The following is a 72089-nucleotide window of genomic DNA, read 5'->3' on the forward strand; positions in this document are numbered from 1 at the left end:
TATATTTAGAAAGTGTTATTTTTTAGCTCAGCGACATGACACTATATTGTCAACCCTAAACTCTATACCATATATCATCAATCACAAACCCTATAACCTAGTAAATCAACCTTATACCCTATATGCTAAACCCTAAAACCCAACATTGATAATTTAACATTAAAACCTAAATAATTATGATGCTCTACGAAATGGACAAATGTTAGATTAAAGCATGTGGTCGTATAACACACAAAAACAACAAAAAACAAGGATCAAAGGTTAGTGTTATTCAACCAAAAACTAATCTAAGCAGGCATATCAAAAGAGACACTAAAAACATGCTAAAGTATTTAACTAGGGAAACAAATATCACAAGGCATCTCCAAATGCCTTCTAACATGCTCTTAGCTCCTTCTCCTTTGTTCCTCTCCTCTCCAAGTTCCAAATTAGTGTAGCTCTCAGCAGCTTTTTGCACTATGGATGCTTATGGAGGTTCAAGATTGAAATGTTTTTAACTATGCTATGCAAGTGTAAAAAAAAACTAATTAGATATATTATGAAATGAACTAAGATTTATTTTAGTCCAAAATGACAATATATGTGATTTATGCTAAATGCTCTCTCTAAAATTCACTATAGATTAAATGCATACAAGTTTTCAGGATCTGGATTATGAAGAAATGGGCTCTATTTATAGGAAAAATGGAGCAATGGATGGTTTAGATTGAGTAATCTCAACAACGGTCAGGATTGAATGATATTCAATCCATGTGAGGGCTTTCAACCCAATCCCAGGATGACAAGTGTCAATATGAGATAGGTTGAGAGGAGAGGGAATAAGCATTAAATGCTTGACATGACCTAAAGGTTAACTTGGGAGTTAAAGTCAAGGTTGGGTTGAGTGAATAAATTCTTTATTCAAAGAATAAAATCTTTATCCAAAGGACAAACTCTTGTACCAAGGTAAAAGGGATAACCATGGTCAAAGCATTAAATGCTTGAGGAGACACATGAGTCACATGAGGGTTGAGTTAGGGGTTAACCATAAATGGTCATGTAAGAGCCATAAGTGGTTTGGAAGACTTTATAGGTTAAATTGTTGAACACACAAAGCATTAAATGCTTTTCAAAGACTTTGAAGTCTTTGAGAAGTGACTCCAAGTTGCTTAGGAATGTGACAATAATTAGGGGATGGATTAGGCTAATTGATTAGGATTAGATAGGTTCTAGAATAATTTAGGAAAGGGATTTAGGAGGAAAGTGGGAGATGTAGGAAAATGCAAGTGGGGGGGAATAAATGATTTAAAAAAATGTTTTATTTAATTTATTTAAAAGAGGAAAGAGGATTAAATTGAATAGATAGAATTTATTCATTTAATTGAGTGTGAATTTGGTTGAATGAATTAATTAAAATAAATTGAATAATTTATTTAATTAATAGGAGAATGTTTGAAGATGAATTAATTAAATATTAATTTAATTAACTGATGGCTAGTGGATTTTTAATCAAATAAATACGAAATATTCATTTAATTAAAATGGACAGATTTATGTGACTACAAATTAAATAATTAAATGTAATCCCTCAACACTCAACTCTCCATCATAAACCATCAACCCTAAACCCATAAACTATAGTCCCTACAGCCTAAAATATAAATAATTTAGAGAGATAGGGGAGAGAGATGGTGGGAAGTAAGATATATAGAAGAGAGACTGAGAAAGAGAGGGATGTGAGATAGAGAGAAGAAGAGAGAGGTGTAGGGAGGGATGAAAAGAGAGGTAGAAAGTAGAGTGAGATAGAAAGTTGAGAGAGAGATGTGAGATACAGAAAAGTAGAGAGAGGAGGAGGGAGAGGAAGTGAGGCATAGTTAGATAGAGATATAAATAGAAAGGTAAGATAAAAGGAAGGAGAGAGAGGGGGGGAAGGACAGAGGGAGGTAGAGGTAGGGGAGAGATGGAGAGATTTGGAGGAAGGGAGAGGGATATTGGGGGTGAGGGATGAGGCAGAGTGAGAGGGATATTGACTAGGAGATATGTAGAGAGAGTAATATAACCTAGCTAAAGTGGGAGCACACTCAATAGAGGTTAAAACATGCTCATGTTTTGAGCTCCAAATAATGCAAGCATGTTTTGTGGAGCTCAAAATGCAAGCATATTTTTGGTTTCGTAGAATGTGAACACAATTTGGATTGCACAAAATGTGAGAATGTTTTATCATATAAATTGGTTTGGATAACAAGCCTATAGGATTTAATTATTTATTTGCCTCCATTTTACATTATTGTTTCCTCTATTCTCATTTCTCAACTTTCACATCATCAAGTTTACACATTCTAAAACAAGTTTTAGTAAAATTACCACCATAATTTCACACATCTTATAACCTTTCTAACTAAAAAAAAAAATAGATTTGAACTACATCAACATATTTATATTTAATTTATTTTACTAATGTTTCTATATTTTTAAAATACATACATGTTAATTTTTTTATATCTTTCGATGTAATTGTCAAAATTTGAAATAATTATATAAGATTGTTCTAGTGTCTTCATTCTTTACACATTCAAAAAAATTAAATTTTTTGATTATTTCGGTGCAAGTTATGTGACACACATGCACAACAATTTGATTTTCAAGATGCGTCTACTTTAAAAAATTATTTTAAAAAATAATAAAAAATTATAAAACAATATATAGCTCCTAATATTTCACTCGTAACTATATTTCTACGAATGGTTTTTTCAAAATACTAAATGCAACTAAGAAAATTGAGGCACACACACCAGATACCATGTTATGATTTACTAAAAACTAAGAACACTTTTGTGTGCATGAAATATTTTAACCTCTTATTCTTATCTATTTTTTAAAAACATTAGTATTTTATAAACTAGATTTAGGGTATTACAATTCTTGTTCTTTTGGTATCTCCAAATTTTGAGAGCATGAATTGCAAATTACTCCTCCATGTTCAATTTTGGTTGATTTCAAAAAAAAAATGGTCACTTTTGACCACCTTAATGTATACCATCTTCGTGCACATACTTATAAAATTATAGATTCTCATATGAAGCTAGTGACAACAAAAAATTTCTCTTGGTGCAAGAGAGCCATGGGCCTTGATCACTATAATTGAATTTATTTTGTGTGTCTCTTGGATGTAATTTCAATGTATAATTTCAAGTGGAATAATGTCAGGATAAGGTGTGACATTGACCTTTTCAATCATATGGCACTCATGTGCCTTCATGTTCCTTGGACAGTGTTCCCTAGGACATGAGAGGAAAAAATATTAAATATTTATATTATATGTCAAATTGTAATTGCCTTTTCAAGAGGTGAACATGTGTAACTAGTGATGGGGATTAAAAAAAATGGATAAGATTCCTTCTTAGGCATAGACTTTTGGGGATTTGAACAACCACACTTTGGGGACCAAATATTGGAATGTGAAAGGTCACTCATTGAGTTATGTGAAGAGTCATCAAGGAGTTACAAAGCATCCAAGAAGCTAAATATTGAGTGGCTATGAGTTAGGTGCCCATGTTGGAGTCATTTGATGGAAAATAATAATGTATTATGTCCATTAGTTGTCCATTATCTTAGGCATGGGTTTCTACAAATGGTTTTCTACCTCTTGTTTTGAGTTACCATTGTGGTTTTTCCTCCCTTAGTTTACTATAAATTGGAGCCATGGCATGGTAGTTTTGTGTGATTCATGTGTAAGTATCTAGGTGTTGTCAAGTTTGACTAGAGAAGTGAAACAAAATATATTAATGTAGATATCTCTCCTTTGAAGATTAATAATATACTTGCCCTCTTTCTCTAGTGGATTTTTTTCTCGAAAGGGTTTCTCCACAAATTTGGTGTCTCATTTGGTTGTTGTTTTTATATTCATGTTGAATGTTGCAATCACTTTCTTAAATCAAATTTGGTAATCTAATTTTCAGATTTCCAATCACATAAATAAGTCAATATTGCAATATTTCTTCACCTTGTTTTCAATGTTAAATCTACATCTTATCACATGTATTCAAATCCATTCACTCCTAGGAAATTGAAAAATTCATATGCATCCACCTATTGGGGCATGTGTTATATAAAAATTTATAGAGAAAAATATATTTTAAAAACACTATTAAATAATAAAATTAGCTTTTCAAGCAAGCTCCTAAAATAAAATATACCTCCTTGAGAGGAAAGAATGCAACAAGTAATATTTCCAAGTGTTGTAGAAATCACAATCTCAAGCTAATCAAAGACTAAGTAATTCCAAAAATAATTCCTTTGAAAACATAGATATTTTTTTCTTTCAAAGGAGCAATGAGAGAATTTCAAACAAAAATAAAAAGTACTAAAAAAATCCTTCTCTTTTTTCTTCTATCTATTTCACATTTTAAGATATTTCCTTGAAAAGAAATAGTTTGCATTGATAGATATTTCCCACTAAAATGCAAATACATATATAGAAAAATGATAACATTAATAACATTTACAAAATGAATACATAGAAATTTATTTACTAAAAATCAATTTATCTATATCACAAATACAAAAAAATCTATTAATTCACAATAATTTTTAAAATATCACGATTGCAACCAAAAAATGTTGCACTTGAGGTGGCCCTCTCACAAGTGCTCCACAACCACTAGGGAAGCACCCCTTGTGTGATGGGAAAAGTTCTTTCACGTCCCTCTTCCTCTAGGGGCCACTCATCTTCTCATGGGAACCATTGTGGAAGGAGTTTTTCTACTCAAGGTACTCAAGAGACTTGCTCTTAGGCTTCTCCCCCAACTACAATAAGGGAACTTGGTCTATGGTTTTGATCACAACTTTCTCTTTAATGTGCTCTACCTGCCTCTCACACATAGGACGAACCTTTGGGTGGCCTATTAGTTGTGCATCTAGTTGTTTTGATTCCAATAAGTTCCATCAAATAACTTGCTATTTTGCCAACTTGCGTTACAAATGAAGAAGATAAAGATAAATATGGGTTGGACCCTCTCATAGACACCCTAGATTCTATTGATGTATGAGGGAAGCCAAGTGACTGAGATCCTCCTTCTCTCCCTTCACTACTACTTTAGCTTCCTAGTGGCATTCTTTTCTCTATATTTTTTTCTCTATGCTTTAGCCTCCTTTGGACTCTAGGAGGGTGACTTCTCCCCGCTGACATTTTCTTGTGAATATGTGTAAGACTATTTTATAAAAGATAATCTAGACACTTATTCATAAAAAATATCACGATAGTTAAATACTTGAGACCATTCAATAATGATAAGTAATTATTTAAGTTTCACATTTAACAAACGAAATTATTGAAATTAAAATAGAAAGTAGGAGAGTATATAAATACATGTTACTCATTTATACAAAACACATAGATCCCAAATCATTTATTTTTCTTCAAATTCATAGATATAACAAGATATGTTTGACCACTCAAACCAACTAAAATGGGGAGATACACAACATGTTTACCCAAACCAAACTATTTCCAAATATGCCTTCAAGAACAAAACAGTCTCTCCACTCCACAAATTGCATTTTTTTAAATGAACACCAATCAAATATGAAATCACACTAAATCTATGTTGAAGAAGAAAATGAAGAGTGCAATTATTAATTGAAAATCTTTCTTTGATAACCCTAAGAAAGTCAAATGATCATGATGCACCTCCTACTATTGGTTTAACTCATCACTTATCAATTTTACCTCTTCAAATTTATCAATTAAAACTATACCTTATATAGGCTCATTTTATAACTTTTTCTAATATTATTTTCTGAAATATATCTTATTCCTTTGAATATAAAGGACCACAATCTAAGTGTTCTTGACAATACTCAAACTTCAACTTTGGTGTAAACAACATAAAATATACCTTTTGCCTCCTACACTAAAAATTCTTTCATTGGTACAATCTTCTTCGAAATGCTATCATACCTCCATAGGGTCATCAAAATTGGGCCCAAGTAGTAGCATCCCTAGAGAGAATGTGTGGGATAACGAAAAGGTCCAGTTTCAGTTGTGTTGGACCACGTGAAGGTGGCACAAAATCTAATTGCCAAAATCTGGATTGCTTAGATTTACTAGGTTACAACATTTTCGAAGATGGTGCTCTCTATCTAGGTTACAGTGAGGACTCCACTCCATGAGAACATATCATAGATGAATCGGGATCAACAGAGCAAAACACAATAATCAAAATCCACAGGATTAAATATGATTTGCTCATAGTTACAAAGGAACGGATTCAGAGGTGAACAACCTTGCTTTTAGTTTGCCAATTGCCAATCTTCATTTATGTATTTTAATGTTTTTTCCTCTTGGCTTTCGTGGAAGATTGATTACATTTCCAAGAGATATCTTTCATGTGTTATTTTCGAGAGCACTTTAACCTTTTAACAGTAACTGCAGATTTTTAAATGAATTTACACACTGCTTACAGCAACCAAACTGTACTTAGCAGTTGCATGTGCAGCCATTGGTAGTGCTTCTATCAATGTATGCAAATGACACTCAGGAGTGAAATATCTGTCAAGGAAATTGGAGGAGATTACTGTCAGAGTGGGCGATCTCTCATTCTTTGAGAGAACAGAATAAACAGACAAATTCTCAGTATGTACAGTTAATAAAATGGAGATTTTTAAATGAATTTACACATTGCTCACAGCAACTACACCGTACGCACCAGTTGCATTTGCAGTCATTGATAGTGCTTCCATCACTGTATGGAAATGACACTCAGCAGAGAAATATCTAAAACAAAGATCTGTCAAAGAAAATGGAGGAGATTACTGTCAGACTGGGCAAAAAAGAATTTATTGATCAAAGCAAATAAACAGACAAATTTACAGTATATAGAAATGGCTGGTGGGTTGAATACTAATACTTTCATTTCCTATGAAATGAAAATGGTAGTGGCTACTGCTATTCAATTGATCTAATGTTTTTGTTCAGCATTTATTTGAAAAATTAAAGTTGGTTTATCTAAAAAAAGTATTATTATCAAAAATAAATAATAGCAATAATATAGTTCTTTCATTCTGATGATGAATCATTGAACATAATCTGATATCTTCGATACAAAAACTTAACAGCAAATAATAGCAAACTAGAGAGTTACAGAGTTTCCATCACTAAGAAACATTATACAATAAAAACATCTGAACCAGCTATGAAAATAATTCAAGTGTGAAAAACCAACAGACAAAAGAAGCAACAGATTATACAGGGGCTGAGCATAAACCATACTTGAAATTTAAAGAGTTTTGCTTCATGCATTTGCACAAAATTGGGATTTGATCTCTTCCAAAATCTTGCTATAAGTAGCCTCCCTTTTCAGCTGAGGACACAAAGAAGCAAATAACATTATGTCACAGTAAAATTGTAGCCTTTTACTTTCTGTGTTGAAGTAGCTGTTTTGGGTATTCTGATGATATGGATCATATAGAGTTTAATCCTAAACATTGCTTACATAAAATCTATATGGTCAAATCGAAATATTGGGTAAACCATAATGGTCTGTGAAAATTTAGTGAGTTTGATTAAATCTATCAATTTATGAAAAATTATTGACTAAATCATTATGGAGTAGGAATTTATGAGTTTGATGTATCAATTTAAGATCTTATAAACTTAATAATATATTTAAAACTTTAAATCTAAGTAATATTTTTTAAAAATTGTCTATTTTTTTCATATATATCTCTAGAAAATGGAAAGTTGTGAAGGACTATTTAATCAAATAGACTTCTAATGTTAATTACATTTGAAAGGTCACAAATTGAAATAGATTTCTAATGTTACTTACATTTGGAAGGTCACAAATTGAATGCTCTTTCTTATCCTTTGTTCAATCTTCATAGTTTATTGAGCCCTTTCATAATAATTTGGATTGATCTGTTTGATTTTCATCCTCAAAATGTCACATTTTGATTAATTTTATTTTTTTGGATTCATAAAGATGATATATTTATGATAAACTTCCTTAAATTTTAATCATTTAGAATTTAATCACAACTATTGTAATTTGAAAACTTATGTATAATTTTCTATAATTTCTTAATTAATATAATTATATTAAAATAATCTTGAAATCTACATTTATTAGCATTATACTATTTTTAAAAATTAAAATTAAAAAAAACCTATTGTTGAACATGATGTAATAACACCAGATAAAATATCCCTCCACAACATTACATTACTATTCGTTTAACCAATGGACAGAGTTGCCCAAATCGCTTTACAGAGAAAATCTAATGGTGATCCAATTACACCATGCAAACTCAGAGTTGGAACCACAATTCCTATCATGAAGAATGATTTTTTTATCATATTCCTTTGAATCTCTTTGTTCAGCACCTTGTTATGTTACTGTTAACTCTCTTATATCTATACAATCCTAAACTTCAGCTTTACTCAATTAAAAATGAATTGATACAAAGCTGATCTCTTAGTTAGAAAAGCTCCAACAACTTAGTTTAGTCATGAGCTCGAAATCAGATTAGATTAGTCATGTGATGTCTAACTTCAGATAGAGTCATGTTCTCCACTCATCTGATGAAGAATGACGATCAAACCCATCATAAAAGCCTGGTCTATGCCAGCTTTCACTACAACATTGAAAACATCTTTTGACAACATTACATCTGATGTTGCAAATTTCCTCTTCACCTGAAAAATACAATACAGTACAATTCATTAACTCATTTATCCTGTCTGCATATGAACAAATAAGAAATTAGAGATAAAGGACAAAGGCAAGTGTACCTCTGCAACTAAAGTGCCAAGGCCATTGTATATACTACAATGTCGCTCACTGTAATTCCCCAAAACTTTATAGTAAGAGTGTTTCTTCCCTCTGGTGGAGCCCACAAACGCCTCTGCAACTTCATTTTTAGTAAACATTGATGATTTGCTCACGCTGAAAATGGGCTTCTGGCCATGGCATGCTTCTCCATGGATTCCATACCAATGGTGGAGAATTCTAAAAGCCTGTCAGTAGAATAATAAAAGATCTTAGTTTTTTCAGTTTTGTTTTTCATTCTTGATAATGGGTCTTATCAATAATATGATGTGAAAAACAATAATAAAACTTCTAGAGGTATGATTGGGTTTGATTCTTGAACGTTTGATGGACTAGATCCTCATGACGGACAGATTTTCTGATATAAATTTGTGATCTGATTAAAAGTGGAGATGTCCATGATATCTATGTAACCCAGTTGATTTCTAAAATTAAAAAAACGGTTTTACCTTGGGATGCAATGTTACAGAGCAGAGATGTTGATATCTATGTAATCTATTTGATTTTCAAAACAAAAATTGTTAAAGAGGGAGATGCCATATCTATGTAACCCAACTAATTTCTGAAACAAAAAATGATTTTACCTTGTGATGTTAGGAAGGAAAGATATTGATATCTATGTCATCCAAAACAAAAAAATTAAAGGGGTTACCTTCCGGTGCAATGTTAGCAGAGGCTTTCCCAGAGGATCCATGAGAATCAATTTGTTTGTTGAACTGAGACCCCTTCCATCCACCCTGAAAGCGATCTCGCCAGTGCATGAGTTGGTCACAATGAATCCCCCTCCACTGAAAACAAGAGCCTTCTTTCTCACAGTCAGAACAGTGACTGAGGAGGAGCAAAAATCTTCACCCACAACAGGGGAAAACACAGAAACCTCTCTAGTCTGAGCAGAGCATTTAAAGGGCTCAGATAATTTAGAGCTGCAAAGATAACAAGCTGATGAATTACTGTGTTGGTGGTTAACTTTGTCAGCTTGATGTACCGAATCGTCCTCTTCTCTGGGTAAGATGATTCGAGAAACACACAGATTGCACAGTAAAGACAGTGGCAGCATGGCATATAACTTAATTGGTTGAGCCAAAATCTTATGAGTTCGAATCTCCTGCACTACTATAATGCAGATGCTTTCAACACAAATCTTGCAAAATTGCCTTTTGAGAATTCCATGGTTCTGGAAAAGTAGAGAGCTACTGAAGCCCTAAAAAGAGAAAGTGTATATTCCCTGCAGAACACCTTTTTTGCATTAAAAATGGCGTGCGTCCACAGGATTATTCAGGAAAAAGGAGAATACATGGGGAATTGGGCATTTGTAGCCGAACCCAAATGGCAAATGGAGCCAAGTTTGTTGGGACTCTCGCCTGGTTATACAAGTAACGCGTAAATGCCGAATATCCCATTAAAATAATGTATATGTCGCTCAATGTACGCTATTACCGCTTAAGTAAAAGCTTAAATAAATATATAATTTTTAGCCGTGTGATCACAATGTGCATCAATTTTTAGCCGTATGGTCACAATGTGGATGAATAGTTCTTTTGTTTCATGGAAACTAATCAGATTAAAGATGATGTTCTTTATATCGAGAATTACAAAGTCAAAGTCAATTTCATCTAAACAGTTAAACGGCTAGTATCAAATTACATAGAAAATTACATAGATGTTGGCAGTTGTCAAAGTCATTCAAGTGTCAAACCTGGCTTTAGATGTTGGCATATTTGTCTTTATATAACAAATTACAATAATTTGTGTAAGCACACATCTAAATTAGAGAGTTGTTCTTAAAGTCATCCAAGTGTCAAACCTGGCTTGAACATGGTTTTGAGAGTTTGAACCTTGATGCATGGTTTTTCTATCACATACCATCGTCCTCATCAATTGTGCTCAAGCAATTGAGCCACAACCCTTTGATGATCAATAATCTTTAAAAAGTTTTAAGTATTTGAAATATTGTAATAGTAGAATTTGTTTTGTTATAGAAAAAATGTAAATGAGACAAAATAGTATGCATGGTATCTTCTTTTGTTTTGTTTTGTTTGTTTGTTTGTTTTATGAAAATAAACCAGATTTCATAGATGTTGGCATCTTTTTCCTTATAGCGAATTATAAATAGTTGTCTACATATAAACCAAAAAAGTTGTCTTTGGCATCTCTCTTTTAGATAATGAATTACAACAATTTGAATAAGCATACATCTAAATCAAAAATTCGCATTTGTATTCATATATAGCAAATTACAACTATTTTAGTAGGCATACATTCAAATTAGAAAGTCTCTTTCCACCAAACAGTCATGCGCAAGGGGATCCAATCCATCAAAACTACCCAAGTGTTGAACTTGGCCTAAACATGCTTCCAAGAGAGTTTGGACCTCAATGGACGGCTTTCTTATCACATACCATCATCCTCACCAATCGTGCTCAACCAATTCAACTACAACATTTGATAATTGATAATCTTTAACATGTCTTTAGTATATGAAATATTGTAATAATAGAATTTATTTTGTAATAGACAAAATGTTAATGAAATGAATTTATATGTAGACTAAGAGAGAAAGAGAGAGAGAGTATTTTTATTTTTTTAATAAATAAATAATATTAAGACATTTTATTTTTTTAAGATTGTTCATATATTCTTTAAAATTAAAATATGTTTTAATAGAAATTAACAGTCACATGTAAATGAGATTGAATTGATATGTACAATATCTTTTCTTATTTTGTTTCTTTAATTTGTTTATAATTTTAGTTTCTATTTTTTTATTTTTTAATAAGTAATATTAGATATATATAAAAAAAATTAAGAATGTTCATTATAGATATTTTTAAAACAAAATATATTTTAATAGAAAGTCGCATTCACATGTAATTGGTGTTTGGGATTATTCTTAAACATTAAAAAAATAAAAATTAATGATTACTTATTAATTATTTTAATTATTAAATTGTGTAATATTTAAATAGAATTGGTGGTTTGAGTATAAGTCAAGCAAGTGTGTCAATAATTTAGAAAGCTTTAGTCCTTAAATTGGTGATATATTTTGTTTTTATTTACTATTGTTGTAATCCTAGTGACCAAATATTTATTTCTAAGCATTTAGAGAGGTCACTAATGTACAATTTTATGTACATCTTTTATGTAGCTTGGATCATCATGCAACACTCTGTAGTTACATATGTTTATGCATATTAGGAATGGTTCAAGAGTTGTATCAAGATTGATAAAGAATGATTTCATCTATATAAATGAAATTTGAAATCAATTGTAATTGTATCAAGATTGATAAAGAATGATTTCATCTATATAAATGAAATTTGAAATCAATGGTAAGTGTCAATGTAGATTATATTGTGCAAAATTCATAATTAACATTTTTTATCTATCTAAATATTGCAATAAGAACTTAATCTTTTTATTTAATATTTTTTAGAAGAATGATATTTTTGTTATTTTTCATTAAATAATATGCAACTTTGATTTGTTTACATTAGAAAACTAAAATATATAAAAATAAATAAAAGTTTTTATTGGTTTGACAATACAAACAATAATAAGTAATTAAATAAAATAGGTTTATCATTATCTATACAATGTTGGGTAGGTATTAATAAAAGGGTATGTGCAGGATCATTAGGGGCCAAAAAGTGGCAATATGAAAAAATTGTCTTCTCCACTCACCTAAAAATGCGAAAAATCCATGTTGATTTTACATCTAGCCATGGCAAAAATCCAACCAAATCAAATATTTGATACTAATTAAATATTATATTAAAAATATATAAATTATATATATATATATATATATATATATATATATATATATATATATATATATATATATATATATATATATATATATATAATCGTGTGGCATATAATATATTATATATTAAGCTTTAGGAAATCGGATATCCGATTCCTGTGGGTATTTTTTTACCCACTAGATGACAATTTGTGGGTCATTTTTTACTCATGAGCTACGCGAAAGGTTAGAAATCTGATATCGGATTTGAGCGGATATCCGATTTGGGGGCCATTTTTTGTGAATTTGTCATCTAAGGTATCATTTGATTACACTTTTGTTGTTTTTTGTCAATTTTTTCACATTTTTTATTTATTTTTTTATAGAAACTAGGTTTTTTCATTTGACATACATTGTTCTTTCAAATTTGTTGATTAAATTCAAATTTCTGAATCCAATCAAGTTAAATGGGGGATAACAATGATAATCCTGAACAACCACAACCGCCACAATCACCAACCCCTCTATTAGCAAACTCTCCATTACCAAACCCCCCCTCAATTCAAGATTTAATTGGTCAAAATTTGAATGAATTGAGGGGAATTGCAAATTTGTCTATAGTAGAATCCCTCATCTAACCTCGATGTTAGATGCTCTGAATGTCATTATAAATAATGTAGAAACTGTGACCGTGGAGCACAATGTCATTCTTTTGTGGCGAGATTCCATTAGGGCTAGATATTTGAATGGCTTGACCTATGATCAGGTCAAGGAGCTTGAGATTTCAAAAGCTGATATTGTCACATTGTTTGTCAATCCCCGCACTAGACAACCCATAGATGTGAAAAAAATAAAACTTTCCATCAAATGGTGTACAAACGATGATATTGTAAATAACTTTTGGGATCATTGGTGGATGGTTTTTGATAGACCACCCAACAACAATCTTGATGTCCCATTTTGTTTCATTAAAAAATTGTATGCTGAGTTTGTTTTAGGCAAGCATGTCAACTACTTTGACATCAAGCCTTTTCAGGGTGTGGTTTTAGGTATGTCTCAAGATAAACCTGGGACAGTTCAAGTATTACAGGTCCCATATGTTCCCCCTCCTCTTATTAGTCCCCCACCTCCAGTACAGCATCCAGTTTTCATTTTTGAGGCAGCATCATGGAGTATTTTGACTATTCACTCTTTGAGTAGCCTTTTGGTTTCTCATATTGGGGCACTAGCTCAACCTTATAGTGATGCTAGCAATGAATCCAGTGGCACTGAAATGTCCTCTTTGGCTTCACATATTTGTGTGCCGCATACTTGTGCTATGTGTGGGAATCCATGCTTAGGTCCTATTGGAGAGCCTGTTGATCCTCCCATAGACGTTGTTGATTATGAGGTACATGATATGCCCGATGCACCAAATGTGATGACAAGGACTGGAGGATACCCTAGAGAGTCCTCACATGCTAGAGGCAAGGAGGTACCTTCATCATACGAAGATGATGTAGTGGTAAGACTTGTAATTTCATAGTGCATTTTATTTTTAATGAATATTTATAAGAGATAGTATTAAGTACTAATGTTTATATACATGGTCTATTTAACAATTGATGACTGAGGAGGAGTTAACACATGTCGATGATGGCACCTTGACAACCATTTCATTTGGCCTTGACAGCTACACAGTACATATATTATTGCACCTAGTCATTTACATTTTTTATTGTACATACATGCTTGTCATTTAAATTATCATTAATTAAATTTTATAGTAACTTGCTTGTTTATCTTAGTTTACTCTTGTAGGTCACAAGTAGCATGAGTGCGGTTTCGCACGATTCGAGCTTTGGTAGTGCAATCTGAGACAAGGGAAAGGTAATTGAATGCAAACACGATTGAATTAAGAGTTTAAATAATTTATAATGATTATACATGTCTCCATAGATTGATAATTTCACATACTTGTCGTCTTTATGTATAGGGAATTCTTGGCTTCACATCATTGTTGACTGCAGCCACTGTACCCGAAGAAATAGAAGAGACGCCTCAAGTACATGTGTTTATTTATTTTGTATTTAGAAGATGTAATTTGTTCCTATCATCCACAATTATATGCTAACTTGTATTGAAATGTTTATGCTTGTGAACATATATAGGTTGTATATGAAAATCTTGATGACATACCTGCTCTATCGTTGATATATTCTAGGACTCCTCCCAAGATGAAGAGAAAACATGAAGATGAGGTAATCTAGAATTCAATTTGAGAGTTCAATTATAGTTCAATGTATATTGATTTTTATGTTAACTTTTCGAATGTAATTTTATATAATATAACAAATCTTAATTGTGGTTTAATTTTTCTTGTGCATGATCCTTCAGAGATGAACAATGTTGCGAAGAGGATCAATTTTGATGATTTATTAGCAGTTTAGGATGTTATAGAACATTTGGGATACTTACATGTCTAGTTGGCACGTATATTTTGTATATGGACATACATTTACATATATTTACATACATTTTGGTAAGTTGGCATTTATGCCATTTTTGTAAATGGAAATACACTTGTAATTATTTGACATTTTGATATATAGAAGTTGAGATTCAATATAACTTGTTCCTCATGTGCATGGCATCGTTATTTTAAACTTTAATCTTCAATCCAATAATTAAAAATGGTTAAATAATGAACAATGCAATGTTGTTTGTATAATCTTGAGATTCTATATAATTTGTTCCATCTAAATCTTAAGTGTTAAATTTGGTTGCCTTTGGCAACGTCACCAAATTTAATGACCATATTGGTATTGTTATTAATCATCACATGGATACTTAGTAATGACAAATGAAAAGTAGCAAAGCTTCTTCTACAGCAGAATGCAATTTTTTCATAATCGATTGGTTACATTTAGCAGCAATCCCCCATCATTAAAGCCATCTCAACAGGGAGATATTGTGAAGAGGTCCATTTCCACACGATGCTCGTTAAATTTAAGGCCTAAATATGTGAACTCTAAACATAAACTTGTTTTGATTGTCATTCAGCTACTAAAAGAAATAAATTTTACCTTCCTTTCTTTTACTATCACGTGAAAAATATGTCCACCCCCAATTGAATGTAGGCATATTATGCTTCATAATGCATTGTAATGTTAGTTCCAACAAGTTTGGTTAGGCATTCTTACCCTAGGAATGCTCCTATTCCCCCCCCACTCGGTTGAACGCTCAGGGCCATACCCTATCAGTGTCATCCCTTGAGCGCCCTCAAAGAGTGGCACATGTGAATTATCTATTTGAACCTATAGGGTCACATGAGGGCTACCTACTAAAAGGAAATACAAGAGCAAGGAAATGAAAAATAAATCCAAGTAAGTATGTTGATTGAAGTAATGTTACCAAAGTAGAGAGCAACTTGAAGAGGAGACGCAAGATCTTTTGAAAGGGGAAAAGCAAAGAAAAACCCCTTATGTATTATGAATGAAGGCAAATCCTAGAGAGACAGAGAGAGAGAAGCTCATTACAATGATATCCAAAGTGAAGAATGAGAGGAGAAGCATCTCTTAAATAGAGATGAGGAGAGGAGATACAAAGTAACTCCCAAATCTATGAATGCCACCATTAATAATATGTGTGTGCAATGCGTCAACATCCTCTTAAGGAGGATAAACTAATATTCCTTAATAAAGGAAAATGAAAGAAATGACATGTCCTCACAAATGTACTAGAGGACGAATTACATGTAGGGATTCCAAAGGAATATCCCAAACTAAATACAAATAAACCTAAGCCAAGTAAAGATTAAATATTCTAACACCTACGATAGCCTATCTTAGTTTTTCAAGATTCAGAGCGATTTTCATAGGGCAACAATTTTTCACTTAATGAAAAAATTGTCAATTTCATTCAATGAAAAGTTGCCACGAAACCCAATTCTCATTTTTCTCATCGTGGGCACAAACCTTCTGTTCCAACATGTCCAGCTAGGCATGCTCCTATTTTTCCCCATCACTCAGTCAAACGCTCAGGGCCATACCCTACCGGCATTGTCCCTCAAGCACCCTAAGTGCGAAAAATTATCAAAATTTGACAGGTTCTATCTTGGAATCTATGGAACCTACATATGATCTGTTTGAAAAAACAAGGTCACATGAGGGCTTCCTACAATATCCTGTCTCGGTTTTTCAAGATTCGAAGTGTTTTTCATAGGGCAATGATTTTTCACTTGACAAAAACATTGTAACTTTCATTCAATGGTAAGTTTCAACGAAGCCCAACTCTCATTCTTATTGTCATACACACGAAGCGTCGGTTCCAACACGTCTGGCTAGGCATTCTTACCCTATGCATGCTCCTTCTTTCCCTCCCACTCGATCAAACATTCAAGGCCATACCCTACCTACGTCATCCCTTGAGCGCCCTAAGTGCAAAAAACATATCAAATTTTGGCAAGTTCTATCTTGGAATATGTGGCACCTGCGGATGATCTGTTTGAACCTACAAAGTCACGTGAGTGTTTCCTACAATAGTATGTCTTAATTTTTCAAGATTCAGAGCGGTTTTGGTAGGGCAGTGATTTTTCACTTGATGAAAAAATTGTGTTTCATTCAATGAAAAGTTGCCACGGAGCCCAATTCTCTCTCTGCTCATCGTGGGTATGAATCATCGGTTCCAACCCATCTAGCTAGGAAATCTTACCCTAGGCATGCTCATGTCCCCCCCCCCCCCCCCCCACTCGATCGAACTCTCAAGGCCTTACTCTACCAATGTCGTGAGCGCCCTAAGTGCGAAAAATTATCAAATTTTGACAAGTTGTATCTCAGAATCCATGGAACCTATGAATGATCCATTTGAACCTACAGGGTCATGTGAGGGATGCCTACAATAGCCTATTTCGGTTTTTCAATATTCGGAGCGATTTTCATAAGGCAGCGATTTTTCACTTGACAAAAAAATCATCAGTTTCATTCAATGAAAAGTTTGCCACGAAGCCCAAATCTCATTATGCTCATCGTGGGCACCAACCGTCAGTTCCAACATGTCTAGCTAGGTATTCTTACCCTATTCATGCTCCTATTTATCCCCCCCACTCAGTCAAACGCTCGGGGCCATACCCTACTAGCATCGTCCCTTGAGCGCCTTAAGTGCGAAAAATTGTCAAATTTTGACAGGTTGTATCTCGAAATCTGTGGCACCTATGAATGATCCTTTTGACCCTTCAGGGTTATGTGAGGGTTGCCTATAATAGCAGGTCTTGGTTTTCCAAGATTCAAAGCGGTTTTTGTAGGGTAGAGATTTTTCAAATAACAAAAAAATCATCAGTTTCATTCAATGAAAAGTTGCCATGAAGCCCAATTCTCATTCTGCTCATCATGGGTCTAAACCATCAGTTCCAATACATTTGGCTAGGCATTCTTACCCTAGGCATGCTCATGTTGCAAACCAAGATAATGAAAATGGAACTTTTCTTTACAAAGTGGCTTTGTTAAAATATCAGCAACTTGATATTTGCCCTTGCAATATAGAAGTGAAACTTGCTTGTCTTCAATTTGTTCTCTAATAAAGTGGTGTTGGATAGCAATATGTTTGGACCTTGCATGGAAGATAGGATTCTTAGCCAATGCAATGGCACTTTGATTGTCACAATACAAAGGTGTTGGATCTTTTTGAGGTAGCCCCAAATCTTCAAGCAATCTTCTAATCCATAAGGCTCTTTAGAGGCATTAGTGCATCCTTTATATTCAGCTTCTATGGAACCAAGTGAATTAGATTGTTGGTTTTTACTATTTCAAGAAATAGCACCTGAACCAACAAAGAAACAATATCCACAAGTAGATTTCCCATCATTGGGATCTCCCCCTAGATCTGATTAGTAAATCCTTTTAAAGTAAAATCATAATTTGCATCATAAAATAAATGAACATTAAGAGTTCCTTTAATATATCTCAAAATTCTTTTTGCAACTTTAAAGTGAGTTTGTTGAAGTTTAGACATAAATCTAGAAACTAAACCCACACTCTCAGGAATATCTGGTCTAGTAAGAGTTAAATAATTCAAACTTCCAACTAGTTGTCTATATAAAGTAGCATCAACTAAAAGAGTATTCATATCAAGCATTAACTTTGTTCCTAATTCACAAGGAGTAGAAACATGATTAGCATCATTCATTTTAAACTTGTCTAAAATATCTTGAGCATATTTACTTTGAGATAGAAAAATACCATTACTTGTTTGCCAAATTTTATTCCCAAAAAATAATGTAAACGTCCTATATTAGTCATTTGAAACTTTTGATTGAGTTGAAACTTAATTTCAGAAATCAAATTATTAGAACTTGAAGCTAGAATTAAATCATCTACACATAAAATAATAATCACAATATCATTCTCACTATGTTTAATATATAAATTTGGATCATTTTTACTTCTAATGAAACCTTGAGAAATAAAGAATGCATTAATCTTAAAATACCATTCCCTAGGAGATTGTTTTAAACCATAAATTGATTTCTTTAACTTGCAAACTAAATTTTCATTACCTTCCTTAACAAAACCAGGAGGTTGAGACATAAATTTCCTCGTGTAAATCACCTTTTAGAAAAGAAATTTTAATGTTCATTTGATGAATAGGCCAATTCATATTAGAAGCTAAAGCAAGAACAAGTTTAATAGTATGCATTTTAGCAACAAGAGCAAAATTTTCGTTATAATCTAAGCCTTCAATTTGAGAAAAACCTCTAGCAACTAATCTAGCTTTAAACTTAGTAACTTCATTATTTTCATTCAACTTGGTTTTATATAACCACTTGTAAAGCGGAAAAATCGAACCCTAGTCGTTCTCCCCTCCCCAACTCCAAGGAGAGAGAAGGGAGAGTCACTAGGGTTGATGGTTTTCACTTAGGGGAGACTTTACATTCAAAAGAGGGGTTGAGACCCACAAGATCCAATCCCACGCAATGCAAGATTGGATTCTATATGAGTTTCAAGGGTTAAGACATCAAGGATACCCTCTTTTGTAAAGAAATGTAGATAGAAAGATTGAACTAGGAATGCATGTAAAGTGGGAAATATTCGCTTATAAACAGAGATAGGGTTATGATATGAAGCTGTGGACCTCGAATTAGCAGTAAAATGTCGAGACGGAGTTGTTCTACAAATTTGAGCGAAAGTTGACGGGACGATGGCGCCCGGCGTGCACACGGTCCTCCGAAAAATCCATGAAACGAAGGGGGATCTGTTCGTCTCTGCACAAGGATTCCAGATCTTCAATTACAGCCGCGTACCTGCAACCTACACACAGAAAAGAGAGGACGATTGGGGGGTTAGGGATGAGGGGTTTGCCTTTAGGTCAAACCCCGGTTTTGGAATTAACCAAGAAATGAGAAATGCTATAAATGTAATGTAAAACAAGTACTAATACCTTGTTGTAAGGATGTTTGTATCCTTATATGCGTAGGTATAGATGTTGTTGTATGTTGTATGTTGTATGTTGTAGTATGTGATCTCCTCTTCAATGGTTGAATCCTTGTCTTGAATGCAACACTTAGCCTTGAATGGAGACTTAGAATGATCAATTGCTTGAAGGAATGCTTGAATGCTTGAATGCTTGAATGCTTGAATATCGTTTTCGCGCCTTTTCCATCTTACCAAAATGGGAGAGGAAATGTAGTTTATATACTTGTCAATTAGGGTTGAAAGACTGATTTTTCCGACCTTAGGCCGACCTGGGAAGATTATTTTCCAATTTGCAAACTTAAAGACCCAAAGCCCCATAAGAGACCGGGCCCAAAATAGGGCCAGGGACCAGGGCGCTAGGCTCCATGGTCCTGGGGGACCAGGGCGCTGGGCGCCATGGTCCCACCTCCAGGGACAGCAGGGTGCAAGGAGGATCAGGCCAGGGTGCAGAAAAATGTAGTTTTTGATGTCATGAACAAGTTTCGGGGTCTCCATTCAGGTTTCGTGTTGCATCGCCATCGTGAAGACCCAAATGCAGTCGAAATTGCAAGTGTCGCAATTTTAGGATGCTACATTTAGCCCCCACTTTAGCGGGAGTATAAGCATATGCTCATACTTTCGATAAAGTACAAGGAAACAACATTGAAAAACTTTCACCACGTCAAGGAGGCAAGATACACCAAGCCCCCAGTGGACTAAGGATCTTACGACTTCGATTGACAAAGTAAAAGGGAAGATCACGAGGGAGAACCATGACTGTCAGTAGTAAGGTTCCCTCACTATGAGTCATGCAAGAAAGATATCAGAAATTTTCAAGGCAAAGCTAAATTTGTCAAGAAATTTTCAAGTATCTTGAAAAGATATGGACGGGATGTATGCCCCCCTACGTTAAAGCGATCGCACACGCCTCACCGGGGGTGATTGCTTTAAGGTAGTGATACATATAAGAATGAGAAGGGAAAGGAGCACGTTATCACAAGGATTTAGCCCCCAAGTATGAGATAAGCCCAAGGATAATAGACACAAAACACAAAGCACAAGGTGACTTCGCTTTCCTCGGGGTCAGTATGCTGTATGATAATTCATGTATATCATATGTATGTATGCATAATTGTTCTTCATTCCCCAATCAAGGAAGGTCACCTAGAAGAAGGGAACACATGTGTCTTTTGAGTCAACATGAGAGAGACCAAAAGAGATCTCAATGTTTTGCATCGTCCTCAAGTAGACAACACTAAGGACAACAAATAGAAGAATGAGGATAACACATAGAAGAAGTAACAAAAGAGAGGAGGAGAGAATCTGCTATGCTAATGAAACTAGTCTAGCACGTCATCTACCCCCCGATCTTGCTGATCAGTATTTCGAGAAGGTAGGAAACACGCTAGAGGAGGAACATCCAACACAGCAGATGGAGCTATCACAAGATCCAAACAAGGGCTATGTTCATATCCCAAGCCACGGTGTTCTTGTCTAGGAGCTAGGATAAGTGCTTTAGAAAATGTGTTAGATAAATGGTTATCAACATCAACATATTCATATTCACTATCAGAATGAACAGAAGTAACATTTGCATCATGAATAACATTTTCATCTATATCATCATCAAGATTTATAAAAATAGGATCTTTAACTCGCACAGGATCAAGACCATCATGCATCTTATGTTTAGGAGATTTCGGCTCAATCGTCGGCTGAGGAGAAAATGGAATAATACTAGCTGAAGGTGTTTTTGGGGATTGCAAAGTTTGAGAAGCAGCTGCCTAAGCTCTAAGACGACGCTTTCGTCGGCATTCACGTGCAGAACGATTTCGTCTAGTCTTAGTAGGAAGTTGAGAAGATTGAGGAGGAGGAATGTTCTCATCCTTTTCACTTGGGTGTTTAGGTTGTGGTCTCTTAGGTTGAATAATAGGAGAAGAGGAAGATCTCTTCTCTCCATAAGAGGAAGGAGGAGGAACTGCTCCATACAAAGGAGGGATATTTGGTTTAGGAAGGAGACCAAGCCCATCATGATGAGGAGGTATAGGTCTACTTTTAGGAAGTTTATTAGATATAGGCATAGTCACATCCATAGGAATGGGTTGGGGATCTTCTTGAGGAAAGACATTAGTTTTATATTTCAAAGGAAGAACTTCCTTCTCAAGAACGATAGGAATGTCAAGTTTGGGTGTTCTAGGTTCACTTAGAGATAGGATCATATCTTTTTTCCACTTTTGATAAGATTTAAAAAGATGATCACTTCGCGGAGGAAGAGATTGGAATTGTTTAGGCCAAAAGTAATCAATAGGAACACTAGAAGTTCTTTCAGTTGGTTTAAAGAGACTATGATTGACAGTAACAACTTCACCATTATGGGGAAATTTCAAACACTTGTGAATAGGAGAAGCAATAGCTTTCATGGAAGATAGCCAAGGATAGCCTAGCTTCACACGAAATTGTTCGGATGATGGAATAATAGCAAAGCTCACATCAAGGGATTTGTTATGAACTTCAATAGGTAATGTAATAGAACCAATTGCAGGAGAAGAAAATGCATCAAATAATTTCACAACCACATTTGTTTCATCATAGATCACTTGATTCAATTGCAAAGTAAAAAGAAACTCTTCAGTAATGACATTAACCATGCAAGAAGGATCAATAAGCACTCCACGGCAAGGTGTATTTTTGACTTTTGCAACTATATATAAAGGACCATTAGGTGCCCTGATAGTTTCACTGGAATCAAATGTGATGGAAGGTTCTTTAGGGATTTTCTGCTGCTCTACAAAGTTAATCACATTTGGAGTCATGGACACAAGATCGTCGAGTGAGACAGAGGAATCAGTAGTATCAATCGCATTAGAGGTATGAGAAGGCAATGGATCAGTGAAAATCTTAAGATTTTGGTTAGGAGGAGCTACAGATGTATTGCCTTTATCATTCACTCCAGAAACAAAGATAGTATTATTATCAATCAAATCTTGAATTTTACCCTTTAAAGAAAAACATTTTTCAGTATCATGCCCAGGTTGACGATGAAATTGACAAAAAGATTTGTTATCAAAATAGGGCGAATTAATCTTTGCTGGATCTATTTGCCTTATAGGAGGAAGAGTAAGCACATTTTTTTCCAATAACTTATTCATAATACTATGCAATTATTCATTCAAAGGAGTAAACTTTCTTTCTTTCTTGAAAAACTTAGAAATAGGAGGCACACCTGATGCCGCATTCACATTGTTGTTGATGATGTTTTCATTGAATTTAATGGACTCTCTGTTCGGTTTAAACTTCCCAAATGGTTGTTGACTACTATCACCCTTATCACTTGGAGCCATAGGATTTGCTTGTTCCATTTGACTCACAGTCAGTTGATAATTGTGAAGAGTTGCGCACAACTGTTGGAAAGAAGTAAACTCAGAAAACAGGAGTTTTTCTCTAATATCTTTTTGTAAATTAGAAATAAAGATTCTTTGAATATCATTGTCAGGCACTGGAAAGGAAATTTGAGCATACAAATGCTTATATCTACCAATGAAATCAGTCACTTTTTCTTTAACACCTTGTTTACAATGCATTAAATCAATCAAAGTAACTTTAGGACTTATATTGTTTTGAAATTGTTGAATAAAAGCATTTGCAAGTTGTTCGAAAGAAGTAATAGAATAAGAAGGCAACGAGCAATACCATTGTAGGGCTTTATCTCTTAATGTTCTAGTAAACAGTTTTGCAAGCAACCTTTGGTCATAAGCAAAATCGGTACATATTGTTTGAAAGGTCTTAACATGTGTTAGAGGATCACCCCTACCATTATAAAGCTCCAAATGCGGAATTTCAACATGTTTAGGGGGAATAGCTCGAACAATGTCAAGAGAAAGTGGGCTCGCAACATCAAATGTGGGCACACTAAACTTAGATTGATTCATAGAGGCAATTTGTTGCTGTAAAGAAGAGACAGTTTGTGCAAGTTTGTTAATGGTCGCTTCAGTCGAAGAGTTCATATTAGGCGTGTTAGATTGTGATGGAGGTGTTATGTTATTGAAAGAAGGTAGAGAATAAGGTGGTGGGACACTATGATAGTTAGTCATAGGAGATGATTCGAAAGGAGGAACACTACAAGGAGGAATGGAATGGTTAAATGAATTGCCCCCTTGCGTCATGTTCATTTGTGGTGATATAATAGGAACACTTATTGAAGGAATGAATGAAGAATTTGGATTGAATGAAGGCAGAGGGTTGATTGAAGAAGAGGGATTGCCCCCATGACTGGTGATCATAGGAGGAATATCTTGTGTTGAAGTAGTCATTATATTTGATGTAAAAGTAGGTATACTAGCAATAGGAGTCGTCAAAGGAATAGAATGATTGACTTGAGTAGGAGGTTGTGTATAACCTAAGGTTTCGGCACAACTTTTCATCGGCATCACATTCGAATCCACAATGTGTGCAATACCACGCAAAATATCAATTCCATTCTTATCACTTTGAACCATACGTTTTAGACCCTCAATTAATGAAAGAGCTTCGCTATCAGGGTATTCTTGAGACATCCATTGTCGAAAATCATCAAATTGGTTATCCAATTTTGAAAGTTGTTCTACAGAAACCTCATGGAGAGCTTCTTCATCATTAAGAGGATTAGAGGAATTACCCATGTCCTCGTTAAAAAGGCCATTCAAATTAGGTTCCATCTCCTCGGTAATTACACCTTGGAAAGACTTAATTCTAAGGCTTCGTCTAACGGGAATAGTGTAAGTAGGGCTTATTGTTGTAAAACTCATGCACTAAAGAGAGAGAAGATTTTGAATTTTAGAGGTAGCAAATTTCAATAAAATCAGCCAATCTCCTAGATTTAAGCTATCAAATGCAATCAGGACAATCTCCCGAAATTTTGGAAAAAATGTCCGGGACCGTGGCGCTCGGAGTGCACACGGTCCTCGCAACTTTTTTCAAAATTTTCAGGGATGAAAGTTATGATGATTTTAAAGCTAATCTGAAAAAAATGAGTGATTTTACGATCTGTAGATAGGCCAAATTAAAGTTGCAATCTCAAAATTGAACCCTACCAAGATTGTTGAAAAATGCAAAATTTGAATTTTGAAAAAGAGAGGGAAACTGAAATTTTGAATTTTATGATTTTAGAGGGAATGCTAAAAGCAATGCAAGTTTTGAAATTTAAAAGTTGACTCGATTTCATGCAAAATTCGAATTTGAAAGTGGAAATCAAAGTTGTAACAATTAAACACTTAATTTCAAAAGTCACAAACTGCAAAAATTTGAATAAAACACTGAAATTTCGGATGAATGCTAACACACTTTTCAGATTTAGGACTGTAAGAAACACAATTTTGATATGAATTTTAATTTCAACAATTTTTGAATGATTAGAAGCCTTAATCCAAGCAATCCCTAGACCAACTTTGACTTTAATTTTGAAAGTGTTAAAATTGATAAAATCGGCCAAAATTCTGGATTTTAGCAGAAAAATACAGTAAGATCTAGCTCCCGAAATTTCAGAAAAAATGTCGGGGACGATGGCGCTCAGGGTGCACACGGTCCTTGCAACTTTTTTCCAAATTTTCAGGGATGAAAGATATTGTGATTTTATTGCGGAATCCAAAGTTACAGCCGATTTGGAGGTGTTTTGATTAGTGAAATTATCAATCAAAGGTTGAATCAAGAGGGTTTTAAAAATTAGGGTTTTGACATTTAACCACTTAATTTTCAGAATTAAAGCACAAATATGAATTGACAATTTGCAATAGAAGGGTAGATCTGAAACAAGCATTAACAATTAAACATTTCACAAGTTTAATTACTAAAAAGAAAATTTTAGGGTTTTTATGCAATCAACCTCTAAAATTTGCAAAAGATCAAACATGGAAATGTAATTAAGGAAGCAAATTTTTTAGATCTAACCATGAATAATCAGAATGAGGATGTTCACGTCGGGTTCACCAAAATGTAAAGTGGAAAAATCGAACCCTAGTCATTCTCCCCTCCCCAACTCTAAGGAGAGAGAAGGGAGAGTCACTAGGGTTGATGGTTTTCACTTAGGGGAGACTTTACATTCAAAAGAGGGGTTGAGACCCACAAGATCCAATCCCACGCAATGCAAGATTGGATTCTATATGAGTTTCAAGGGTTAAGACATCAAGGATACCCTCTTTTGTAAAGAAATGTAGATAGAAAGATTGAACTAGGAATGCATGTCAAGTGGGAAATATTTGCTTATAAACAGAGATAGGGTTATGATATGAAGCTACGGACCTGGAATTAGCAGTAAAATGTCGAGACGGAGCTGTTCTACAAATTTGAGCGAAAGTTGACAGGACGATGGCGCCCGGCGTGCACACGGTCCTCCGAAAAATCCGCGAAACGAAGGGGGATCTGTTCGTCTCTGCACAAGGATTCCAGATCTTCAATTACAGCCGTGTACCTGCAACCTACACACAGAAAAGAGAGGACGATTGGGGGGTTAGGGATGAGGGGTTTGCCTTTAGGTCAAACCCCGATATTGGAATTAACCAAGAAATGAGAAATGTTGTAAATGTAATGTAAAACAAGTACTAATACCTTGTTGTAAGGATGTTTGTATCCTTATATGCGAAGGTATAGATGTTGTTGTATGTTGTATGTTGTATGTTGTAGTATGTGATCTCCTCTTCAATGGTTGAATCCTTGTCTTGAATGCAACACTTAGCCTTGAATGGAGACTTAGAATGATCAATTGCTTGAAGGAATGCTTGAATGCTTGAATGCTTGAATGTTTGAATATCGTTTTCGCGCCTTTTCCATCTTACCAAAATGGGAGAGGAAATGTAGTTTATATACTTGTCAATTAGGGTTGAAAGACTGATTTTTTCGACCTTAGGCCGACCTGGGAAGATTATTTTCCAATTTGCAAACTTAAAGACCCGAAGCCCCATAAGAGACCGGGCCCAAAATAGGGCCAGGGACCAGGGCGCTGGGTGCCATGGTCCTGGGGGACCAGGGCGCTGGGCGCCATGGTCCCACCTCCAGGGACAGCAGGGTGCAAGGAGGATCAGGCCAGGGTGCAGAAAAATGCAGTTTTTGATGTCATGAACAAGTTTCGGGGTCTCCATTCAGGTCCCGTGTTGCATCGCCATCGTGAAGACCCAAATGCAGTCGAAATTGCAAGTGTCACAATTTTAGGATGCTACACCACTTACAAGAAACAAGATTTTTACCTTGAGGTAAAGGAACTAAATCTCAAGTTTGATTAGCAAGCAAAGTATCATATTCTTCTTGCATAGCTTTTTGCCAATGAGGTTGATTTTTAGCTTGCTCAAAAGGATTAGGATCATTTAAATTCACAATAGTAGACATCAAAGCATAATTTCAATAATTTATCTTCTAGCCTTAAGTTTATCCATTCTAGCTAAATAATCATCACTTTCTTGAATCAAAGTCTTAAACCATTTAGGCTTCCTTTTAGAAGTAATAGAATCATCACTAGAAGAAGAATCATTAGGAGTAGAATTATCATGATCATCATCACTGACACTTTTAGAAATAGATGTATTAGGAGTAGGGTTGAGAGAAGGAGTAGGGTTTAGAGAAGGAGTAGGGTTTAGAGGAGGTTTGTCCTCCACAACCACAACCTTACTTTCAAAAAATTCATTATCCTGCACATTAAAACAGTCATGAATACCATTTTCAGCAATACAAACATCTCTAGCAACTTAACTTTGTTAGTGATAGGATTGTAAACTCTATATGCTTTAGAATGTTCATCATAACCAACAAATATATAAGGAGAAGATTTAGAATCTAATTTGTGCCTCTTTTGTTTAAGTTTATGAACATAAGCAAAGGAATCAAAAATCCTTAAATGCTTTAAATTGGGTTTTCTACCAGACCAAGCCTCTTCAGGAGTTATATCCCTTAAGGCTTTGGTAGGTGTTCTATTAATAAGAAAGTAGCACAAGCCATAGCTTCAACCCAAAATTTATAATCCATATTTTTAGCATGCAATAAACATCTAGCCATTTGAACAATGGTTATATGCTTCCTTTCCGCTACACCATTTTGTTGAGGTGTATAGGGAATAGTAAGCTCATGTTTAATACCAAAAGATTTCAAATAACCATTAAATGCATTATTAACATATTCCTTACCATTATCAATTCTAAGGATTTTAATCTTAAAACCAAATTGCCTTTTAATAAACATTTGAAATTCAATAAAAACATCAATCCTTGCTATGAAGGAAATATATCCAAGTTCTCCTAGAAAAATCATCAACAAATGTAAGTGCATACCTTGATCCTTGGATGGAGGTATTCTCCATGGGTCTCAAAAGGTCACTATGAACGAGGTGCAATTTATGAGTCGCCCTCCATGATTGACCATGAGGAAAGGGCTCCCTATGCATCTTACCACTCATGCATTCTGTGCAAACGATTTTAGAAGGAACAATTCTAGGCAATCCATCTACCATATTTGCTTTTTGTATCAAGGCAATATTATTAAAATTTATGTGGCCAAGTCTTTCATGCCAAACATTAAAATCAATGGTAGTAAGAAAAGAATACTTTGAATGAGCAAACTCATAAAATTTTAATAAGTTATCATTGTCCATTTTAGCATTAGCAATAACTTGGTTATGCTTTGGATCAATGATATAACACATTCAATGAAAAGTTGTCATGGAGCCCAATTCTTTTTTTGCTCGTCATGGGCGTGAACCATCAGTTCCAACATGTTTGGTTAGGCATTCTTACTCTAGACATTCTCCCATTTTGCCTCCCCACTCGGTCAAACGCTCATGGCCATACCCTGCTGGCACCGTCCCTTGAGCACCCTAAGTGCGAAAAATTGTCAAATTCTAATAAGTTGTATCTCAAAATTTGTGGCACCTGCAGATGTTTCGTTTGAACATATAGGGTCACGTGAGGGATACCTACAATAATTTATCTCATTTTTTCAAGATTCAGAGCAATTTTCAAGGGCAATGATTTTTCACGTGACCAAAATAACGTTAGTTTCATTCAATGAAAAGTTGTCACAGAGCCCAATTCTTGTTCTGCTCATCGTGGGCACGAACCATCAATTCCAACACGTCTAGTTAGGTATTCTTACTCTAGACATTCTCCCATTTTCCTCCACACTCGGTCAAACTCTCATGGCCATACCCTACCGGCATTGTCCCTTAAGCACCCTAAGTGCGAAAAATTATCAAACAAGCATATATTAAATGATAATGAGGATGAAAAGGATAAATATAAACTAACAAGCCTACATTAAGTTGTAATGAATTTAGGGAAGCAATAATGATCATGATCATCAATATTTGCATATATTCTAGACACATAATTACCATTAGACTTACATATGACATCCATGAACTTACACAAGTGGGCCATACACATAAGATTTGTTAGTCTATGCATCTGTTTTCATCATAATCAATACAACTACACCAATTTACTCATGTACAAATACATTATATATCATCAATACAACTAAACCAATGTATTCATGTACAAATGCATTGCATATCATCAATACAACTACACTAATGTACTCATGTACACTTACATTATATATCATCAATACAACCAAACCAATGTGCTCATGTGCAAATACATTGTATATATTTGTACTCATACAAATATATCTTATATCCTCATAACAAAGTTACATCAATGTACTCATATACAAATACAACATCCCACGTCATGTGCATCTGATATCCTCATGTCCTAAGCATCAAGATTATGTAGAGCAATGTCAGCATATAAATGAAGACCAACCTAAGAAACATGAACAACATCAAAAAGACCTACATTTTTTAAGAATTGTTAATCTACACATAAAAAACATGATAATAAATGGAGAGGTCAAATTATATACCGTGAAGATAGGTCCTTTCAAATTATATCAAGTGTACCCACAACATTGATGCAAAAATTGTGATGCAATAGTATTGTATATCATCAGAAAGACCTACACTTTTAGAATTGTTAATCTACACAAAAAACATGAACATAAAGGTTTTATGATCATTATTTGAAATTAAATGCATGTTAGTAAATGGAGAGGTGGGATTATACACCGTGATGATACATCCCTTTGAATTATATCGAGTGTACTCGCTATGTTGATGAAATAGTATTATATATCATCAAAAAGAGTTGCATTTTTTAGAATTGTTAATCTACACATAAAAAACATGAACATAAAGGTTTTATGATCATTACTTGAAATGAAATTCATGATAATAAATGAAGAGGTTAGATTATATGTCGTGAAGATACATCCTTACGAATTATATCAAGTGTACCCACTACGTTGATGCAAAAATTGTGATGCAATAGTATTGTTCATAAAAAAAAGCCCTGCATTTTTAAGAATCCTTCATATACACAAAAAACTTGAAGGTTTTATGATCATTAATTGAGATGAAATGCATGATAAAAAAATTAAGAGATAATAAAGACCTGCTACTCAAGTGTTCTTGAAGGGTCATCTCTTTGCTTAATAGTATCCAACATTGCTTCATGATTAGCACTAGTCATTGTCTATAGTTCTTTTGTCTTTGGTCTTGCTTGATACTTCAACAACTTCACGTTTGTAGCTATAATAAGGTGTGAATACATTAGAATAGTTTTGTGTCTCTCGTAGTCTTCAAACATTGGTATTCCATTCTTTCTAATCATGTATGTCCACAACCAAGTTCCTGCAACAACAATTGAACCTATAGGATACATGAGCCCATCATCATCTATCATTGGTTGTGTTAGCTTCTGCTTTCCCTATACACACTATTCCAACCAATAGTTTGATCTCTCTTCATTCCCCTATTGTGCAATCACAGCAAAAACATGTTTTGGTTGTAGAAGATCTGAAAGACGGTCATACTTAACTGAACTTTCCATGTCATCATTTAACATGGATATTGTTTGAGATAAAGGGGTTAGATGTTGCGGAACCCATGTATCAACCCACTCACTTGAATTGCACTGATCCCACTGAACACAACTTTGACAAAATCAAGTCAATTCTCGTGTCCAAATGGTCCATGTACTTGCATCTGAGCTGCGAAATGAATGCATCTTTGAAGAATCTTTAATTGTTTGACAATGCAATCTATCTCCCATTATGCCCTCCTCAACCAACCAAAAGAATACGCACATTGTTGAATCAAGAGTCCCTCCTTGTGATATTGTTGAACTACACAATAAAAAATAGAACGTGCATCAAATAATTTTGCACCTGAAATCCTCAATTGCTCCTTAACTAGAGCTCTCTTCAAACATGCACCTGCTCCATCATGCTCCTTCTTCCCATGCCTTACTTCAAAAAAACTCCAAATATGAAATACGTGCCTCTCTACATGCATTCTAATCAACCAGTAAAACATACGAGCATTATTGAATTGACCCGTGCAATTATCTGACCATATGAGATGTTGGTCTATTGCAATACCTTTCTCCTACAAGAACTCAAAAAAATTCTCGAAACAATGTTGCACATACTCAAAGGAGTGAGATCTATCATCACTCATATAAAAATGATACTCCCTGATTATCTTCCTATCCTCTTTTGTACTATTAGGGGCATGTCTATATGTTAAGTGAACAAAAATAGCATTCTGAATTGAATTGTAATACTGAGCTTGTACCTCATTTTGTGGCTGCAATGTATAGTTTTCTGCAAAATCGACCATCGATATAGTAGTGCCAATCGGGAAAGAGTTCTTCCACAACCTAAACTATTGATCCAACCACTAAGACCTAAGGGTGTGCCTTGCATACTTGTAGAAAATATTTTCCTTAAAATCCAAAATAAAATCAGCAACACTAACTTCTCTAGAGGCCAACTCGCATCCAGAACCTTCACCTTCACACTTTAAAGTATATTTTACTGTCTCATATATTTTGTCTCAACAATATTCTTTCCAAACATGTTCGTTGCTCTCATAAAAAACAAGAAACAAACTTTGACTACCCACCACATTGTGAGAACTTCTCATTCAAAGAATCATTTCTATAGAAAAAGCATCCATCATCTCTAGGACATAAAAATAGATCTAGCAAGTTTCTTGATGATCTCAGAAATTGCATTGCACCATAATCCTACAGCATATCATTAGTATGCATCGTAGAATGAATATAGCATAAAAGTTCATGGTACATTGAAAGCTCCATATGGTATTTGCAACAACAAGTATTACGAATCTGAAGAGGTACACAATAAAATGGCTTCAAAGATTCAAAGGCCCTTTGTGATATTTGCAAAGTTGGATGTGTTTCACAAAAAAAATTGTACAACATTGTTTGGCTTGATTCCAAGAAATGTTTGGGATGCGGTGTGTGGTCTCGATTGTTGATTCTTAACTTCAAAACATCCTTTACATTGGGTGATACTCTAGAATTAGAGTGCCAAAAATTTTGAATTTCCTCCTTCACATTGTCAGTCAACTTCGTATCAACACGTGGAAGCCTCCCACCAAAAGCCCATGTATCATGTTGAAGGTGATCATCGAGTCTTTCTCTTATTGCAAGTGCTCTATCAAAAGTTTTACGATTTATTTTCAAATCAACACAAATTTGTCTCATAAATCGAGCCTTCCTCAAATGATGGCTTACTAAGGAGGTTGTGATCACTCTTCGAGTGGCTCTCTTATCTTTTTCCTTTCTATTATTTCCGATAGAATTGAGACCATTAAAAATATTTTTAACAATAATATATTTTTTCTTCATCTTCTTGTTCATACGAATCTTGAATTTGGCTACCAATGGTCTCATATTTTGCATCTTTAGCTATTGAACAAAAAGTTGGCATTGTTTGGTCAATGTATTATTGCTAAAATATTGGTTGAAAAGTTGTGTAGCCCAAATCGAACAATTTGTGTTGACCTCTTGCCTTCAAGATTGTCAATAATGTTCTCATCAATTTTAAGTAACCATTTTGGGGTTCTTGAAGGTCTTGAATTTGGAATTTATCTTTCATCCATGAGAGGGTCTTCATTTCTCATGTAGCTCAGTGTTACATATTGTTCACTTGGTTGAACAATTCCACCTTCAATGTCAAAATTACCCAAATTTTCACCTCCAATGTCAATTCGTCCATCTTCACCTTCAATGTCAACACCTAAATTTTCACCTTCATTGTCAATTCCCACATTTTCATTTGTAAATTCAATATCATGTTTAACATTTTCAATATCTATTTCAACAGTGTCATTCCCGATTTGAATATCATGTTCAACATTTCCAATATCAAATCCCACATTTTCATTTTCAGATTCAATTTCCTCTTCACTTGAAGTAACATTTGCAAAGGCTTCACCAATATTTGGCATACCTTGTCTTCTCCTCCTATGATATTTTCTATCTCTTCGTCTATATGCTTCAATTTTCTCATTTGAAAGCTTTCTTTTACGTTTATGCTTTTGAGGACTGTTGCTCCCCATTATACCTCCACAAAGATGCTCCTAAATGATTGACAATGACAAATTTGTCTACAAGAATCTCTCAAAAGTAGAATTGTGTCACTATCTGTCTAAAAACCCACATAATAGTCGCTTGCAACATGAATGTGTGGGTTGTTGGAATGCAAAAAATGGCCCACAAACCTATTTTGTGTGACACAAAAATTGGATATCCAATTTTTATAAATATTTCTCCTATGTTACCAAAAATTCTTGTTGGCACCCATTACTTGAATGTTGGTGCCCTAATGGAAACAAATCGGATATCAGATTAATATATGATATCTACTTTGTTTACATATAGGAAAACTAAGAGAGATACTTGAGGGAGATAGGGAGAGCTAGAGAGAGAGAGAGAGAGAGAGAGAGAGAGAGAGAGAGAGAGAGAGAGAGAGAGAGAGAGAGAGAGAGAGAGAGAGAGAGAGAGATGGGGGGAGAAGGAGAAAGGGAGAGAGAGGTGGGGAAGGGGAAAGGAAGAGAAAGTGGGAGAGACAAGGGGAAGGGGAGAGAGAAAGAGACAGAGACAGAGAGAGACAGAGAGAGACAAAGAGAGAGAGTGAGACATAAAGAGAGAGAGTGAGACAGAGAGACAAAGATAGAGATAGAGAGAGAGAGTGGAGAGGAAGAGAGAGAGAGAGATAGAAAGAGAGAGAGGGAGGGACAGACAGAGAGAAGCAGAGACAAAGAGGGAAAGAAAGAGAGAGAGAGGGGTCGTATGGTGTCATTAGGGGTCATATGGTGTCCTAAGGGGTCATATGGTGTCCTATGACCCCTTTTAACATCCTAGTACGCGACATGACCCCGATCATATGGTGTTATAAGGGGTCATATGTTGTTCTAACACATGTGTGGGCCCTTAGGACACTATATGACCCCTAACGACACCATATGACCCCTTCGAACACCATATGACCCCTTTTAACATCCTAATATATGACATGACACCATATGACCCTTTAGGTCACAATATGGTGTTGTCAGTGTCCTAAGGGGTCATATGGTATCCTATGACCCCTTAGGACACCATATGACCCCTTTTAACATCCTAGTACACAGCATGACCCCTTGTGACACCATGTGACCCCTTAGGACACCATAAGGGGTCATATGGTGTCCTATGACCCCTTTTAACATCCCGGTACACAAAATAACCCCTTAGGACACCCCTTGTGACACCATATGACCCCTTAGGACACCATATAGTTTCGTTAGGAGTCATATGGTGTCCTAAGGGTCATATAACACCATATAGTCTCGTTAGGGGTCATATGGTGTCATATGATCCCTTAGGACACAATATGACCCCTTTTAACATTCTAGTGCATGACATGACCCCTTATGACACCATATGACCTCGTAGGGAACCATATGGTGTTGTTAGAGGTCATATGGTGTTGTTTAGGGTTATATGGTGTCCTAAGGGGTCATATTGTGTCCTATGACCCCTTAGAACACCGTTGTATTCAGGGGTAAATTAAGTGTAAATAACATAATTAGATTATCAGAGAGAATCACCAACTCTAATCTAATCAAATTACTCATAAATTACAATGAAATAACATCAAGTCAATTGCATAATAAAATTAAATCTAATTTAAACTCCCTCAATTGATGTGATGAAGTTTCCATTGCTCTTCTCTATTATTGTTGATATAGGTGGTTCTCGAGTATTGCACTTGATTTCCTGCATAAGATGGACAAAAACTTTGAAGACTGTGATTCTAGCTTGAATTGAGAAAAGAGGTTGAATTTATAGATTTTCAACACAAAGGAGGTGAGAATTTGAACTCAAGTGTTGATTGACAGATAACTGAAATTGATTGATTTGTTAACTCATTAGATTGATCTGTTAACAGAATTGATTGAGGAGTCAACTGAATTGATTAACCAGTAGACTGAATAGACTAGCTAGTTGACTATGAATAGACTAGCTAGTTGACTAAGTTGATGAATCGGATGACTGGATTGATTGGAGAGATAAGTGGATTAATTGATCAGTAAGAAAAGGTGATTGAGAGTTATAAAGGGTGATTGATGAGTTAACTGAGTTAACTAATTAGATAACTGATTAGATCAATCAGTTCTGATTTTAGCATGTGTTGTAGGATTTTGAAATTGAATTTGATTTTCATTTTCAATTTGGATTTGAATTTGTACTTTCGAATGCTGAAATGCACATGAAATTAACTGAAATTCAGATTTGATGAAATATGAATTTGGAATAAATGAAATTAATTGGAATTAAGTGAAATTCGAATTTGGGGAAAATGACATGAAATTAGATAGAATTAATTGGTATTATAATTTGGGGATTGAAAGAATTAAATTAATTAATTAAATAATTTAAATGAAATTATTCAATCAAAGGAAATTGAATTAATTAAATAATAAAGATTATTTAACTAAGAAAAATGTCGCAATTAATTAAATAATTTATATTTAATTAATAATTGAGATGGGGTTAATTGATAAAATGATGAAATGATAAAAATTCGATAATTAGAAATATTAAATGTTCTGATCAGAAGAAATATTTAATTTAATCAAATAATTAAAAAATTACTTAATTAAATAGACAAATAATTAGTGTGGAATTAATGAGACATTTTTAGGTGTCTACAATGATATCACCCCTTTTAACATGCTAGTACACGACATGACCCCTTGTGATACCATATGACCCCTTAGGATACCATATGATCTCTTTTAACATCCTAGTACATGACATGACCCCTTATGACAAAGGGGTCATATGGTGTCCTAATAAGTCACCTATGACCCCTTAGGACACCATATGACCCCTTTTAACATCCTAGTACATGACATAACCCCTTGTGACACCATATGACCTCTTAGGACACCATATGGTGTCCTTAGGGGTCATATGGTGTCCTATGACCCCTTAGAACACCATATGACCCCTTTTAATTCTTGTACACGACATGACCCCTTATGACACCATATGACCCCTTAGGACACCATATAGTGTCCTTAGGGGGCACATGGTATCCTAAGGGGTCATATGGTGTTCTATGACCCCTTAGGACACCAAATGGCCCCTTTTAACATCCTAGTACATGACATGACCCCTTAGGATGCCATATGGTGTCGTTAGGGGTCATCTGGTGTCTTAAGGGGTCATATGGTGTCCTATGACCCCTTAGGACACCATATGACCCTTTTTAACATCCTAGTACATGACATGACACCATATGACCCCTTTTAACATCCTAATACATGACATGACCCCTTGTGACACCATGTGACCCCTAAGAACACCATATGGTCTCTTTAGAGGACATATAGTGTCCTAAGGGGTCATATGACACCATATGACCCCTTTTAATATCCTAGTAAACAACATGACCCCTTTTGACCCCATGTGACCCCTTAGGAAACCATATGGTCTCGTTAGAGGTCATATGGTGTCCTAAGGGGTCATATGACACCGTATGACCTCTTAGGACACCATATGATCCTTTTTAACATCCTAATACACGACATGACCCCTTGTGACATCATATGTGTCCTTAGGGGTCATATGGTGTCCTTAGGGGTCATAGGTGATGCAGAGAATTCAACAATAAACTCCAATTTGAAATTTCTTTCTCCCAAACTTACCTATTCCAATAGGAACAAGCTTCACTCACTCACAAACCCATCACAAGGCTATAGATTACTCACAAGGCCTTCACACCCTAAGGACACATTCTTCATTCATTGACTCTCTTCCAATCGTTGGCATATTCTCAAATGGGAAAAACAACATAATTAGTCTCATTGACAACTTTCCAACACTTGCATCATCAACACCCTCATAGTCTCTTACTCAACATCAATGCTTTGTCAAGATTCCAACTTCCACTTTTATCATGCAATGGATTCTCACAACCCAATTTCCCTTGGAAATACCTTCAAAGGTTTCAACACATGCATAAACAAGGCTCTCTACCCTCCCAACCACCCAACAAGGTTATCTACTACTCACAACCAACACCCTATTGTTTAGGACAACCAATAGATGCTTTAGGACAATCAAATAATTTGAGTCAAATTCTCTCACCAAGGATTCCTAACACTTTCAAGGGTTACTAAGGACTCCCACACACCTTCCCCAATTTTCCTTCACTCATCAAACCCTTTCTTTGCATTATATTCATAATATCCCAATTTACTAATTCCTTAGAACAGCAGCATACCCAGTTTTGGGACAGTCATAAAATTGTGAGTATTTTGGCCAATAAAGGGAAAGAAACACTTTATTAGGGTCTATACTAACCCCTCACACCTCTCCAAGCCTTCAACCAACCTCTAGGAGTCCAATTTTCACTTCAACACCAACAATACATTGTTGTCCACAGTCTGAGAGACAAAATCAAACTTTGTGTCCTTCAATAACACATAGAAAATGTTTCATGGATCCCTACAAGACATAGAAAATAGAAATAATATATGTACATATATTTTCCACCCATTGGAGTGGTTTTACATTGAATAGAAATATTTTTTTACATTTTTTTATGCTTGTTGCCAGCCCTAGGTAGGGTTTGGACAATTTTTACTAAAATGGCTATAACTTTTCAAAAACTCAATGAAATCAGATGAGACAAAAGGAAAATTAAACTATATTCATGCCCACACAAGTCCAATCAGTTCCCAGTTCAAATGACTAAGTTTTGATAGAGAAACAGGCTCAAGAGCAGACTGTTACACTTAGAAATTGCAGAAACTCAATGCTTTCCTTATTAATTTTTGTCTTCTTCATACAATATCTTGTATCCAACCTCTTTTGGTCATGGAAAGGTCCTATTTGAAATCCCCCAAAGCCTCCCAACTAATACAACCACATTTTGAACCAACATGACTAAGAAACACCTAATTACCTTCTCAAACACAAAAAGTTGCTTTTGACAAATTTTGACAATATGAGCATTTTTTGTCCAAAACTTGATCCCAAACCAAACAATGACTCAAACTCACTTAGATAAGTCCAAATAGATCCAAAAAATCCTTACATACCATTAAAAATCAATTTTGACCCATTGAGATCTATTTCTCACAAAATGACAACTTTTGACAATTTGACAATTTTTAGCAATATTAACAATATGACCCTAATACGACTTGACCTAACATCCAATGGTCTCAATGACCTTATTACATCACATATGGTCTTAAAAGACCTTATTTACAACATTTATCCTTCATAATTTGCCTCATAGAGGCTTGATGGTGCCTTGGGTGCTCCTGCACCAATAGGACACCATATGACCCCTTTTAACATCCTAGTACATGACATGACCCCTTGTGACACCATATGACCCCTTAGGAAACCATATGGTGTCATCATATGGTGTCCTATGACCCCTTAGGACACCATATAACCCATTTTAACATCCTAGTACATGACATGACCCCTTGTGACACCATATGACCCCTTAGGACACCATATGGTGTCGTTGGGAGTCATATGGTGTCCTATATGACCCCTTTTGATATCCTAATACACGAAATGATCCCTTGAGACACCATATTACCCCTTAGGACACCATATGGTGTTTTTAGGAGTCATATGGTGTCCTAAGGGGCCATATGGTTTCTGAAGGGGTCATATGGTGTCCTATGATCCCTTAGGACACTATATGACCCCTTTTAACATCCTAATACACGACATGACCCCTTGAGACACCATATGACCGCTTAGGACACCACATGGTGTCATTAGAAGTCATATGGTGTCCTAATAGGTTATATAGTGTCCTATGACCCCTTAGGAAACCATATGACCTCTTTTAACATCCTAGTACACAACATGACCCCTTAGGACACCATATAGTGTTGTTAGGAGTCATATGGTGTCCTAAGGGGTCATATGGTGTTTTATGACCCCTTAGGACACCATATGAGCCCTTTTAACATCCTAGTACATGACATGACCCCTTATGACACCATATGACCCCTTAAAGCACCATATAGTGTCCTTAGGGGTCATATGGTATCCTAAGGAGTCATATGGTGTCCTATGACCCCTTAGGACACCATATGACCCCTTTTAACATCCTATTACATGACATGACCTCTTATGACACCATATGTCCCCTTAGGACACCATATGGGTTCTTTATGGGTCATATGGTGTCCTAAGGGGTCATATGGTGTCCTATGACTCTTTAGGACACCATATAACCCATTTTAACATCCTAGTACATGACATGACCCCTTCTGACACCATATGACCCCTTAGGACACCATATGGTGTTGTTAGGAGTCATATGGTGTCCTAAGCGGTCATGTGGTGTCATGTGACCACTTAGGACACCATATGACCCCTTTTAACATCCTAGTACATGACATGACCCATTGTGACACAATATGACCCCTTAGGACACCATATGGTGTCATTAGGGGTCATATGGTATTCTAAGGGGTCATATGGTGTCCTATGACCCCTTTTAACATCCTAGTACATGACATGACCCCTTAGGACACCATATGATCCCTTAGGACACCATATGGTGTCCTTAGGGGTCATATGGTATCCTAAGGGGTCATAGGACACCATATGACTTCTTTTAATATCCTAGTACACAACATGACCCCTTGTGACACCATATGACCCCTCAAGAAAGTATATGGTGTTGTTAGAGGTAATATGGTGTCCTAAGGGGTTATATGGTGTCCTATGACCCCTTAGGACACCATATGGTGTTGTTAGGAGTCATACGGTGTCCTATGACCCCTTAAAACACCATATGACCCCTTTTAACATCCTATTACATGACATGACCCCTTGTGACACCATATGACCCCTAAGGACATCATGTCCTAAGGGGGTATATGGTGTCATATGACCCCTTAGGACACCATATGACCCCTTTTAACATCCTAGTAGACAACATGACCCCTTGTGACACCATGTGACCCCTCAGGACACCAAGGGGTCATATGGTGTCTAATGGTGTCCTATGACACCATATGACCCCTTTTAACACCATAGTACATGGCATGATCCATTATGACATCGTATGACCCCTTAGGACACCATATGGTGTTGTTAAGGGTTATATTGTGTCATTTGGGGTCATATGGTGTCCTATGACCCCTTAGGACACCATATGACCCCTTTAATATCCTAGTACTCAACATGACCCCTTATGATAACATATGACCCCTTAGGACAATGTGATGTTTACAAGGGGTCATATGGTGTCCTAAGGGATAATATGTTGTTCTAACACATGTGTGGGCCCTTGGGGCCCCATATGACCCCTAACGATACTATATGACCCCTTAGGACACCATATAACCCCTTTTAACATCCTAGTACACAACATAGCCCCTTATGACACTATATGACCCCTTAGGACAATATGGTGTCCTAATGACCCCTATGACCCCGTTTAACATCCTAGTACACTACATGACCACTTATGATGCCATATGATCGCTTAGGACAATATAATCTCCTAATGGGTCATTTGGTGTTCTAACACGTGTGGGATCTTAGGACCCCATATGACCCCTAACGACACCGTATGACCCCTTAGAACACCATATGACCCCTTAGAACATCTTAATACACGAAATGACCCCTTATGACACCATATGACCCCTTCGGACAATATGATGTCCTAATGGGTCATATGGTATCCTGAGGGGTCATATGATGTTATAACACATGCGTGGGCCCTTAGGACACTGTATGACCCCTTAGGACACCATATGAACCCTTTTAACATCCTAGTACATGACATGACCTCGGTCATATGGTGTCCTAAGGGATCATATGTTGTTCTAACACATGTGTGGGCCCTTAGGACACCATATGACCCCTTTTAATATCTTAATACACAACATGACCTTGGTCATATGGTGTCCTAAGGGTTCATATATTGTTCTAACACATGTGTGGGCCCTTAAGACATCATATGATCCCTAACGACACCATATGATCCCTTAGGACACCATATGGCCCCTCAAAACACCATATGTGTTAGCAGCAATCAAGAAGGAAGACTAAGAGGGGGGGTGAATCAGTCTTCACCGAATCAAGAAAATTAAATTCCAAAACAAAAATTGATAAACTCCAGCAATAAACAGACAAGCAAATTAACAACACAACACAACACCAAGATTTTTGATGTGGAAAAGTCAGTTAAGGGAAAAATCATGGTGGGAACCTACCCACAGTAAGATGATACTCTGCAGTAGTATGTGAAAAATATTACAATGGGGAATGCACATGCATTCAGGCACACTACCTAGAGCTCGCTACTTAAAAGATATTTGCATGGAAGGCTGCAACCCTCAGGGAAGTCTCACTAACTTACAATATGATTTGGACTACAATCCGGAAGAAATGAACTGCAATGATAGCATCTACAAATGCCTAATGACAGTTCCGGTTAAGCACAATTGCCTACCCTGCAACACCAATCTCACCTCAACACTTCACTAAATGATAATTTTCTTGTTCACACATTCACCTCTCTTTGATAATGTAGACACAATACCGACACCAAAACTAAGTGAATAACTCACCTATATATACAATTCATCAACCTTGATAATAAGGTCGACTAAACCCTCAACTCACAAAATTACATTATACGATACAAAGATCGATCACCGGACCAATATAATGATTTACATTACATAGCATGGACCTAATTCAAATTTCCAAATGATCACATCCACCAAAAATCACACCAAGATCAACCGCAACACGCTACACCATCAGAAATACCACATAACACGAAAATCATTACCGGTTGATGAAAACCACCAAAAACTCACACAATGACCAATGCGGATCACCAAAACAAATAGGAGACAACTAGGAAACACCAACAAGCATGTTAGAATCATCACCAACAGTTGCACCAACACCACTTATCAAATCTTCATCGATCAACATCAAAAAGCTCAATAACACAACCAATCAGCAACTGCCACGAAGAAAGATAACTTGCGGGGCACAAAATCACGAACCATTTGAAATGAAGATACACAAGATCATCCCAAACAATATCCCAAAGCCTCAACACAAGATTTGATCACAACAGAATCTACTGGAGGAATACCGGATTCTGCAAAATAGTGATTAGCAAAACCAAACTACAAAACCGGATCAGAAGATCTTCTCAAACTCACTAGAATAAATCACAGGAATACGTTGACATCAATGACAACAACATATCCTAGTAGCAGCAATGAACAACCATATCCAACAATATGACCCTTTAGGACCATATGATGTCAATATGGTGTCCTAAGGCTTCATATGTTATTCTAACAAATGTGTTGCCCCTTAAGACACCATATGACACCTAACAACACCATGTGACCCCTCAGAACACCATATGACCCCTTACGACACCATATGACCCCTAATGAAAATATTAATAATATATTTTAATATATAGATTTATATATTATAGTATTAATAAATCATGTTTATTATATATTAATATAACATAGAAAATATTATTGATTTTATTCATTAGAAAAAACTTATTAAAATCGGATTTCCATCTGCTAAAATTGGATATCCAATTATATCGGATATTTGATTTTAGTGGATATCCGATTTTTTTGACAAAAATTTAAAATTTTGAAATTTGGCTTGGGATTGCTTCGAGATTTGGCTAGGAAATTCCAAGCCAAGAAAGTCAACAAAAAAAACGTGGTTTTGAGTATTCCTTGTTTTTCCAAACTTCGCCTTGGTGACTAACGACTTTTTTTAAACTGAAATTGATAAAACGAAAATGGATTTTTAAGGACATTCTCAGCTTTCCAACAATATAAGGTTTGTCTTATTTTGACTTTAATAAATAATAATTATTTATTTTTTAATTTAATTATGACTAAAGTCCTGATTGATAGGCTAATTGAAAAACACTCATAACTTTCAAACGGTATCACATTTTTTGAATCTGAAACATACGCCACATTCTATGCTTCCTCTACTATGGGATTAAAAAAAAAATGAATTTCATAAAGTTTAGACCAAGTTAAAGTGGTCAGACGTACGAGTTTTTGAAATTCTTAAAAAGTGGTAGTAAAAAATTCATAATTAATTATTTACTTCAAAAAAATTACAAAAAAATGTGTCACATCTGAACATGAGTCTACTACTTATATTAAAAATCTTATAAAAAAATATATTATAATTTGATTGTGGTTAGGGTGGTCGGACATAAACATACTTCTTATCTTTTTCCTGAAATTTTAGTACTACTACATTGAAATTTCAAATTTTCGTCAAATAGAACTTTTTTTTTCAAAAAACAACTAGTAGCTTAAAAACTACATTCAATTTTATGCAAATTCTCTTCTTACATATTTTTAAAATAGTGTTCATAACTTATTCAAATTTTCATGTCAAGTTTCATAACTCTAATTTTTTGAAATTGCATTGTCACTTAAGGGCCTATTTTGGCCCACCATGATCTTACACATACCCAAAAAGAGGTATATCATTATCCATATAATGATTAAATTTGTATATACATGTCATTTTAATGGTAAAGGCATTCCCCTACGAGAGGAAACAACTTAACTTGCTAGAATAATAACTCTAACTATTAGAATAATAACTCTAACTATTCAAGAAGGGTGCAAGGTGATGAAATTTGTATTAGAACTCACCTGGCATTCTTACTACTACCATTTCAACATCAAAAATTGAAAAATCTACTTTGAAAATCCAATAGTCAATTTTGACTAAGGAGAAAGAGTATGTGTAAAATAGGGTACAAACATCCAAAAAAAAATTATTAGAAGAGAAATGCATTTGAATGGTATTAAAATAGAATAAAAATATGAAACGTGGACTGCTTACAATGATGTCTCCTTGTCAGCCATGTCTTAGATGATTCACATGTTACACTTAATCTTTTGCATTTTGTATATATGGTTGCTAGTGTGGCTATGGTAAAAACATTTTGATAAAATATATTTAACATCTTGATGGAGCTCTACGGAGATGTCTTTCACAAAATTATTAATGGTTATATCCCACTTACAAGTGCTCCTCAACCTCTAGGAAAATGTCTCTTGCGTGGTGCTAAAAGTTCCTTCACCTCTCTCTTCCTCTCAGAGCTGCTTACCTTCTCATGGGCAGCATTGTGGAAGGAGTGTTTCTACTCAAGGTACTAAGACTCATTCAAGCTTCTCCTTTGCCACGACTTACTCTTTAATGTGATCTACCTTTCTAGGACACATTTAAGAAACTTTTAGGTGGCCTATTAGTGGCACATCTATCTATTTTTATTCTAACAAGTTTCACTCCTTGCTTGTATCTGTGTTGATGTAGCATCACATGATTTGTTGCTTTTTAGATCTAAGAAATACATTTTATTCAATTATGAGTAGTCATCATCAACAATAAAACTTTAAAGTCATAACAATTGATACAATATTATTAAATATATTGAACATTAAATCAACAAATACTATAACAACCATTAAAATACATTCAATAATATATAAATTTAATTGAAACAACATGCACTATTTATTTATTTATTTATTTCTAAAATAAAATTTCCTTCATTGACACGACCTTCCAACAAAATATGCCATCAAACTTAGGCCTTAGCAGTAGCATCCCTATAGAGAATGTGTGGGACCATGAAAAGCTCGGGCAGCCATAGATACGACTATTGGACTACCTAAAGCTGGCTAGTTAGAGGTGTTCTCTCTATCACACATGAATTGGGATCAACATAACAAACAATAATAAAATCCACATGATATAATGGAGATTTGCTCATATTTACTAAGGAACGGATTCAGAGGTGAACAACCTTGCTTTTGGTTTTGACAATTGCCAATCTTCATTTATGTATTTTAATGCTTTTGCCTCTTGGCTTTCGTGGAGGATTGATTGCATTTCCAAGAGAAATCTTTCATCTATGATTTTCGAGAGCCCTTTTACCTTTTAGTCATGAGCTCTTGAAGTCAGATTAGTTTAGTCATGTGATGCCAAGTTCAGATAGAGTCATCTTCTCCACTCATCTGATGGAGAATAACGATCAAAGCCATCATAAAAGCCTGGTCTATGCCAGCTTTCACTACAACATTGAAAACATCTTTTGACAGCATAACATCTGATGTTGCAAATTTCCTCTTCACCTGAAAAATAGAATGCAATTCATTAACTCATTTTTCCTGTCTGCATATGAATGAAGTAGAAATTACAGATAAAGGGCAAAGGCAAGAGTACCTCTGCAACTAAAGTGCCAAGGCCATTGTATATACTACAATGTCGCTCACTGTAATTCCCCAAAACTTTATAGTCGGAGTGTTTCTTTCCTCTAGTGGAGCCCACAAACGCCTCTGCAACTTCATTTTTACTAAACACTGATGATTTGCTCACGCTGAAAATGGGCTTCTGGCCATTGCATGCCTCTCCATGGAATCCATACCAACGGTAGAGAATTCTATAGGCCTGTCAATAAAAAAAAATAAAAAAAAAAGAGAAAGATTTTAGTTTCTTTAATCTTGTTTTCTTATTGTTGATAATGGGTCATAGAGTTTGATTCAAAAGAATCAAAACAGTCAAGAAAAAACTGTAAAATCATTCAGAGTTTGATTTCTAATGATGGATCATAGAGTTTGATTCAAAATGTCAAGATAAATGTACATAGTCAAATTCAGAAACTACTGTAAAAATTATATGTTATATGTCTGCATGTCCACCATTTTCTTATAAGAACATAATTTGAAAAATAATAATAAAACTTCTACAGCTATTGACTGGGTTTGATTCTTGAATGATTTTGATAGACTAGATCTTCATGACAAAAAGAGCTTTGGTACAAATGAATGTCTATTCATGTTATAATATGACAAGAGTGGAGATGCTGATATCTATGCAACCCCTTGATTTCCAAACAGAAAATGGTTTTACCTTGCGATCCAATGTTAGAGATCAGAGATGTCGAAATCTATGTAATCCAGTTGATTTTCAAAACAAAAAATAATTTTACCTTTTAGTATCTATGCAACCCAGTTGATTTCCAAAACAGAAAATAGTTTTACCTTGTGATGTAATGTTAAAGAACAGATATGTCGAAATCTATGTAATCTAGTTGATTTTCAAAACAAAAAATGATTTTATCTTTTTGGTATCTATGCAACCCAGTTGATTTCCAAAACAGAAAATGGCTTTACTTTGTGATGCAATGTTACAAAGCAGAGAAGCCCATATCAATAAAACAAAAAATAATTTTGGCTTGATACAAAAAGAAAGATGTTGATATCTGAAAGTGAAGATATCAATATCCATGCAACCCAATTGATTTCCAAAACAAAAAATGGCTTCACCTTGTGCTGCAATGTTAAAGAGCAAGATGCCTGTAACCTAACTAACTTCCAAAACAAAAAATGATTTTAACTTGCTATGCAATGTTAAAAAGGAGAGATGTATATATTTATGTGACCCAATTGATTCCCAGAACCAAAAAAAAAGGGGGATTTACCTGGCGGTACAATGTTAGCAGAGGCTTTCCCAGAGGATCCATGAGAATCAATTTGTTATTTGAACTGAGACCCCTTCCATCCACCCTGAAAGCGATCTGGCCAGTGCATGAGTTGGTCACAATGAATCCCCCTCCACTGAAAGCAAGAGCCTTCTTTCTCACAGTCAGAACAGTGAGCGATGAGGAGCAAAACTCTTCACCCAAAACAGGGGAAAATGCAGAGACCTCTGTAGTCTGCACAGAGCTTTCAAAGGGCTCTGATAATTTAGAGCTGCAAAGAAAGCAAGCTGATGAATTGCTGTGGCGGTGCTCAAGTCTGTCAGCCTCATGTATTGAATCCTCCTCTTCTTCTCTGAGTCTGGGTAAGACGATTCGAGAGACAAAAAGATTGAACAGTAAAGATAGTGGCAGCATGGCATATAATGTAATTGCTCGATTCAAAGTCTATGAATTCGAATCTCCTGCAATACTGTGATGAGGATGATTTCATCACTACTCTTGCAAAATTGCCTTTGAGAATTTCATGGTTTTGAAGGAGTAGAGAGCTACTGAAACCCTAAAAAGAGGAAGTATATATTCCCTATAGACCTTAACGCGCTAAAAATGGCGTGCGTCCATAGGATTATTCAGGGAAAAAGGGCAATACATGGGGAATTGGGCATTTGTGGCCGAATCAATTTACGATAAAGCGGGAAAAGCCTTTGGGACTCTCGCCTGGTTATACAAGGAACGCGTATATGCCGAATATCCCATTAAAAAATGCACAGAGCGACACCGCTAAATGAAAAGCTAAAACAGCCGAATGATCACAATGTGGATCAATATTTTTTTTTATTTTACCGGAACAAATCAGATAGATGGTGGCATTTTTGTCTTTATAGGGAATTAGAAAGTCAAATTTGACTAAATAGTTATAGAATTGACATTTTTGTTTTTATATAATGAATTAGAAAGTAGTTTTTAGCTAGACAGCTAGTATAAAATTACATAAATGTTAGCATCTTTGTTTTTATATAATGAATTACAACAATTTGAGTAAGCACATATCTAAATTAGATAGTCTCTTATGAAATAAGCAGCCACATGCAGAAGGATAGGGATAGACAGCATCAAAGTCATCCATAGTCTTTTTTGAACTAAACAGCCACGTGTAGGGGATTGAGTGTGTCAAAGTCACGTAAGTGTCAAAGCTAACTTGAACACATTTTCGAAGGTTTGAACTTTAATGATCATACATTTATAAGTTGTCTTTAGATGATTGAACAACATTCTATTAGTTTTTATGTTAGTGATGAAGTAAGAGATTATGAGTGATTATATCTATAGGAATATAGATCTTATACATCTAATATTGTATCATAAGTTATTAATTAATATGCTTAGTTGAGATATATTTGGTCTCCATATAAGGACAAGGAGTGAACCTATTTTAAGAATATCATTATGCATAGAGTCTGGTTAAGTTGTACAACCACTTTGTAATTTGTGAATTTTAAAAAGATTTCTAGGAGTACCCTCGTAAGTTTTATGGAGTTCAAATAGTACAAGAGTGGGATCATCCCACTCTTGTTAATGAGTTTAAAATTGTCCACATTTCAATCATAGGTTTGTCTCATTTTCTAAATCAATGTGTTTTGTGGGTCTAACTCTTGAGTTTCATCTCTTCAAATTGTATATGCTTTATAGTTTAAGTTACCAACATGAAAATTAAAGAGTGAGATAGGACTAGTTGGCTAAAAAAAGATTTTGTCATTTTGATTTGTATATTTAAGTGGATCAAACTTAGGCTAAAAAAAGATTTTGTCATTTTGATTTGTATATTTAAGTGGATCAAACTTAGGCTTGCAAGAATCATTGTGCACTCATAAATATGACCTAAATTAGATAGCCAAGTTGAACATATGTCCAATAAAATCAGATTATGGACAAACATTAGAATAAAGATCAAATTCAAACATATAAATGAATTGGATTGAGATTTAATGCACATTAAAATTATTTGGCTAGACTGTTCAGAAAACAATAACTATACAAAAACATTAAGTCATTAACCTAAATTAAATACAAAATCAAATTAAAATACATTTTCGCCTTTACACTTATACTAATGTGTGCATTCATCGCTTGCAAAACAACTTAACCAAAGATACCTATTACCATTTAGGGCAAAGAGGGCATCTTCTTTACTTAAGTATTAAGTATTGAAGGGCATTTAAAATCTCTAATTACTCACTTAATTTTTTATATTAACTAAGCATGTATCTTTTTGTTTTGCTATAGAGCTCTTCATACACAGTTTTTCTATAATAAAAAAAAGCCACACAGAAACATTATCCGAGCCCATACACTGGAATAAATAAGTAGGCAATTACTGATAATAAGACACTTCTCTCAGACAACTTCTGAACAATTATTTTAAGAAAAGCTCAAAATTTCTCTCAGACTTCTGAACAAATTTTTTTATTAGCTATTTACCAATTTCAGACAGAAAATTCATCATTTTCTCCACTAATCTGATGCAGAATCACAATCAAACCCATGATGAAAGCTTGATCAACCCCCATTTTCACAACAACACTGAAAACATCTCTGGACAACATGACATCCGATGTAGCAAATTTCCTCTTCACCTGCAAAGATAATGTTCAACCCATAAGTTCAATTAGATTCATCATGCTGTTAATCATAAAAACAGTTCATTAAAAAATTTATACTTTCAATATATGTCTAAAAATCATAAAGACCTGTCCTAAGAATAGCCAATTGATCATTAAACTATCAATCAACAATAATCTTCTGGTGGTCGTCATGATTCTTGATGTTTTCTGTTTTATATAATTTTTTCCTCGTTTCCTGTATGAACTTGACCCTTCCAATTCATAACTCCAATAAAAAAAACATTTACCCTAATCAAAAACAGTAATCTTCTGATAAGAAAAAATACCTCTGCAACTATTGTGGTAGTCCCATTGTAGATCTTGCAATAGCGCTCCTTGTAACTCCCTTGCACTGTATAATCAGCCTGCTTCTTTTTTATGTTGGGTCCTAAAAATACCTCCATATCCCCACTCTTACTGAATATCAATGGTTTCTTCACACTGAAAATGGGCTCTTGCCCATCATATTTCTCTCCACTGAATCCCCACCAATGGTTGCACATTGCAAAGCCCTTTTACACAATAAGTCAGTTGAATTACATAAAAAAAGAAAACAAATTGTTTGAACTAAAAATAAACATATCTGCAAAATCTCTTAGCTTATGATACATCTAGAAAATGGGTTATTTGAAGATCAAGGAAAAGAAAGCATTTTAAACAATGGTATTACTTTGCGCCGCAATGTAAGCAGAGGTTTGCCCAGAGAATCCATAAGAACTAATCTGTTTTTTGAACTGGGTCCCCTGCCTTCCACTCTGAAAACAATCTGACCAGTAGATGATTCTGTCACTGTTAAGCCTCCTTCACTAAAAACAAGAGGCTTCTTTCTCACAGTCAATATTGTTAGTAATGGTGAACAAAATTCTTTACCCACAACAGGCAAACAGACAATCCTGTCTTTAGATTGCAAACTGTATTGCATGGAAGGCAACTGAAATAATTTAGGGTTGCAGAGTAAGCAACTAGATAGATTGTTATGGTCATGGTAGAGTGTGTAATAATCTTTCTCATGGGAGTTGAAGGATAAGTTATTCTCTGATGGTGATAGAATGTGAGAGAGGCAGGGGTTGCAGACCAGAGAAAGAGGCAACATGGTGCGATATGTATGTATACAGAGACAAGCTAGATAGCCTGGAAGCTCAGACCATGAATTCATGTGAGTTCTGGTGAAACAAAATGAAAGTAATGCTTTTGACCAAAGATAAGAATATGACAGATTGTTCTGAAAAAGTTTAGACATCCAAAGCAAATGAAGCAGCCCTTTGAAGGAAACGAAAAAGATGGCACATAGATTGTCATTACCACTATCTCATTCACCATTCATCTGCAAAGCCCTAGTATTGCTGTTAACTTGTAGAAAGTTGAGGATGGGGACAACTGCCTGGAACTTTCCTTTATTTGATAAAAACTTCTTGGAACTATACTTCTGAATAAAGGCAAACATTTATTTAGGATTGCAAATCGATTGATTGTTATGATCATGGTAAAGTGTGTGATAATCTTTCTCATGGCTGCTTAAGGATAAGCTATTATCTAGTGGTAATAGAGTGTGAGAGAGGCAAATTGGCGTGATAGCCTACCAGCTGACAACATGAAGTCATCCGATTACTTGCAGAACAATATAAGAATCAATCGTTTCTTTAAAAAAATTATAAAATGGCACTGGTCTGAAAAGTTTAGACAACAAAGCAACTGAAGCCGCCCTCCAAAGGAAAAGAAAAAGAAAAAAGTACCATCGACCAATAAACTAAAGAAAATCTCAATTTGTTCAGATGAAGACTAGTAGGATGGATAAGTAACATAAATTGTAATGAAATGAAGAGCATTGTTTATACATTGTGAATGTATTTAGGGTAAGTATAAGTACATTTTATAATTATTTTATAATTTTTGTATAGGTATTGTAAAAATATGTTAATTTTTAATTTGATTTGTTTAATTTATTATTCAAATTATAGTTTTAGTTTCTAATTTGTAAAAATCAATCATTTTTTTATAATATTTTTTTGGACTATATTTAGGTGTAATTTTGATTTATTGACTAGATAATATCATAAATAGTTTGACCTAATTTTAATCTTGTGATCTTCTACTTTGAGCCAACCTTTTTAGAATCTAGTGATTAACTCATCTTAATGCATGCCAAAAAGTTTGAGTTGAGTAACTAAAGGCTTGTATCATGTGTGTCTTCTAGGTTATTATAAATATCAAGTGTTATCATGGCTTATCTTAAAAACATTCATACTCCAATTGCATTATCATTTTACTCTAAGAGCATCTAAGAATTGACATATTTGCATACATCATCATTATCTATCAATCAGTGTGTATATGTATATAATATCATCCGAAGAGGGTCTTGCCTTGTTGGCAAGGAAGTTATCAAATATTATTTGCATGTAGTAAGCCCCAATATGCTTTTCAATATAGCTCCTTATTTCAAGTACATTAGTATGTTAGAAATCTATAACAAATGCATAACCAAGATCTCTCTAAGAGAGAGATAAGCTATAAAATTATAAATGAAATAAAGAAATTACAAACCCATGATTTCAAGAGATGTGCAAATGTCAAGATAAAAAGATTGCATTAGGAGTTCAAAGAAAAGCTACAAAAGAATGACTGCTTACAACAATGCAAGAGTATCTCAAGTCTATAATAGAATGCAAAATGCAAGCTAGGTAGTGAGTTTGTATAGAACTGGGGAGAGCATGAAGGTGGAAAATCTAGTCAATAAGGGTGACCACCAATATTAATAAAGTGATCAAAATATTAAATATTTCACCCTTTAAGGATGGGGCTACCTTAAAAAAAATATCTCCTAGTTATTAATTAATTAAGCTTACTTTATCAATCTAAGAATTCTTAATAAAAATGTAGGAAAAGTTAGGACTAAGTGAAAATAAATATCCGAATAGAAAAATAAAAACTTACACCAACTTAGTATAGGTCTAGACAAATAAAACTCGTAGGTTGATAGGGGTAGAGGACCTATGTTTGCAAGAAGGATGCAATAACAACAATAAAGCCAAATCACAAAGATTCATTTGAGGTGACAAAAACTTCACATTAGTTTTTTTTTGTTGCCTAAGTATCAATTACATCATCAAATCTAAATTTCATCACATCAATCACAATTTATCAACAATCAAAATTAAAAATTAGTAAATCGTATTAAAATAATCAAGCACCTCTATTTTTCTCTTAGCATTTGCATGCTTTCTCTTTGCTCATTAATTTTTTTTCTCTAATTTATTATTCATTATTTAATACATGTAGGAAAAGAAACTAAATAGGCTAAGAGTAATGTGATGATAAACTTAGGCTGAATAATTGATAAGAAAAAAATGTAATAATTATGAAAAATATCGAGTAAGATGGGATAATCTAAAATCTTGGTAGATTTTGTATTGATTTTCCTTCTTTAAGAGAAAAGTAAAGATGTCATTAGTGAATACTCTTCACATGGGGAAAAAAATCAAAATGATGTGTGAAAAATGGAAAGTTTTGTAAGTGTAAAAAGAGAAGGTGTTAAAGATAATATGTGTCATAAAACAAACAAAGAATAATTAAAAGAAAAAGGATATCATGTAAGAAGATAAAGAGTCCATAAGAAAGAGATGTACAAAAAAATGAGCTTCAAGCAAAAGAGCGCTATAAAAAAATTGAAGGAGAAGATATATGTAATAAACAACAATCATGATGCCATAAAAGAGTCAAAGAAAAAATTAAAACTAAAAGAAGCTATATATTTGATCAATGTGATGATTTTTAAAAATTCTTCATGATTTTACATAATCCCAAATCTATAAGAAGACAACATAAAAAGAGATAAGAAATGGAACATAGAAAAAAATGGATTGTTCATGCCCATTTATAGGAACATGAACCATTAAAGGTGAATCTGAGCCATCATTTGTATACTTTTTAAGATCATAGAAAATATCATTAATACAACAAAATTAAAGACCGATTAAAATATGATCCGTAAATATAACATGATTAAATAGCAAATAGGTGATAATAAGCCAATATGATTTTCATAAACATCATGTAGTAAGATATCATCCTCATCCTAATTCCATAAGCCAATATGATTTTCATAAACATCATGTAGTAAGATATCATCCTCATCCTAATTCCATAAGCCAATATGATTTTCATAAACATCATGTAGTAAGATATCATCCTCTCCTAATTCATCAACTCTGAATTCTATAAAAATGATCATGTTGGTATTATCATGTGATGGACTAGAAACCATGTGATGGACTAGAAACCATGTAATGTAGATCCATCTACAAATACATGTGTAAGAGGATATTTTTTATTTTAAGTCAGTATTCAATTTTTTTTGTTTATCTTCTTTTGTCTTGGAATTTTTCTTTTGATTTTAATATATTGAAAAATGTTGGTTACTATATATTGCATATATTGATATAATGACTTTTGAAAAACAAATTTATATATTTCACACTATATCAAATTGATCTATTAGCATTTCAGTCAAATATAATCTCGTCTATGTATTTATATGTATGGGTTTTCACTACACTCAATTTAGTAGTTGATCTTATTTTATTTTATTTTTAAAATAATATTGCTACTATATATAATATTGTTATTTTATTTTATTTTATTTTGGTGAATGAAGTAATAACCTCAATAAGTTATTTATGTTTGAAGCCTTAAGTTTTGATTTCAAGTTTTGAAAGTTGTGAATGTGTATGTGAATGAGTTAGACTATCATATGAATCTTATTAGTGAAAAGGAAAAAATGATGATTTATTTAGGTTGATTAGGTAAATAAAGATAACTAAGCCAATATTAGATAGATAATATAATCATGTTATAAATAACCAATTAGTGAGGAGAGAGAATACATAGCTCTATGATTGAAGACTGTGTGTTAATTTATAAAGACAGTAAAGTTATATGTTTTGAGATCTAGAAAGGTGCTAGACAATCAAGTGTATGGATGTGAATTAAAATATTCTTCCCTACATTTGTTGGGCCACCTATGTTGTTCTTCATCTAGTTCATGATTGTGAACTTGATCTATGCCTATGAACTCAACTTACGATTCTCTCTAAATTCTCTAAAAAGTAAACTACTAGGTAATTAGCTAGTAAGCTTTTACTGTGGACTTGTCAATCTACAATTGACCAAAAATCCTGTATCACGCTTCAAAATAGCCTTAATATGTTGATAAACCATTTTTAGGTGAAACTTTTAGAGGCTCGTAAATTTGTCAAACAACTTTTAGGCAATCAAAAATCTTTTCACTACTAGCAGATAAGATTGTTATGATTTTGTTTGAATACAATAATTGGCACAATCATGCTTTCTCTACCACCACCCTTAATCACCACCCAACATGTTGATAAATATCTGTGAGCTATATTTGTTTGTAGATATGAGGAAAATGTTTTCATTTGTTGGCCAACATTTTTTAAGCTTGTTATTCAACCAAACTTCCCACCTCACGATCTTGTCTCTATGAAGCTTCACACACATGTTTGATTTGGCACCAGTCGAAGATACTTCCCATTAGAATGCTTAAAATTTTCTCTATTAAACAAAGGAGTGTGCCAGGCAGTTTCTTAAAGTTGAGGAGGCTTATGAGACTATCAGATCCTCTCCTTTGCTAGGATTACAATTTGGATACTATGAAATGGGGTGGCTTATTATTTTCTCTTGCATCAACTAGAAGAGACGACCTAGGAAAATAATGCAGGACCCACTGAAGAAATGAATGCATTAAAGTCTCACATCTAATTTCACTCAGAACAAATATCCTTCATTGTGTCAAAATGATATCTCTATGAATTGGACTATCTAACTAGTGTTTTGTTCAATTTATTTTGTTTATGCAAGTAGCATTAATGAGCTTGAACAAGTGTATAGTTCTACGAATTCAAATTTTCAAATCTACAAATCATTTTCTGAATTTTAGATCTAGGAACATTTTATTGGATTTAATTTTTATTGATAATTGTAAAACATTACATATTCTATTAGTGATTTGTAGAAGTTTGAATTCATTTCAACTCATAAATAAACCACATGCATATATCTTAATCATATACCCCTTTCTTAATGTTTCTTAAATATTAGGAAATTTGCCAATTGATATCAAAATACAAAACCAAGACATATCTTAAACCCTAACCCATGCTCATTCCTTAAATCCTATCTCTTTTCTTTTGTTTTGTCCTACTGTCAAAACTAAAATACATTTGTCACATGTTAAAGTTTTGGAAGATGAAGTGCATTCATGTCAACCCACAAATCCTACGTATGTATCTTACCTATAGATCCCATGCTCAAGTTCTTGGAAATTTTAATAATTCTATTATCTCATTTCAAACCACAAACCCCAACCATATCTTAAAATTCAACAATCCCATGTGAGTCTATATAATAAATCTCGATATCTAATTCCTTCCCTCGGATGTTGATATGATGGAGTTGATAAAATATTTTTTATAATGCATAATCTTGGGGCAGCAAAATGAGAAGTCGAAACCAATAGGTGGCTATGATAGCTTCTTGATGATTCATTTCTACATTTTTTATTCTAATCTATAAATTGAAAATTTAAAAGTGGAAATGAATTTAAAATGCCCATCATATTGTCATCGGTGTTTACTATGGATTATTATTTGGCCTTGAAATTGGCCATTCACAACCTGTTTTTATTGTTTTAGATGATATAATAAGGTTTTATTTCCCTTAAATATTGAGTAGATTGTAAACTCTTTGTAAGTTTATATTTATAAACAAATTTGTAAGTGGATTCTTTTTTAGGAAAAAAAACCATGTCTTGTATTTAACATTATTTGATTTTATATTTAACATTATTTGCCTCCTTCAGGATAAGGCTACTGATGATTATGCAGACAAAGAGGCCTGCAAGGAACTCTACAGGTTCCTAACTAAGGACTGGGGCAATGTTATTGAGATGGCTTGGCTCAATAAGCCAACTCCCTAGGTCTATGTTTGTGTGTTGGTTTTTTATTTTCATGTTGGTTTATTTTTCTCTGGACTTATAGGGTATACCCTTGCTTCTCTCTTTACTACTACCAGACTCTTGTTCTATGTTTTGTTTTGTTTTGTGTTGTTAAGTTGTTGTTAAAGTGTTGTTGATAGTCCTTGGATTATGTTAAGGGATAGCGCCCTGATTAATGCTACTTATATAATAAAAAATATTATTTGATTTTTAATAAGTATTTTGCAATTTATTTAATTTAACAAACTAACTAAAAAATATTTAACTTGTATTTCAGATTTTAAAATAAATATTGTAAAAGTGGTTAATATAGCTATTGTAACAATTCACATACAACAAATATTAGCAATTTGGCATCTAATGTAGAAGACTAATTTTATAACAGACATGTATCGTGTCTATGTAAATTAATGGTTGTGACATGCATATAAGAAGCTACAATAGATGTGACAAAAGTGTGATATGTGTTTTCAATCATTTAATACACATAACTTTTGCACCAAAATGATTTTATAGATATTTATACTCTTATATAATTAATTTTAAAATATATAAGTCTTACCTTTACTTTCCTATTAATGTACATCTTGAACCCCTATGGGTGCAAGTGCTAATTATATTCACTATCACACTCTCAAGGTTTTACTATCAAGATGATTTTTAAAATAACATGATAATTAGCAAACTTTGATGAATCATGAAATGATTGCTAGTTAATTATCATGCACTAAGGTGAGTGTGATTGAATATTCTAGATTCTTTGATTCCTGAATTTAAGTGCAAATACACATGGTTGTTCTTCTTATTATTTTTTGATATTGGAGAATTAAAATGAATGAAATGAAGGTATTTTTTACATAAACGCAACATCAAAGTGACAAGTTTTGTTCAAATTCAACTTGGACCCAAAGTGTAAGATGGGGATGGTTAGGTAATTCTTTTTGTTTTAACATTTAAAAATATCAAGATTATGGCTATGAGGATGACCTAAAACTTGTAGATATGAATTGAGTCATGTATACTTAGACTAGATCTATGTTTGATAATATGAAATTATGGATAAGGATTAGGTTAATGATCAAAATCAAATAGATAAGTCAATTGGACTAGGAATGAATGAGCATGAGCATATGGATAAAGAATAAGTGTAAGGCTAGGTGCAAGCAAGAATAAGTACATGGGCCCAACTATGTAGAAAAATGTGTTATTTATAGTCATATAGTTGTATTAATACCTTGCCTCAAATAAATCACAAAACTTAATAAAAAGATGCAATGAGGATTCAATTATCACCATTACATTTTGTCCTCACTTTTAGGTACATTTGAGTCTCTAAGCATAAATCATGTATTTGTACGTATGTAAAATTCTCAAGCATGTGTAAAGTAGATAAAACAAATAGATGAGTTCCTAAAATATTTAAAGGATGAAGATTATCCTACCAAGTTATCTTCTTTCACATATGTTCTCCTTGAATTGCTATAAGGGATAAATGGTTCTATAATTAGCTTCTAACTTCAGGAGATCAAATGCAAAAATGGAAACTTTTGTGATCATATGTGTCTTTATCAATATTTATTCTCCATAGGGCACAATTGATCTTCACACACACATGCATGCATATCTATACATACATATACATGCGTACATATATATAGATATGTGTATGCATATACATGTATACAATTGCACACACACACACACACATGTGTGTGTGTGTGTGTGTGTGTGTGTGTGTGTGTGTGTGTGTGTGTGTGTGTGTGTGTGTGTAAGGAAACTTGCAGCCATACAAATTATAATTTCCACATAACCCAATTGAGATATTAAGCAAATAAACACTTATAATCCATATGCAAACAATAAACAACATACCCATGAAAGATGACGCAAGATATACCCTCAGAAAATCCTCAGGAGGGAAAAACCCGACCTCCAAAAGTATCTATCATCCATGTATTATCAGAAATGTGTCATTTAAAATACAACCATGAAAGCTTTCAAAACCCTAGCCATCAACAAGCACTCCATGTGAACAAGCATGTAACCACGCATCTCATGTCGTGCTTCCAACCTCCATAAATGACAAACTTGGCTAACCCAAACAACTACCCTTGTGATTGCTTTTATAGACACAATCTCCCACAAAAGGTCACCAAGTGGTATTACATCAAAACCATGTGCTACAAAACTATGTACTAAAATCATGGGATAACTATCCCATTGACCCCACATTTAATATTGGGTACTTTATTAAATTTACTTTCTCCAATATTAAATAATTATAATTAATACATTCTAATGTTACAACACAACTCATCAAGTGGCCCCAAGAATATTCTAAAGGAATTTCTACACTTTACACGTCCATGTGCAACTCATATAATTAAATAAAATATTACAATTATAAACATTATTATGCAAGGTTTTCAACGCCTATTTTTCTAACATTCTCTCATGTGTTGCATAGCCATGTATACCATCATTGAATCAAAGTGCTCAATGTGCTCCATCAAGATATGTGCAATAAGAAACAAAGTGACCACCATCTCAAAAATGAATGCTCTCACCCTCCACCATGTCATTTCCATTAAACATAAAAGAGACCATCCAAAGAGAAAGCCACAGAACCTGACACAACAAATCATAAGTCTTGTCTCAATCGATATCCCAAAAACAAACACGCAATCCAAAGGTATCAAATTCAATGGTAGATATCAAGAACCAATAACCATAGCTAAAATAGCACCCACAACAGGTGCTAACACATCCAACTATCCATACCTCCAAGGTATACAAAAAAAATCAAAATTGCATACCAACAAAATATACAACTTGTCACATGCAATAATAAGCTCTGAGTGCAATACTTGTCACATACACACCTAGAAACTCCCACTGCATAGGTAATGTCAAATCTAAAATGAATCCACTAATAGCATCACATAGAAAGTGTAATCATAACTATGTAATATCAAGGAACATCCACAGTAAAATGCATAACATGTAAACCAATTGTTTATGCTAAATTTGAACCTATTTATAAACCCTAATAGGATCCAACCACTACCCCTAGATCTACAAACTAATTCCACAAACAATCAATTGAGAACTATCATGCAATGTAAATAAACCATAAAACAAACAAAGATTATACCTTTACATCCATGATAGGCTTGTCCACATTGTTCTCCTATCCTCCATGGTCTTGCATTGATGATGTTGCTCACAAATTTGTGTTGCACTTGCACAAGAGCTCAAGGAAGAATGGATGTGGTTGTGATGATGTATGCTTGTAATGATATATGTTAGAATGATTTTGGCAAAATGTAGGTATGATTAGGATTGTAGATGTTAAATTGAAATTAATTAATTAAATAAATACAATATTTATTCAAACTAGAAAAAAGAGGCTTAGTTAATTAATTAAATTAATTAAAATATTTATTTAATTAATAGAAGATATTATGATAAAATAATTAATAAATATTTATTTAATTAAGAACAATTTTAGGTGTCTACATTTTGCCCCACTTTGAGACAATGTAGTTTATTGCATTGTTTCAAATAAAATTAAAATATAGTGGGTAGGAAAGGGATAAGGACTAGAAGCATGATGCCTCAATCATGGAAAGGATGAGGAGGGATGACAAGATAGTAGGATGATACCCCCCTTGAGAGGACATGTGGGTTAGGAGAACATACACATGCTCTCAAAAGGAAAGACGGGGGGATAAGGTTAGAAAAAAATGGATAAGGAGATGATAAATTGATGGCCATAGAAGTAGTTATGGATAGGTATGGATGGATAGATAGAAAGGATGAGGGTGGTGAAATCTTATGCTTAATATAGTGTTATATCATCATTGAGCTTATTATGGCAAGTGAATTCAAGCATCTAGATATGATACAACCTAGATGACTCACATACCATTTACAAGGAGTAATAAGACAAACTGCAAACAAGAATCAAATGATAAAAATAATGATTCGTCCTCACTTCTCTAATCACTTGTGGATATCCTCAAGTTGCATAAGATCATTATACAAGATAAATAAATAAAAAAGATAAGACCCACTTGACCAAACAAGTCTAAAACCATTTAGATCTTCTTGCCAAGGTTAAGTGTTTTTGTTAAAATGATGTTTGATAGGATGTTCATTGTAGGAAAGATGTATCCATAGGACATGTTATCTAATAGGGTGTTTGTTCTAGGAATGATATATTTGTAGAGGCATGTTGTTTGATAAAGATGCTAAAACTAATAGGCAATTGATAGGTAAGGTTGTAGACTAGCTTGGTAATTTGTTTGTTGATTCGTGATTTGTTAAGCTCATTGTTTTGTGTGATGTTTTGATTGTGTTTGTTCAAAGTGTTGATGTCTTAGAAAGAGACATTTTATTATGGATTTTGATTTTTTTTTTTGTTTTTTATTATTATTATTTTTATTTTTATTTTTATTTTTTTTCAAATTTAAAAAAAAAAATTAATTCTTTTTGGATTTTTTCTATTATTGATTTTTCTAGATTTTAAAAGTTTTTTCGATTTTTTTTAATTTTTAAATGTTTTTAAAAGTTGTCTCAATCACTGATTGAGATATAAGACATATATCTAAATTTGTTCTCAAGCAATATGTATTTATTTACCCTAGTGTCTAGCAAGGCATAAGGCATTATGGGTGGATGAGTGAATTGCTAGGATGGAAATGGATAAGTGAAGGATGGAGGCAACTTTTTAGGAATCAAGACTAATTTGATTTTCAAGGACTATCTTGTTGGGATACCAAGTTTTTCTAAGCTAACATACTAGATATAGAAATGTAAGGTGATGCCATGAGGCATTGAATAGCATGTGGTCCAGAAGAATGGACATGTCAAGAGGTTTATAAAAACATGTTTTGCATTTTATGTCCTTAGTTTTGATCAAGATCAAGGGATGGATAGGATGAAGATAGGATATAGAAAGGATAAGAAAGATCAAAGGTGATAATGGATTATAGATATAAGAAATGGATAAGATAATGGATATGAGCTAAAGGGTGTGGATAGGATGAAGCAAATAGGATGTGTGATGTTTATGGAGATCCTCAACCTTGTCAAGACCAAAGGTGGAAAAGGGAATATGAATGTAGATAGGATGGATGAGGAATAATGGGGGATGGGGAATAATGAAGGATGAGATAGATAGGATAGCATGTATGAAACTTTCCCCAAGTGTAGAGTGCAAGAGGATAATAGATTAGACATGACACTTGTTTGCCAGGTTTTTATTATAGTACTTGCCCCAAGGTGCCACAAGAGGTGGTTTTCACCATTGGATAGATTATTTCTCTTTACTTTTTTTTTCTTTTTTAATTTTTTTTTTCTTTTTGAAAGATAATGGATGCATGATAGGAGATGGAGGAAGGACTCAAGCATCTCATTCTTTAGATAATACCCCTAAAAGATGTGCTACAATGGATCATGGTTATTGAAGGTAAGCTCAAAGACATTTGTAGGGTGATGGTAAAGGGAGATGAAATGGTTTATGAGATGGAAAGTGGTAAGGATTTATGCAAAGGATTGGATGGGAGGGATATAAGGGTAGAAAATAGGTGGTGGATAATGCATGGCGTGTTGTAATATTTGTGTAGTGGTGGATGGAAATGTTGGCAAGATCAATGCTGGCACACACCTTGAGGGGTGGTGGAGTGATGGAGGAAAATTGGATTTTGGAGTTTGATATTTTGAAGGAGAAGTGGATGTTGGTTTTGGGATATAAGGACTCAAAATGGATGAAGGAGATGATGGAGGATTTAAGATTGTGGATTATAGAACATAGGGACACAAAATGGATTTGAAAGGTGGAAGATGTTTAAATGGATGAGTGAAGGCAGCCTTTGGAATAGTAAGCTTGGATGCCAATTTTGATTTTTCTTCTGGATGCAATTCTTCTATGAGCAACTTGGGAGTCCATATGGTTTTTTATTTTCCTTTTCTTTGTTGTTCTTTGGAATGCATTGCTTCTATAATCAACTTGGGAATCAACATGATTTTTTATTTACCTTTTTGCTTGATGGGCCTTTGTGGCCTTTTGGATTTTTTATTTTTTTAGGGCAAAGAGACAAGCCCATAATAATATATTAATAATAAAACTATGAAGTATACAATATCTATATAAAGTATGAAAAGAGCCCAAAAAAAAGCCCCCAAATATATGAAAATCCTAGACTACCTTGGAAATGAACTTCCTAATCAATTACAATAAGTTCAAATGGAATTTTGATTCCATATCATAGGCCTAACTACATACTAAGCTATGAAATATAAAATGAGGCACATGCATGTATGCTTGCCAAGGCTATCTCTCATCTCTTTTGGCTGCCAAATACTCCATTTTCCTGTTAATCACAAACGCAACTTAACCCATCTAAGAAAGAGCAACCTGTTAACTGCTCTCTAGTTGCAAATTTCTCCATCCTTGTATTAGGTATTATCTTCTCATCTATGTTCTTGTAGGGTGTCAAATTGGGAAAAAAAAACCATCTCTTCGACCTCTACTAAAAACCCCACCTAATTTCAGAATCTAGAAGCTGCATTATCCAAATCCGGGAAGCATACTATCTTCGTGTATGTTCCAATCGCTCCCCTGTCACAAAAAAAACACTTCATTCCCTTGTCGCAACTTCTTCTCTCTGCAAGAACATTCTTAAATCTGGAAGCATGTGGAAATCATCAGCTGGCTTCTCGACAAACTTCAAGGAGAGTGCGGGATCATGCGAACAGAATACAGGCTTGTAGCACACATAAAGCCAACAATAATGGGTTTAGGTGCTGCTAAAAGTACCCTCCAAGTATATTTGAAAAATAATAAGATTTGCAAGAGAAAACAAAAAAACTATTAATTTAAAAAAGTTGTTTGATAGCTATCTTTCTCAATTTCGAGCACTTTCCAATCTTACTAGTGCCTCAAGCCCCTAAATAAGATGTATCTCGTTCTAAGAGTAAAACTTTTCTCCTTGGGCCAGAATGCATCCTTGATTTTCCAATAAGTCATCCATAACATTTGCCTCTTTGTAGCAATGAGAAATTGAATATTCTTCAAATTGTGACAGAAGAGACTTTACTTCCTAGAGAATATAACTATTTTTTTAATTTCCCCCTTCTGAGTTTGACAGAGCCAAAATTGTGTTCATAGAGTCTCCTTCTATCCTGACCTTTTTCACTTTGATACATGCGACCATTCTAACCCCATGAATAAGAAAGGGTCTCTGCTACATTGTTAGATCCATTAGCTAATCTATCCATCCCACAATTTATAATTAATCCCTGGTGATTTCTTATGACATACCCTGCACCTAAGGTCCCAGGGTTTCCTTTGGATGAACCATCGAAATTGAGTTTGCAGAAACCCAAGTATGGGGGCTTCCATTTGATCTCTTTTATGTTAATAGGTTTTAGAGGTGTTTATCATCAGATTACCCTTAAATGGGAGAGATGTAGATTTCCATTCAGATAGTAGTGAGTTATCCCAAGAAGTAAATGTTGAATTCAAATTTTTCTTTTTGGCTACAAGAGCTTTTACTACTTCTAAATTTGAAGATTCAATCTTGTTGAGGACCTCAATGATGTTGGTGCTTTCCTTTCTGAAAATTCTCTTATTTCTCTCCCACCAAATGTTCCAAATCGGGATAGTGGGAGCAATATACCAAATACAAGAGAAGGAAGAGTCCATAAACAATAGGGGCCAGGAATCGAATACAAAAACAAGCTCAGAGTGGAGAGGAGCTGTCCAATTTAGCTTTGCCTGGAGCCATTTCTAGCATTGATTTGCAAAAGAGCAATTCAAGAGTAGGTGATCCATAGTATCCAATTCCTCATTACATAAGACACATTTGAAGGGTTGTGCTATACCTAGAAATGTCAACATGTCACTAGTTAAGATTCGTCCTCTCAATGCAAGCCATGTGAAAGCTCCTACTTTTTGAAGACCCTCCCTAATCCAACAAAAGATAAATATTTTGTGTGTTGTATCTGTAAAGTAAAAAAATTGAACCCTAGTGATTCCCAATCTAGGAGAGAGAAAGGAAATCACTAGGATGATTTTCACTTGGGAGACACTTTAGATTCAAAGGAGGGGTTGAATTCACTAGATCCAAACCCTGGAGTGAATAAGGATATGAATACTAAGTGAATTGCAAGGGTGCAATGCAATTTACCCTCTTTTGTAAGTAGAAGAGTTGACTTGTTGACTATGCAGAAAATAGAGATAATATGGGTGAAATGAGGAGCTACCGGTTTGGGATCGCACTATAACTTTGGATCTGAGATATTTAGACTGGTACGGATCTGCCCTGCAAATTTGGAGAAAATTCATCGACCATGTTGAAAGTGCTCACGGTCCTCACAAAAATCTGCGAAACAAAAAGGGTTTTTTCGTCTCTGCAAATGAAGCCCAAACCTACAATTACAGTTGTGCACCTGCAACCTACACACAAAAAAGAAGGGAAGAAGGGTTGTGGATAAGGGTTTACCTCAGTCAAACCCTGGTTGAGGAATCAACCTTGAAAGAAAGTAATTGCAAATGCTTAAATGTAAATGATGGAAATGTATACCTTGTAGATCTGCAATTTGTTGATCATGATTGCTTTGATTCTTGAATGTAATCACAAGTGTTGCATAAAATGGCATGTAACATGACAAAACCCTAACACACACATGCTTGCAAATGAATGTTGTAATGTTGCTCCAATGGATGAATATAGAAGACACATGAAGAAGGAGATGTTTGAAGACTTGAACACTTGAACGCTTGATGATGTATATTTTCGTCTATGCTTGCTTATTATTCGCTTCACCTATGCAAATGAGAGGACTGAATCCCCTTTTATACTATCCCAAGAGAATTAATTTTCATCTCACTGAAGGCCGACATAGGAGAATTTATGTCCCCAAGAAGCAAATTAGGTCCAAGGGTCAGATGGACCCATCTTAGGTCCACCCTAAGAGGGAGGACAGGGGCGCCACGCCCCTATCCAAGGGGGATAGGGGTGCCACGCCCCTATCCTGCCCTATTTTGGGGCCTGGACAAGGTCTCAAAGTGATGCAGGGGTCGGAACAGGAGAAGATTTAAAATGATGATGCAAAGAGGGGTCCCAATTAAGTAGGGGAATGCAGTCGCAAAGGTGAGGGCCTGAAATGCGGTCAAAATTGCAAGGGTTACAATTTTATGATGCTAAATTTAGCCCCCACTTTAGCAGGAGTATGGCTTACGCCAATGTTGTCAGTAAAGTAGAAGAAAGAGAGAGATGAAGGCAAGAGATATAGAGCAATACCACAAGGAGTATAAGACATCACTAATCTTGAGGAACAAAGCCCCCAATCTTAGGATCTTGACTCACTCAATCATATGCAAGAACACACAAAATAAAAAGAACAAGACAAACAAAAACAAGTCCAAGCACAAAAGACCCATGACAAAAACAAAACACGAGACCATAAATCAACTAGCCAAAGAGACCTCAATACAAATGTCTCAAACAACTAATTGAAACACGAAGACAAATGCCATCACATAAACACCAGTAACCACATAAAAGAGAAAAGTTGACATCGTCTATGAACCATCAATAGTAAAACTATGAGCTCATGAGAAGAAGGAGAGAGAGGACACGAATACACACTTTGGTGATCCATGAGAAGAAAGGCGAACCAAAGGAACCATGGACATCTCGCCCCTAGAATTAGGTGATCCATGGAGAAAAAAGGGCATTGAAAACTAGCCCCTAGATTTTGTCTAGGTGATCCATGTAAGGGAGGAGGGTGAGAACTTTTTTAGTTCCACTCAACCTCGTGCGTGTGTGTGCAAGTGAGATTTGAAGCACCTCACATGAGTCTATGCCCAAGTATGCTACAACCTATATAAGATGTATAGTACAAATGTCAAGAAAGTGGCGACATATCGCTCTAAGAGGTTGCCCTATGGTTCCAAGAATGACCCATTGTACAAGAGAAAAGTGGCAACATCTCGCTCTAAGAGGTTGTGCTCTGGTTCTGAGAATGACCCATTGTATAAAAGAAAAGTGACGACATCTCGCTCTAAGAGGTTGTGCTTCGAAACCGAGAATGACCCACTGTATAAGGGAAAAGTGGCAACATCTCACTTTGATAATGACCCACTGTATAAGAGAAATGTGGCGTCATCTCATTTTGAGAATGACCACTATATAAGAGATACAATGCACGAGAGAAATATAGTAGAAAAGGAGCAGTGTGGGTACCCCACCTTAAGATGTCAACATAGTTTAATGTTGATATCTTAAGGAAAGTAGAACAAGGATACCTACCTTCAACACCAAGAAGATATCCATCATGTAAAAATGTCATAAATCCAAGCAAAAGAGGGAATACTCTTCAAGAAAGGATAAGATAGTTGAAAAGAGATATCTTGCTATAAGTGTAAAGGAGATCCTTGGAGGAGAAGAGATCTTTGTTCAAAAGACATCTACCCCCCAAGAGGAGTTGTCTTAGACAAATATAACATCTTCTAGAATAGAAAAAGGAAGAGAACAAGAATTCAATCTTTCCTCCTATTGCTAGGTGAAAGGGATTCTTGATGAATGATGACTCACTTTTAGCCCAATGGGGATGGGTGAATTCATTATAGATGTACTTTACCAAGTGTGAAAGAGATTGTAGTCAAGAACTTACACCTCTTGTATAAGAGAGAACCCTTGAGTGAACAACAACAATTCCACACAAGGAATGAGATGAAGTAATAAAACTCACACCATCCACAACATAGGAAAGAGTGGATCCTTAGAGAAAGAGAGAGAGAAAGAGAGAGAGAGAGAGATCATTGCCCCCCAAGTGTAGGACAATGAGAAGAATTACACAATTTCTAGAGAGAGACTACTAATAAGAGACGTACCATTTCAAGCAAGGAATACATCCTAACCAAGGAACAAACATGCGCTTGCATGAAGGATAACTCCATTCAAGAAAGGACATCAAGTTATGAATAGCACAATAGAAGAGGTAATTTGCAAAGATAGAGAAAGAAGAATATTCACAAAAGTTCTCTGAGGAGATATTGTTCATAATAGACGTACCATTTCAAGAAAGGAAAAGATCCCACTCATGAAATAGACATGCGCTCACATGGAGGAGAACTCCATGCAAGAAAGGACATAAATTTTATGAATAATGTACTCCATAAATAAAATAGTGCAACCTTAGAAAGAGGAAAAGGAATATTCTTGCCTTTAAGAATAGAGGCAAGAATAAATAGACTATTACCTTACTCACTAAGTATGATTGCACCTGAAATTGTACCACCATGAATGACAAGAAGCCCCCAATAGGTGGGCTAACTGTGTCACATAGTGAGGAGAAATATAATAGGAACTTGAATGTTATTTAAAATGATCACGATGAATATGCCATCCATTGTCAGATGTTATTTTTAACATGCCTGAATCAATGTAATCTTGTATTTGTGTTTTCAAAGCTTGACACTCATTAGTAGAATGGCCATGGGTTTGATGATATTTACAAAAAGAAGAAGTTTGAGAATGTTGCTTATGTTTTCTTCTTCATTTAGGACAAAGAGGAGATATTAAGTTGGAATTTAGAAGATTGGTCAACACATTTTCTTGTTGTAACTCAAAATTAGAATGAGAAGGTGTGGACTTACAAGACAAAGAAAAGTGTGATTTCTCATGACTTTGTCGCTCACATTCAAGCATTTATCCATTGCATCCATGTTCAAAAGAGGGTTCACTCTTAGGGGGGATTGGATTGAAGTTTCAAGAGGCCCAATAAATTTCAAGATTTGTGTTAAGAGAAAATTTTGGAATATGAAATTCAAGGATCTTAGACTTTCTATAAAAGGTAGGAGTGAAATCTAAGGACCCCCAATCATCCTCTAAGAGTTCTTCTTTAGGAACTTCTTTGGTAGGAGATGGTGTATTTGAGTGAATTGAAGAGAGGATTGTAGGGACTAAGAAAGGATATGATGCTTCACTTATGTTCTCATCAACTACCTCATTAGTATATGTGTAAGGAACAACATGATAATCAGGAAGAATTTTTGGTTTCCTAGGAACATGAATGGAATTGATTTGATTTTTGTTAGGCTCTTTATTTTTGGAAGAGAGCGTTACGATGAGAAATGATATCATCCTCTTGTTCTAAGGTATCTTTATGTTCAAGGCACTAATTAGGAAAAGGACTATCATATGTAATTAACGCTTCATCTTTAGAGGGAAGAGCATGAAAAGAAGGTGTGGTATTACTAGGATAAGTAGCCATAATATCATCCTCTTGCACCAAATAATCCTTATGAGGGAGGTACTTTTTAAGAGAAGAAGGAACACAATTCTCCAAAGATTCACCTTTAGGAGGGAGATCTTTGAAAGAAGTGTCAATATTCCCTTTTTGCACCAATGTGCCCTTATTAATGAGATCAATTTTGGGAGAGGGTAAATCATAGGTATGAATGAAAGGGAGAACTAAATTATCATCATATGCATGAAATGGAACATCATGAACATCTTTAATGTAACTCAAAATTGAATTAGCAAAATAAGATAAGAAGTCCATATTCATTTATGATCAAACAAGAAACTCATATGTCATTTAACCATAATGTTCACCCCATACATGCATAGAACATTAAATAAAGGAGGGAAAATGGAATTGGAAATTTGAATTTTGAATTTTGAAATTTGAATTTGAAATTGTAAAATTTGAATTTGAAATTTGAAACTTGCAAAATAATTGAATAATTCAAAATTCTAGGAAAAGTGATTATTCAATTAAATGAACAAGTTCATTGATTGAAATAATAATAATGCAATCTCTTAGGAAATTGTAATTTAAAATTAGGATTATGTAAAAAAATAAATAATCTCTTAATTTAAAATTTAAAATTATCCAAAAGAGATTAAAATTAGGGCCTATTGAAAAACCTCTTAATTTTAAAAACTGAAAGTTGTTGAATTGAAATTTTGAAATTTAAAATTAGGGTTGTTCTTAATCAACCACTTAATTTTAAAATATATCTTGAAAATTGAAATGTTGAAAGTGGAGATTGTTTTTTTTATTTTAGAGGGATCAAAATTCGACAAAATCAGCCAATTTTCTAGATTTAAGCAATTAAATACAGTCATAACAGTCTCCTGAAATTTCAGGAAAAAATCCAGGGACCAAGTTGAAAGTGCACCTGGTCCTTCCAACTTTTTCGAAAATTTTCAAGGCTCAAAATTTGACAAAATCAGTCAATTTTCTAGATTTAAGCAAATGAATACAATCATAACAGTGTCCAGAAATTTCAGGAAAAAAGTCAGGGACCGTGTTGAAAGTGCATACAGTCCTCCCAACTTTTTCAGGAATTTTCAGGGATGAAAGCTACAATGATTTGAGAGCTAACCCCAAAAAATTGATTGATTTTATAATCTCTAGATAGGTGAAATTAAGGTTTTAATGTCGAAATAGGACCCTATTAGGGTTTTGAAAAAGATAAGTAATTGATTTGTAATTTTAAAAAAGGTCAAACCTAATGAATAAGGCCACCTTTAATAATATTTAGAAGACTGAAATTGGTTGAGATTGATTGAAATTTGCACAAAATCCAATTAAATTTGAAAATTAGGGTTTTAGGACCTAACCACTAAATTTTAAAATTTTGAATTTTGGGAAAAGGAGGGAAATTGGAAATTTGAATTTTAGGCAAGAAGACAAGTTTGACAACAATGAGAAATTTGAAAATTGAAGTAAGATCCAAGTTTTGCACAAATTCAATTTCAAATCTAGATTTTTTGTAAATTGCAAGAAAATCAAACATTCAATTTTGAATTTGTTTTCGACCTTAGGAGGTTTAAAATTTGATAAAATTAGCCAATTTCCTGGATTTAAGCAGGAAAAATATAGTCAATTCCGAGTCTTGAAATGTCGGGAAAAAAGCTAGGGACCGTGTGCAAGTTCAACACAGTCCGACCAACTTATTTTGAAATTTTTAGGGATGATAGAAATTATAATTTTATTGCAGAATCCAAAAAAATAGCTAATTTGGAGATGTCCAGAGAGGTCGAAATGGGAGATTCTTAAAAATTAGGGTTTTACTGTTTAACCACTTAATTTTCAGAATGAAAAGATAGATTTGAATTGCAATTTTGAAATAGAAATCAAATTTGAAACAAGCAATCAAAATGCTATACTTCACAAGCTTAATTTCCTCAAAATGAAAAATTAGGGTTTCTATGCAATTAACCTCTAAAATTTGCAAAAAGATCAAACTTGGAAATGAAATTTTGAAATTCAAATTGGAATTATTCATATTTAATAATAAAAAATCAAAATTAAGGTGTAAGGACGTCGAGTTCACCAAAATGTAAAGTGCAAAATTAAACCCTAGTGATTCCCCACCTAGGAGAGAGAAAGGAAACCACTAGGATGATTTTCACTTGGGAGATACTTTACATTCAAAAGAGGGGTTGAATTCACTAGATTGAAACCCTAGAGTGAATAAGGATCCGAATACTAAGTGAATTGCAAGGGTGCAATGCAATTTACCCTCTTTTGTAAGTAGAAGAGTTGACTTGTTGACTATGCAGAAAAGAGAGATAAAATGGGTGAAATGAGGAGCTACCGGTTCGGGATCACACTTTAACTTCAAATCTAAGATATTTAGACTGATATGGATCTGCCCTGCAAATTTGGAGAAAAGTTGTCAGGACCATGTTGAAAGTGCACACGGTCCTCTGAAAAATCCGTGAAACGAAAAGGGTTTTTCTGTCTCTACAAATGAGGCCCAAACCTGCAATTATAGTTGTGCACCTGCAACCTACACAAAAAATAAGGGAAGAAGGGTTGTGGATAGGGGTTTGCCTCAATCAAACCCCAGTTGAGGAATCAACCTTGAAAGAAAGTAATTGCAAATGCTTAAATGTAAATGATGGAAATGTATACCTTGTAGATCTGCAATTTGTTGATGATGATTGCTTTTCTTCTTGAATGTAATCACAAGTGTTGCATGAAATGGCTTGTAACATGACAAAACCCTGACACACACACATGCTTGCAAATGAATGTTGTAACATTGTTCCAATGGATAAATGAAGAACACACATGAAGAAGGAGATGTTTGAAGACTTGAACACTTGAACACTTGACGATGTATATTTTCGCCTATGCTTGCTTATTATTTGTGAAGAAGTTGAGAAATACAACTTCAAAGATCCCAAGAACATCTGCAAGCAAAATACCTGTCATAAGAGAAGAATGGAGGCAAAAAGAAATAAAGGCTCTAAAGAAGAAGATTATCATTCAGAGAGGGAATTAGATGAAAAAGTACAATACAATCCTTATAAAAGGATAATATGCAACCCTAAAGAAACCCTAAAGGGATAAAGTGTATTTAATAATTAGAACCTACAATATCATTAAATGCCTAAGTTTAGCTTAAGTGTAGAGTATAATAGACTAATAATTAAATAAATAACTATTAGCTAA

At 34.4% G+C, this 72089-nt stretch overlaps 3 protein-coding genes across 3 annotated transcripts; all 3 read right to left on the minus strand.

Annotated features, from left to right (window-relative positions):
* Positions 1–8195: 8195 nt before the first annotated feature.
* LOC131067773 (protein LURP-one-related 5-like) lies at positions 8196–10016 on the minus strand. The gene is made up of 3 exons (XM_058002926.2): positions 9460–10016; positions 8771–8995; positions 8196–8674 (listed from the first exon to the last, which is right to left on the minus strand). The coding sequence occupies exons 1-3, from the start codon at positions 9862–9864 to the stop codon at positions 8531–8533; spliced, it is 774 nt and encodes a 257-aa protein (XP_057858909.2). The 5' UTR covers positions 9865–10016; the 3' UTR covers positions 8196–8530.
* Positions 10017–44934: 34918 nt separating this feature from the next.
* Positions 44935–47747, minus strand: LOC131067787 (protein LURP-one-related 5). Its single transcript, XM_058002938.2, has 3 exons — positions 46932–47747; positions 45674–45898; positions 44935–45582 (listed from the first exon to the last, which is right to left on the minus strand). Exons 1-3 carry the CDS (start codon positions 47343–47345, stop codon positions 45439–45441), a joined length of 783 nt encoding a protein of 260 aa, XP_057858921.1. The 5' UTR covers positions 47346–47747; the 3' UTR covers positions 44935–45438.
* A 1628-nt stretch (positions 47748–49375) lies between these two features.
* Positions 49376–51202, minus strand: LOC131874581 (protein LURP-one-related 12-like). Its single transcript, XM_059218113.1, has 3 exons — positions 50259–51202; positions 49876–50100; positions 49376–49561 (listed from the first exon to the last, which is right to left on the minus strand). The coding sequence occupies exons 1-3, from the start codon at positions 50826–50828 to the stop codon at positions 49412–49414; spliced, it is 945 nt and encodes a 314-aa protein (XP_059074096.1). The 5' UTR covers positions 50829–51202; the 3' UTR covers positions 49376–49411.
* Positions 51203–72089: the final 20887 nt, after the last annotated feature.

Source organism: Cryptomeria japonica, chromosome 3 (genome assembly GCF_030272615.1).
Source record: "Cryptomeria japonica chromosome 3, Sugi_1.0, whole genome shotgun sequence".
NCBI lineage: Eukaryota > Viridiplantae > Streptophyta > Pinopsida > Cupressales > Cupressaceae > Cryptomeria > Cryptomeria japonica.

Coding starts and splice junctions, on each gene's coding strand:
- LOC131067787 (XM_058002938.2), bottom strand. CDS start 47,345: ATGCTGCCACTATCTTTACTGTTCAATCTTTTTGTCTCTCGAATCGTC. Junction 45,899..46,931: donor TGCTAACATTGTACCGCCAG/GTAAATCCCCCT, acceptor TTTTATTGACAG/GCCTATAGAATTCTCTACCG. Junction 45,583..45,673: donor TTGGCACTTTAGTTGCAGAG/GTACTCTTGCCT, acceptor TCTATTTTTCAG/GTGAAGAGGAAATTTGCAAC.
- LOC131067773 (XM_058002926.2), bottom strand. CDS start 9,864: ATGCTGCCACTGTCTTTACTGTGCAATCTGTGTGTTTCTCGAATCATC. Junction 8,996..9,459: donor TGCTAACATTGCACCGGAAG/GTAACCCCTTTA, acceptor TTCTACTGACAG/GCTTTTAGAATTCTCCACCA. Junction 8,675..8,770: donor TTGGCACTTTAGTTGCAGAG/GTACACTTGCCT, acceptor TGTATTTTTCAG/GTGAAGAGGAAATTTGCAAC.
- LOC131874581 (XM_059218113.1), bottom strand. CDS start 50,828: ATGTCTAAACTTTTTCAGAACAATCTGTCATATTCTTATCTTTGGTCA. Junction 50,101..50,258: donor TGCTTACATTGCGGCGCAAA/GTAATACCATTG, acceptor ATTGTGTAAAAG/GGCTTTGCAATGTGCAACCA. Junction 49,562..49,875: donor CTACCACAATAGTTGCAGAG/GTATTTTTTCTT, acceptor TTATCTTTGCAG/GTGAAGAGGAAATTTGCTAC.